The 67,382-nt window shown below is 31.4% G+C and overlaps 1 protein-coding gene and 1 long non-coding RNA gene across 2 annotated transcripts; both read left to right on the top strand.

The window, feature by feature from the left end:
• The first annotated feature begins 27,106 nt into the window (after positions 1-27,106).
• Positions 27,107-28,070, top strand: LOC116024078. Its single transcript, XR_004099485.1, has 3 exons — positions 27,107-27,251; positions 27,458-27,580; positions 27,907-28,070. It is a non-coding gene; the product is annotated as an uncharacterized LOC116024078 (long non-coding RNA).
• A 21,046-nt stretch (positions 28,071-49,116) lies between these two features.
• On the top strand, positions 49,117-52,798 carry LOC116025298 (auxin efflux carrier component 3-like). Its single transcript, XM_031266488.1, has 6 exons — positions 49,117-50,477; positions 50,563-50,833; positions 50,991-51,076; positions 51,617-51,774; positions 52,018-52,094; positions 52,204-52,798. Exons 1-6 carry the CDS (start codon positions 49,253-49,255, stop codon positions 52,268-52,270), a joined length of 1,884 nt encoding a protein of 627 aa, XP_031122348.1. The 5' UTR covers positions 49,117-49,252; the 3' UTR covers positions 52,271-52,798.
• Positions 52,799-67,382: the final 14,584 nt, after the last annotated feature.

Here is a 67,382-nt window from a genome sequence, read left to right as displayed (position 1 = left end):
TTCTTTTTATTTCATAACACTCCCCCTTGGATGTCCAAAGATGAACACTGCCAAATGAACACTATATTGCCTCGTTAAAAACCTTACCAAAGAAAAACCCGGTGGGAATAAAAACTTTGATAAGGGAAAAAGAGTACAATATATGCTCCCCCTGATAAAGACATTATTGAAGATCAAGTTCGTGTGCTCCTCCTTGTTTCTGAAGATTTTTAGATGATGCCATACTAATTAATAATGTTCTCCCATTGGCCATCATCTTATCATACTCATGCCTCATTAAAAACCTCGCTAGAAAAACCCTGTGGGAAAACCTAGCCGAGGAAAAAGAGTACATGGTATGTTAATTATGTATTACACTGGTTGCCTCATTAAAAACCTTACGCTAAGAAAACCCAGTGGAAAAAACTTAGCTAAGGGAAAAAGAGTACAACCATATCCCCAACATAAACTTCAGAGCATAATATTCGTGATTCATTATGCTCCCCCTGAAGATAACATTCTTCAAATCCCTTATTTTAAACTTCAAAATATAGAGGGATTTTGTGAACAATCATGTTCAACTATCAATGGGAAAATATATTTCATAATAATTGCGTGACTCTTTTTAGAGCTCACGTGGGTATAATACTGACATTATCATGTCTAGTCAATTTTCATAATATACCCATAACATTATTCTTATTGTCCACTTATAGAACAATGGTGTAAATTATAGTACAACCAGTTTTTGGGACTTGGCATCATGGGATATAATAATAATAGCCAATACCCAAGTAGCCCATTATATATGGTTTGTCTAAGTAGCCAACCAGAATCATTTATGGGCTAACTGTGTATAAATTCCTTTAAGGAAATACTCGATCTTTCAAGTCGAGATAATATTTAGCTTTCACATACAAGCTTTTCTTTCAAATCCGTCTTTAGACATGAGCTAACATCATTAAGCTCTTTATATATTTCATTGATGTTTATACCATCAATATTGACTGAGATGTTCATTAGTACTCTTTATTAAACACAAAATGGCACATATTATCCTTCTTCACGAGGATAATAACTCCATTCGCAACTCTTTAAAGAGTACATAATGTCACATAATATATTTATATTCCTTCTTCAGAAGGGAAAAATACTCAGTCTGTTTCAGTCATATATATAGACCTTAAAATCCATTATGGATTTTCAAATATACTGTCCAATGACCCATATTTATGCGGTCATGACATTCATCATATATTATCCAATGACCCATCTTATGCGGTCATGATATTCATTAACTGCATATTATTCACTGCCAATGATATAATCAGCGAAACTTATTGCCATCCATTTATAACGAGAGAATGGAAGAGTATATCAATTATGGGTATCTGTGTAAACCCATGAGCTCCAAGCCTCGCCTTTTATCACATCATTATTCTCTTTTGTACCAACACCTATTCAACGGTGTGTACACATAATATAGAGAATAGCGAGCTGAGCTATTTGCCTTCCTTAATTGCTCATTTTATTTATCAATTAATCAAGGCATTCTTATGCCTAATTCTGGCCAGATTGAGCAATTATAAAGGCAATTGAGTTGTCGACAACATTTTCATAATTTTCTCCCATATCCATAATAATTATGGCAATTTCAAAATCAACCAGATGATAAACATTTCCCATCAATATTCAAATCTAGTCGTGTCGCATCCCAGTATTAATTATTTGGTGCACCACTGGGTATTTCGTCCTTTGACGAATGTCTCTTTTAGACATCATTGATAGAATATCAATAGATATATATTTGGCAGGAATTAATAATCTACTGAACATTCAGTTCAGTCAATCTAGTATGTGGATTTTTGAAGATCTTTTCATTTTATGAATTTTCTCGGCATTCAAATTTTTAAAAATAATTTGGGCACATATCTCCCCCTAATGCCGTGAAAATGATCTTCATGCAGTCAGCGTATCAAATGATCTTTTATCATGGGCTCTAGGTTTTTATACAATACATGGATATTTATAATCAACATGTATACCTAGCTTTATTTAATAGCCCGTAGAGATACGCAATGATGTGATAATAAAATAGACTGCATATTAATAAAACACAGATTTGGGAAATGTTCAATTTTACCACGTACTAGATGTAAAGGGGTATTCATTTTGCAGTATGTCAGATTTTGATAAAACAGTAGTATATCAATTTTTATCTCCCCAATATATAATTTCTATTTAAGCATGCTTCATATGGGAGACTACTGTTTGACATATATACGTCCAATAATATTAGTTCAAATCTGACATTTCAATATTTAGCCCAAAGTGACCCAATTGCTCATGTCATAATTTAAATAATTTGGGTCTTTAAATCGCAACATACGATATACTCAAACGTATATGAAATCATATAATATATATGATATTAGATAAAGCAAATACATAATTTAAAAGCAATAATTTGCAAACCAAAGTGAAATAAGAAGTAAGGCATATATGATTTCATAATAAAGTGCCAAAATAGAATTAATCAAAATTAAAGCAATTAAAGTGAAAGTCACTTCACTTTTATAATAGGATGCCAGGCTAATCCATTTTCTCAATTTATGAGAAATCATTTTCATAATTATCATCACATATTCAGGATGATATAATTAGCCTTGCCAAATCTTAAAATCATTCAAATCAGTAAACTTTTAGTTTACAATAAGATTGGCTTCAATGACATTCTTTATGCAATATAAACATGAGGAAAAGGGGAATTTTCCAATACACATTTCTTCCCTGATATTGCCTTTGTAATTCAGAGGAATTATCAATTCCTTTATTTTATAGTCTCAACATGACATTCGTCATTACAAATTCAAATTCAATAAATTTCTATGAGACTTTGGAGGGAACAACGCAATACAATTTTTAATAAATTTGTTCCTCCAGGCAATAATATATTGGCTCATTCAGAGCTTTCAATCATTTCGTACTACCAAACATTGTAGTAACAAATTCCTCATTCTTTTCAATGTGCAGAAACACTTTGCACTTTTAATCATTGTATGTGTGGTTGCACTACAAACAACGTTTTTCTCATTTTTCTTGATCCAATCAAGAGTGATGATGTATTCATTTGCTTCTTTGAAGCATATATCCTTCAAGGATTAGACATCACATGATTTATCATGGATCACATCCAATTTTCTCCATATGGTATTTAATTTGGAGATAGCATATGCCAAACAAGCATAATTATACAATTTTATCCCATGATTTTTGATAAACATATCAAAATACTTTCATTTATAACATATGGGATAAACTTTATGGCGTTAGCATAATATTTATTATGCCAAATTTTATTTCATGATGATTCGCATGGCCATAGCATAAGAGAGCAATTTGTGACACAAAATTAATTGTCACATAATATTCATAGCATTTACCATATAAAATGCTTGTCACAATATTTCATATTTCAAATGCTCTCAAAATTTAATCATCAATTAGATGCAAGGGTCATATTCTCATTATGCCATAATGATAGTTTTAGGAAATATTACCATTCCTTATATGATTAGTAATACTATCATATGAATATAAATGGCATGACGGCATGAATAATATTTTATCATATTTAAAATATGAAAAAGCAAATCAGATCGGAGTATGGCAAAATCTCCGATATATCAATAATTGGTTCCAGCAGTCTACTTTAGTTCCGTCAATTAATTCATGGACTTGATAGGAAACCTATCAAAGCTTAGGTTCTTATAAATATCTTAGAGCATCAGCAAATCTGATTGAGAACCTGTGAACTAAACAATAATAATGTTAATAATTGTCATGATCATAACATAACAAATTCAGTCATTATATCTTAATATATTATATATATTATATAATAATAACGTAGGGGACAAAGTCCCTTACTTTATGCAAAGGTAGCAGTAGCTTTCGGCTGCTGCTGCTATTTACGGAGTTATTTATTTATTTATTTAGATAATAATAATAATAGATACAAATACCGTGTGAAGCAACCAAAACATTGCCATATGCCAGCACATGCTAAGCAGCATAATATTTAAACTCCAATTTGAATCCAGCCATATCACGCATAATTTTGCTTAGGAATGGCCAAACTCCGTAATCTGCGCACTAAAAACAAACTTTGCACAAATAATTATATATATGTATTTTGTCTTCACATAATTCCTCTCTCCTATAATTAATATATAATAATAATAAGAGTAAGAAGAAGAAAACAAACACTGCTAGTCCATCATCTTCTTTGTCCGTGACTCGTGAGGGAGAGAGAGAGAAAGGGATTGAGCTTGGCGCCGGCCATCTTCGTCGTCTTTCAACTCCTCTACTGCTCGTCGTCGGCATCGTATGAAGAGGACGGAAGTCGAAAGCGTCGTCGCCGGAACCAGCTCCGCCGCCAGAGGAAACTCGTCATCGTCTGCTGTTCACGGACGACGGGAGATAGAGGCTGCTACCGCCATGTCCGCCGTTATCTTGCCGTCGGTCAAGAAGCGGAGGAACGGAGGTTCATGGATCGCGAAGCTACTACCAACCGCCGTAGTGGTGGCGTCGGTGGTTGCGACGGGGTTCGCCGGAGTGCGACATGGATTTGTTGTTGTTTTTCATTTTTTTTTTGGCCGGAAAAAATGGTGTTGGCCGGAAAAACGATGGAAGTGATTATTGTGGGTTTTGGGTAAAACAGTCGTGCTGATAACGTGTTATGAAATATTAATTATAACTGTGATTTAATAAGAAATTGAGAATCTGAAACTAAAGATGAAGAACACTGAAATGGAGAAGGAGGAAGAAGCATTGTATTGATGTTCTGGGATTGATGATTTACAGGGGAGTGATGGGGTATTTATATTACCCGGAAATGAATAAATAAATATATTGTATACTGTAGATGACCTCATGGCTGACATAGCATTGCTGGATTTGTTAAAGCCTGAAAAGGCTTAGCTGCCCTATGGTCACGGATGAATCCTGTAGCTCCTAGCTTTTGTTTGCATCTTGAATTAGCTCTTCAACCATTATATACAACTAAATGTTCTCCAAGCATTCTTCAATAGTAGTAGCAAAATGGATTGAGTCTTGAGCTTTAAACAATAGGTCCAAGGTTCAAATCATAGCTTGGACATCCACCATTTTCTTTTTTTTCATAACAATAATGATAGATATGGTAATATTGTTATATATTAATATTTATATTTATATAGATTGATATTAATATTAATTAATTAATTGGTGATTGGTGATTAGTGATATGGTAATATTGTTATATATTAATATTTATATTTATATAGATTGATATTGATATTAATTAATTAATTGGTGATTGGTGATTAGTGATATGATAATCTATATCTATATCTATATATCTATATATATTTATATAATTGACATGTAATTAACTATATTAGAATGAAAAAATTATATAATATTGTAGTAAAATTTTTACATGTCAATCATCTATATTTACATAAAATTAAAATTAATTATACTTTCCTTTTGAAAAATCTTCCATATTATGTTTATCCTCCACTATATAATGATGAGAAATGACTCTTCTCTCACAACGTACCAATATTTGTGCTCTAACTATTAGTTAGAGATCTATAATCTGTAATTCTACGAAGTCGAAGATCGAACTTTAACACGCGTAGAATTGTTATGGTATGCGGTATGATTTAATTTTTAGTTGATTCATTCTGCATGTTGGAGATCCTTATGGTGTAGTCTGCATCCCATAGAGTATTTTGTAGTACTGTGATTTAGTTTGATTTTAACAGCTCAATATGCTTTAATTTTTGCTGATAAGGTTTCAAGTAGCTAGGCCAATTTTGCCATGGGCGTATCACGTATGTAAAATTACAATTTTCAGAGTGATTGTAGTGAACAATCAAATGTTTTCTATAATTATATATTTTAATCACATTACTTTGATTGGTAATTTCTAATGGAAAAACATTGTATTGTAACTTTGTATTACAAGATTTTGAATGATAATACCTTATTTAACTATCCATCTTTTTAGTTGTACTGTGCAAAATAACTAGCAATCTACGGATGCTCATCTATATATTGTAGAATTTGCAATCTTGATCTTCCCCATTTACGGATGCTTATGTAATTTGGTAAAAATGGTGGTTACTATACTTGAATAAATCCTCAATTATTCATTCCAATTGTTCGTTTTACCATTCCAATTCTTCATTTTATAAAAAATGGTGCATTGGAAGCTAAACATGGGTCATTGTATCATTGATTGTTGATTCCAATTATTATTAATCTTTATCATTAATTGCACAATACTAATTCACACTTATTAGTTAAAAAATGGTGATTACTATACTTGAATAAATGAAATAATAATATTAAATTTTGTAGCCTCGATTTAAAATCTATTATGTTAATATAATAATAATAATAATAATAATAATAATAATAATAATAATAATAATATAATACTCCGTAGTAATAATAATCTAAAATTCTTAATATAATTTTCCTAATAATAATAATAATATAATAATAATAATCCATAGCTCTTAATATAAGTTTGTAACTAAATTTTCCTATTAAATCTGTTTATAAAGGTAATTATAAATATAGAGTTGAGAAATTCCTATGATATTTTATTTAATTGATATTATTCCTAATATATTTTATCTAAAAGGCTTCCTTCCTTTTTTATAACATTGTTCCATATGTTAATCCGTTTAATATGCTAATCTATATAGGTAATTACCATATACTATTTACCATCTAAATAATCCGTGGTAATTACACTATATTTAACATCTAAATTTATTATGGTCATTAAACATAGAGATTTCATTCTTACGATAATTTTATATATTTTTACTTCAGATAATGTCAATTACCCGTGCATTTCATTTGATTACTTTTGAATAAAATCTTAAAAATTATGAAAACTAATGAATTAATATTGTTGTTCGTAATATAAATTTTATCAAATCAGTTAACGAAATTGATAATACACATATTACATCCATAATTAGAGGAGATTAACAAAATTATGATAATTATTTCAATTCACGTATTATTATGCTAATTCACATATTATTACGTCCATACAATTATGTAAATTATTTCAATCCACAGATTATTACACATATAAAATTATGCTAATGGTTACTTTGGAATAAAATCTTAATAATTATGGTCATTGAGACATTAGTTCAAACATTATACTTTTATTAAACGGTTTTTTATACTTGCCGTAATTTTATCTAATCAATTAAAGAAATTAATGGTACACATATTACGGACATAATTAAAGAAAATTAAACATACACATATATATTACGGANATTACACTATATTTAACATCTAAATTTATTATGGTCATTAAACATAGAGATTTCATTCTTACGATAATTTTATATATTTTTACTTCAGATAATGTCAATTACCCGTGCATTTCATTTGATTACTTTTGAATAAAATCTTAAAAATTATGAAAACTAATGAATTAATATTGTTGTTCGTAATATAAATTTTATCAAATCAGTTAACGAAATTGATAATACACATATTACATCCATAATTAGAGGAGATTAACAAAATTATGATAATTATTTCAATTCACGTATTATTATGCTAATTCACATATTATTACGTCCATACAATTATGTAAATTATTTCAATCCACAGATTATTACACATATAAAATTATGCTAATGGTTACTTTGGAATAAAATCTTAATAATTATGGTCATTGAGACATTAGTTCAAACATTATACTTTTATTAAACGGTTTTTTATACTTGCCGTAATTTTATCTAATCAATTAAAGAAATTAATGGTACACATATTACGGACATAATTAAAGAAAATTAAACATACACATATATATTACGGACAAAATTAAAGAAAATTAAACATACACATATTACGTCCATAATTAAACGAAATTAAAATATACATTATTTTTAACTATAATATATACTCCTTAATTACCATACGTATTCATAATACATGGACGCCATAATTAGCATAATATTAATTTATACTATATATAAAAACATAAGAATAGTAAAGGCATATTTTAAATTTTAAACAATAGTAAAGGTAAATTAAAAATAGAATGAAAATATTTCAATAATAATATTCTACATCATTAATTAAAAATAGAACAGAAATTAGGTAAAAATACCAGTGGATCTATTATTCTAATTGACTAATTAACTGAAAATAAAAAAAATCGACTAAAAATGAATCAGATGTTACTAATTGATTGAATATATAAAAGGAAATGAATATTAATAATTGACTGTAAAAAAATATATATATATATATCCATAATTAAATAAAATGAAAAAGGAAATGGTCATATCATTGCAATTTAATTAAAAAAGGAAAACATTCTACATCATAAATAATAAAGGCATATTATAAACAATATTAAAGATAAATTAAAAAAGGAACGGAAATTAAAAATGAAACGGAAATATTTCAATAATAATATTCTACATCATCAATTAAAAATGGAACGAAAATTAGGTAAATATTACTACGTAATTCTTTCCATTTTTCCTAGATAAGGTTGCCTGATATTAATTTACACATAACAATCGGCACTAATAATTAAAAAAAATTAAAAAAATAGAAGAACTGTCGGAGACGTCTGTTTTTTTTTTTTAATTTTATTATTATTATTACTATTTAATTATTTTAATTAAAATTATTTAAAAAGTTTATTTTAAAATTAGTAACCACCATGTCATCACAATTGTAAGTAAACAGGTCAATTTGGACTTCTTTTTTTTTTTTGAAAACATATCAATTTGTACTTAATTGCATGAGTTTATATAGTTCAGGAATCCAATTACATTCTTTTTGAGTTCGATGGCCTAATTGCAGTTTTGTGTGTAGTTCAGTGGTTTATTTGACCATTATTCCGAGAAAAATGATATTACTAATTGATTTAAAATATAAAAAGATCGTAATCTATATTCTATACTATATATAAAAGTAAAATCCTCCTATTTCATTCCCCACCTAAACTTTTGTAGTCAATTAATGAAATATTTTATTTGTCAAATAATTAATAAAGCTTATTTGTTAAGAAAATGTAAAATAGAAATTAACTAATATCTATAAATTGATAATATGTATACTCACGTATCAACACTATTAATAAAAGTAAAATCATTTATNATTTGACCATTATTCCGAGAAAAATGATATTACTAATTGATTTAAAATATAAAAAGATCGTAATCTATATTCTATACTATATATAAAAGTAAAATCCTCCTATTTCATTCCCCACCTAAACTTTTGTAGTCAATTAATGAAATATTTTATTTGTCAAATAATTAATAAAGCTTATTTGTTAAGAAAATGTAAAATAGAAATTAACTAATATCTATAAATTGATAATATGTATACTCACGTATCAACACTATTAATAAAAGTAAAATCATTTATCGGGAAAAGAAAAGGATATTACTAATTGACTGAAAATTATTTAAAAACTTTAATAGTTAATTATACTTTCCTTTTGAAAACTCTAAGTTATTTAAACTTTAAAAAAATTAATTGAACATGGGTTGTTAGATTTTTATAATAATCAAAATTAATTCATTCAAATATGGAGGAGGAAGATAAAACTAAATGCAATATGGGGAAAATAAATATACTTAAAGTATAAAAGTATAATTACACATATATTAGTGTAATTGACTAATAATAATTGCCTAATAATTATTATGATAATTAAGTTAAGCATTGGTCGTTGAATTTATTTTTATAATAATTACAATTAATTTATTTCTCATTTTCTCATATTTATNTAAAACTAAATGCAATATGGGGAAAATAAATATACTTAAAGTATAAAAGTATAATTACACATATATTAGTGTAATTGACTAATAATAATTGCCTAATAATTATTATGATAATTAAGTTAAGCATTGGTCGTTGAATTTATTTTTATAATAATTACAATTAATTTATTTCTCATTTTCTCATATTTATTTTAGTAATAATATAATTATATAAATCATATTACTTATAGATCTTTTTAAGATAATTTTAGACAAACAAGTCATATATTATTCAATTAATTGAGTAATATTTTTGTACTAATCTTATAATCAAATAAATGTACACGTTCAATATTAGAATTTTTTATAATTTCATCTTTATTTTTATTATCTCAATATATAATAAAAAAANGAATTTATTTTTATAATAATTACAATTAATTTATTTCTCATTTTCTCATATTTATTTTAGTCATAATATAATTATATAAGTCATATTACTTATAGATCTTTCTAAGATAATTTTAGACAAACAAGTCATATATTATTCAATTAATTGAGTAATATTTTTGTACTAATCTTATAATCAAATAAATGTACACGTTCAATATTAGAATTTTTTATAATTTCATCTTTATTTTTATTATCTCAATATATAATAAAAAATTTTTATCCACGCCCGGGTAATTGGACAATTATTTGTTCTAATTCAAAGGAAAACATCAGAAAACATAATCGATCCAATCAATTTCATCAATTGTGCTATATAATATTCGATGTTATAATATATATAATTGTATATTGATCCAAATATTCTTTAAATATTATAACAAATCCATTCCGTGCAACGCACGGGCGAAAATACTAGTACACATAATATTCAGTTCTCATCTCTATTACAAGGTAATATATTTTTTCTATCTGTTACATATTTAATAGATTATTGTTGAATTTACCGTAACTAGGTTTTCTCATATACTTCTTTTGATAAATTGATAGATGAAATGGACCAACTTATTTAATTTGAAAAGAGTAATTATAAAAAAAATTTAAAATCTATGGAGTATGGATAGACACAATCAATTGCTCAGCATCTCCGTTCAAAATTAGCACGAAGAAGGCTAGTTTGTTTCCTTCTTACGTATTGGGGGCAGCCATCTTTTCCATGATCGTCTTTATATCATAACTGAAGTAAGCAGCCAACTTTAATTTGTCTTGTTGTTGGATAGGTACGACTACTTCGTACGTATCATATCAAATGAAGGTGAGCACGATAGCCTTTGTATTAGAACTCAACAAAGCGGCCTATGGCCAACTTTATCTTGCTGTCGGACGAAGACATATATCTCAATTTTGTCTTCTTGTTGGACAAGACAATTATTGACTGTCTCCGTCCAACAACCCCTTCGGTTCATATCAAATGATGGTGAGCGGTCTCGCTCCAATGACTTACATGACTATAACTCAAGTTTGTTTTGTTGTTGAACGAAGACAATTATTGACTATCTCTGTCCAACAACTCCTTTCATATCATATCAAATGATGGTGAGCCCGTCCGTCAACCCCTTTCATATTATATCAAATGATGGTGAGCGGTCTTTGACATGACTATCTTTCTAATAGAACTCAATTTTGTATGTCTAGACATGACTAGAACTCAATTTTGTCCACAAGTATTTACGAATTTTGCCCAAACTCGTGTTATGCGATAGAGGGCCTTTATGTTATACAATTCAAACTCTTTACAGAGCATTGTATAGATATATATACTAGTGCAAGCCTACATCTTTTTTTTTTTAATGTGGGACAAATGCTATTTATAAACCTCCCAATTCAAATTAAATGGATACATTTTGAGAATTAATTTTCATTCTCTATTATCAATTTTGTACGTATAATATATCAAATTAAACCTCTTACTAACTGAATGTACTCTGACTCGACCCAAATCAGAAATGGACCCCATTGAAATTATACTACAAAATAGTTATTTTAAATGTCATTTTAAGCGTCAAGCATCTTGTACTCAAATGGCATATAGTGACTCTCTCCGTGGAGGCGTTGTGTGGCTCTTTGTGCTTCATTAGGTTGAGAAAGTATAAATGAACAGATACTACAATGTATTAGAGTCAGTAGCATTCAAAAAAATATCATTTTAAGCCAATTTTTCTAATAATATCTTATATGTAATTGTATATTAAGTTTTAATTGATATGAGTTAGATCGAGTTTATCCTTTGATAAATTTCATTTGAAGAAACTCAACCAACACATTATCTCTTTATTTATCATTATAAAAAATTATAATTACAATTATTATTTTTATTATATTTGAATTATACGCATCAAAATTAAAATAAATTTATAATTATAAAATTTCAATTCAAATAATATGTTATCAAAATTATATAATACATTTATATTGCATAAATTTGTTAAATTTAACAAAAAATTAAATTTAACAAATTGTTTAAACAAAAAAAAAAAAAAAAAAAAAAAAAAAAAAAAAAAAANAACAAATAGTACTAACAGTCAACAGAAATTGTTTAAAAAAAAAAAAAAAAAAAAAAAAAAAAAAAAAAAAACAAGACAACCATTTTAGAGTGGCCGTCACTCTTAAGCGCCCTAGCGGGCAAGAGGGAAACACACGCCCGCTGGGATGCGCATTGCGCTCCAAATGTGTTTCTCTCCCTTTTTTTCTTCCCCTACAAAAATCAAGGGACTGTTTACTAACAGAAAACTATTTTCTGTTTTCTAATTTTTCAGTTTGCATACTATGCTTTCTGTTTAGAAAACTTGTTTACTAACACTTATTTTTTAAAATTTATTTTTTAGATTAATGTTATAAAATAAACATAAGTTTAATTTTGAGAAATTTTTAGACAATATATTTAAAATATTTTAAAATATATTTAGTTTAAATAGAATAAATATAATTTTTACTTTTAAGTCCAATATTTAAAATTTTTTACATTTGATATTGGAACATAATTTATATCTATATATAACATAACTAAAAATATATCCAAACCAATATATTAAGTTGACACAAAATTTAATTGAGATAATATTAATATTTTTTGAGCTAACATTTAAAATATTTTTAATTTGGATATATTCATTTGAATGACATGTATATAATATATAATTTTTACTTTGAATTCTAATACAGTAATATATGTGAATTTTTTATATCCAATATCTGGACCAAACTTATATAAGATATAACGTAATTAAAAATATCTAGACCAATAATGAATTGAATTCAATCAAAATATAAAACGTGATATAAATTTCAATTTTTAATTTTGATAATGTGAATGATGTATAATTTTAAGTATAAGCAAATAAGTTATGTTTAAATAATTCATGCAAGCAGAAAAGATAGAAGATGATGATAAGTAAAAGAAGATGATAATGAATGTAATCATAGTAATGGATAAATATGTAATTAGATAATGGTGAGAATGTGGTTATAGTGACATATGCACACTCTAATAGATGATAGCTGATTTTGTTTTCCATTTAGAAAACAGTTTTAAATAGTGTTTCAGTTTTCTAGAAAACTGAAAAATTGTTTCCTATTTTCAAAATAAAAAATTGTGTTAGTAAACATGTTTGCTGTTTTCTGTTTTCCAACTTTTCAAATTTCTAGAAAAATAGAGAAATTTTTCAGTTAGTAAACATGCCCCAAGTCTTTGCAGAAGGAAAAAAATAATAAAAAATCAAGGTTCCCATTTGTGAAAAAAACCAACTCACTAATTTTTTGTTTCTGCAAAAACCAATATAAAACCCCTATTAGGGTTGCTCTAATTAAGATATGTTTGTACGAATGGATCTTTCCTCTATATTTCATTTGTCTGAACAAGCAAGGGAGAAATAGGACACTTTCTTTACACACACTCTGTCGTTTTGTTTTTTTGGTGCCAGACAACTATATAATATACACGTTAATTAGACCAAATACTAGTAAGCATTATGGTAGTGACACTATGACACGCAAATATATCCAAACCCTATTTCTTAGCGGTCATAATAAGTTGTTTTTACTTCTGCATGTACATATTAGTATATACGTACATAGAAAATCTTTCTAATGTTGCAGGCTATAATATTATTTGTTTTGAAAACCTATATCTTATGCTTTGCTGAAAGTACGCGGGAGAGAGTGCAACTTACAAATAATAATATAGTGTAATATATTATTTTATAAAGTACAAAATATTATAACTCACATCATTGTGAACTTTTCTTAATATAAAATTAGTTTATTGTTACACGTTCATCATGACTTACTAATACTTACTATGTTGAGTTAGATTAGACGGTAATTCCTTGCGACATTGAATTTGTTCAAGACAATTTCTTGTGAATAAAGTTTCATCCTCGTTTCTCCTCCCCACCAAAAAAGGAAAGAATTGAAAATGTAAAAGGTCATGTGTTAGTTCAACTCTTTTCGTATTTGATTCTTGTGAAATGTCTTGCCCTACTTTGCAGGTTTGCATTCACTTGGCAAGGAGAACAGAGAAAAAATTTATGAATTCTTGCAACAATTTTTTCATAAGAGAGTAATTTATTCTTATAAAATGATAAATATATTCTTAGAGATATTTTCACATAGAAGAAGAAAAGAAAAATGATTTAAAAGAAAAAGTTGACCAACTTTCTTTTTCTAATCAATTAGAGTTTGCTATGCTAACCTAAAGTAAAAAAAAAAATAGAATAAAAATTGAGAGATAATATAATGCATTATTTTCGCCTTCAAAAGTCAGTCATATAATCGTAGAAATCAGTTTTCGTAGAGATATCTTTCATGAAATCTTTAGAGAGAGACCATATTATCTGCCCTCCTTGAGTTCACAAGTTCGTGACTTGGACTATTAAATATGAGAAGTTGAAAGAGGAGATTCTAGAACGACGCGCTTTCCTATCTAGAGCTTCTTCTTAATGTGACCAAACATATGGACGATCACTTTGCCAAGCTGAAGTCATGAATATGAAATTATAAAATAATAATTGACAATAATATGTCAAATGGATATATGGTTGGTATTGCATCAATGTGTGCCTCTATATTCAAAGTGTGTTTTGTAAAATAAAGTAAGGAATTATTTTCTTGATGTTTTTAAATAAGATTGTGAGGTATTTTACAATATTTAATACTTCTATTATCTTCATGTGCATTATGAATAACATATATTAATAAAAGAAAATGTGGTATGTAAACTAGGTATTGAATGGATTCTAATTCACAAGTTGTGTACTAAAATTCAATATTTTTGTTTGATATGCTCATTATTTATGTTTGTGTTTATCTTCAAACTAATGCTTGATTGTTATGGAGTGTTCATTAATGAACTTTTATTAGAGACTAAGAGGTGTATTTAATTAAAAGAACTTGATAAATAATAGGAAAACATAACATGTCATCAAATCTACCTTATGTCAATCAAGTAGTATAATTAGATTGCTTAACTAAAAAAAATAAAAGATAAAAAGCAAAAAATAATAATAATAAAAAGAAGCTTCAATAGATAGCATGAACTTTAAAATGTTTCAAGTTTGAATCGGTTAAACACTTAGCTCAAAGTATTAAACAGTAAGCTTGAATTTTAACTTTTGTTCTAGATCAAAGTATTAAATACTAAGCATAAATTTCAACTTTTGCTTAATTTTCACCTTCGAAGAACATTGTGGTGAAGTTCAATGGCCTCAACTATGAAGGCTAGTCCAAACAAGTCCAATTCTGTTGTTGTTGTTATTATTACATACATATATTAATGTGAAGGGTAATTTTGTCTTTTGTATGTTTATTACATTTCTTTTCCTAATTAAATCCAATCAAACACTAGAATAAATTTTTTAAATCTATTACTTGTGGACAAATTTTACTATGGACCATGAAATATGTATTACTCTAATTATACTTCAGTTTCATTTGACAATATTATTGTCTTTTAGTTTCACTTTTCTCATGCACCGTAAATGTCTACAACGTTATCCTCTTCCACTTCCTAGACTGTTCCTTGGGCAAATTATTGCATGGACCATGGTCCACACAGTTTTGTAGACCAAAAATAAAAAGTACATTATTTTTGTACTGAAGGTACATTATTTGATAGATACTATCAAATAATGTACCTTCAGTACAAAAATAATGTACTTTTTATTTTTGGTCCACACAGCTCTGTGGACCATGGTCCATGCAATAATGATTGTTGTTCCTTGCAGGTTGGCCCCAATTGGTTTGGCCCATTGGGCTGGGGATATAAATCCAATAATATGGGTTAAGTTTCAATTTTGAGTACCTGACATGATTTGAAACACTTATCTTTATTTTTGTAATTCACACCTCTATTATTAATCCACAAAATCATACAAATAATATCTGTAGATTTAATACTAATATAGTCATTGATTATAGTAATTTTACTCGATTTAATCTTACGTAACTTTAACTGACTTTCTGTACTTAATTGAGTCTTCGATTTTGATAATTCTACGCAATTTAATCCTTTGCTAACAATTCTATTTATTGGCTGTTAAAAATAAGATTTATGTACTTAATTGAGTTTTCGACTTTGATAATTCTACGCAATTTAATCCTTTATTAACAATTCTATTTATTGGCTGTTAAAAATAAGATTAGCACGCAACACGCACAGCTTATTTTGGAATGTTTTCATTAAATTGTGGACGTACAAGCAAAACATTGACCCTATTTAATATCTGTTTATACTTTCGGAGGCTCAAACTCATGACCTCTCATATGGGAAAGCTACTACTCTGTCATCTAAGCACAAGATGCTTGGCAAACACTATTATTATACAGTAAGCAATGAAGATACAACAAATAATTGATGACGCAATAGAGTCCGTCATTTAATAACAGAATTTTGAGTGGAATTCATTAATGCTAGCTTACAGTCACCAATCATCATTTAACCACATGTTTTTGGGTAGAATTCATTAATTAATGCTTACTCAATTTATGGGATCACTAATTTTGGGATTCATGTAATATTACACGGCAAGCAATAAATTGGGTTAAGTAGTAGGCAGTATCTATAGTCCAGCACTATAAAAGATGCAAAAATAATGAGTGAAAACAATCAAAAACATTTGTATAGAAAATTTAAGGTTGAAGTTGAAATGGCAAAGGCATCAGCTTTGTTGGTCTTCGTCGTCCTCATCGCTGTTCTCTCCTATGGTATTCTTACTTCCATTTGTAGGCAATAAACATATATATATATATATATATATATATATATATATATATATATATATATATATTTCATTTGAGATTTCATTTGAGAGTGAACTGTTTGAATCCTAGCTTTCTTGGTTTCTTAGACTAGTTTATCACATTGTGATCTTTTACTGGCTACGGTCATAAGGCTGTGAGTAGCCTATTGACCTTCTAGCATTCTTAGTTTTCTAGGCTCGTTTACCTTCTTGTGGTCTTTTAGTGGTTAGGGTCACAAGGTTGTGAGCAGACTTGTCACTTCTAGCCAATAGTTATACAATAGACTCAGGTTCACCTTAGAAGGTGGACCCATCACAATTTACATACTGAATTTCACAATTCAAATTGTTAACATTCAGTATCTAATTTGTGTATTTTGGACTCGGGTCCACAAAATAATTTGCCCCTTCTAGCCTCTTCTTAGTTTCCTAGGTTGGCTTACCTCCTTATGATTATTTGTTGGTTAGAGTCACAAAGTAGAGAGCGACCTATTGACCTTCTAACCTTTTTGGTTTCTTTGTGTTCCTTTACCAACTAGGTTCACAAGGTCAGAAACGGCCTATTGACCTTCTAGCCTTCTTGGTTTCCTAGGCTGATTTATCTCTACAAAGCAAAGTTTACCTCGTGCACATCTTCGGATAGTGATGGCAGTTTTTTCTTGTCACTCAATCAAAATATATTTCATTATTTATTATAATTAATTGGATATTATTGGGTTGCAGATGTTAGCATGGTTGATGGGGTGCAATGCTCAACTAATACGGGTATAAACCAATGCAAATTTGGACCGGATAGTGCGTGTTTGCCACTGTGCACCGCAGCTGTGCACAAACCTATCGAGCATTCATATTGTGCGATTGATGGAACTGGCACAACTTGGTGCCAGTGCATTTTCCAATGCTAATTATTCAATAATGTGTAATCCACTCATATTATTATATATGTATCGAGATCATCTTGCATTTTCAGTTTTTAATAAGAATAATAGCATTTCATGAGTTTTGAATTTTGTATCTTGATTTGCAATCCTGACTTTGACTCGACTCAAATTTAACCCCACATATAATTGTACCACAAAATAGTCACTTATAATGTCATATTTATGCTATTTTTCCAACAAATATAACAAGCTCTGGCGGAGGACTGAATGGCCGAGGAGGGAGAGGAAAATAATCACAAAAAAGAAGAGGGATGAGAAATTACCATAGTGACCAATACTTTTAACAACCAATAAACAGAATTGCTAACATATGACTAAATTATATAAAACTATCAAAATTGATGACTCAATTAAGCACAACAAGACACTTAGAACTAAATAAAGTAAAATTACTATAATCAAGAATTATATTGAGTATTAACTCAATATCTATAGAAATAAATCAATCAATATAATATTGCACCCTTATCCCAATGAAGGGAATTAACTATGTATATTAACAATTAAGAAGATAAGAATAACAATATAATTTAAGTAGATAGAATAAATATACAAAATTGTTCTCTCTCTTAAATCATAACCATAGGACACATGCATCCTTTAGAAGATCTACAAAGGTTCAAGATAGATCTCTTATCTAGTCTCTTTACACTGTCCTTGACAAGTTTTCAGGTACTCAAGCCCACGTTAATTAAATGAGATTTCTTGATTATATTTGCCCAAAGGGATCAAGTGGGTGGAATATTATTTTGAACATTATATTTTTATATTTAGAAGGTCATAAACTCAATTTTTGTCAATACCTTTTTAATCAAGTTCATCACATATAGTTTTCCTATTGTGATTTATCTCTTCTGTTTACAGGCTATTGTATAGGATCGGAGGAGTAAGTATTACATTATGTCTTATAAGTAACAAACACTTGCTAACATTACTTATAAGAAAAAGTGTAATACTTTTGATGAAAAATGTACTCCGTAATACTTTCACATTAAAATGTAAAAGTATTATACTTCCCCTTATAAGTAGCAAACACTTTATTCCTTATTAATATTACATTTTTCAGTATAAGTATTACATTTTCATATTAATCCGGCCCGACCAAACCTGTTTCATAAATAAGGATATGTGAGACTGTATCGCACAAGTGCAGTCCTAATTATATTATATAACTATGGGTCACACTTGTGGATCCGTGAGACGGTTCAGGTCGGGTCAATATGAAAATATAATACTTAGGAAACAATGTACGGAGTAGTACTTTTAAATCAATGTAAATGTATTACATTTTTCTTCAAAAGTAATACATTTTCCCATATAAGTAATAAACATTTTATATTTCTTATTAATATTAAAATTTTCAGTATAAATATTACATTTTCACATTGACCCGACCCGTCTCACGGACAAGGATCCACGAAACGTTCTTGTTTGTTTGCTTATAACTGTTTTATGAAAACAATATATTATAAATATGAATTTGTTCTCCAAAATAAATATCAAGAATATTTCTAGGTGGCTCTACTAAATCTCCCTTTGTGAATTGCATCAATTTTTTATCTTTATAAAACAAATGAAACTAAACGGCCCAAACACATGCATGAAAACAATCAGAGGGCCTAAAACAATACCTTTAACATTTTTGAAACTCTAATAAACTACGACCCAACAGAATTGGGCTTAACACTTGGATCTTATTAATTCAACGGACTGTTTTATTTATTTATTTTTCAGCTAAAGTCATCCGTATTTCTAGTTTCTACTAGAATGCTGAATGCGTATCTGTTAGATTGTTCATAACTACTTTTTCAACCTACTGAAGGACAAAGAGTCAATATTACCTTCACTGAGACTCGAACCTACCCCTTCCATATGGAAGTACAATCAGGTGTCACTAGACCACAAAGTCTTGGCTTCTAGTTTTCTACTATATTGAGCAAATTCCATCATGGACCAGTTTCCATCTTGCATTGTAGATTTAGTCTAAAATGACATTTCAATTATGTGTCTACTTGCAAAAATAGCGCCCAAATCGGTGCCTGCCTAGCGTATCACCATAATCATATCGGTGGTTTAGGCGGTCGTCGAGGCCGCCTAAGCCGTCTAGCTACTGACTAGGCCGCCTAGTCAAATGATTAGCTATTGTTCTCTTTTTCTTTTTTTTTTTTTCATTTTTTTTAAATGAGTTATTTTTACTCAAAACGATGTTGTTTTGAGCGAAAAAACTCTAAAATGTTCAAATCCTAGATGTTTTTTAGTTAATATTTAATATTTTAGTATCAACTATTAAAGTATTAAATAATTTATAATTATCAAGTTTTAAAAAAAAAATTAAACAGATTTTTTAAAGATAAAAAATAATACAAGAACCCCTATGCGCTAGGCGCCCCTTGGACGTCCGAGGAGTGCCTATCGATTTTTTCAACCATGTGTGTCTGTAAATAAATTGAAGGCACATAATATGTTAATTATAGGAGCATAACAGACTAATTGCAAACACATAATATATTAATATCATGTACATTATATGCCATAAACATATTTTGTATTTGTAATTAGCATATTATGTTTTTATAATTAACATATCATGTGCCTTCAATTTATTTAGAAACACATAATATATTAATTGGATACACATAATTTTAAGATCAATGTTCACACTATAAGGTATTGAATGATAACTCAACCACATAATACTAGCGAGTGTTTTTTTTTTTTTCTCGGTGTCGTGATCCTCAGTATCTATTAATCAAGTTAGGTCCCAACTAATTCAAAATTGAGTTATTACTGAATCTTAATAAAGACGAACGGTAGTAGTGTCTATTTCCTTATTCACCATAATATTTAAATCCAATAGACCTTAGAGCATCCACAATATGGTTTTTGGTGAGGTGAAGGGGAGATAGGGTAGGAAAGAAAAAATGAATTTGTAGGAGTGGGTACTTTTGTGGATCCTTAAAAAAAAAAAAAAAAATAAATAAATAAAAAAAACTTGCTGATGTAGGTTGTATCGGGTATGTTAATAATGACTTGGTTGCTAACATTATTAACTTATCAGTCAATTTTAGCTTGTTTGACCACTATTTAGTTGTTTGATTTGGTTAAATAGTCAATATGAATGTTTGATTAATTAACTTTTTATAACAGCTTATTGTTCCAAAAAATTGCTCAAAGTATTTTTTCGATCATCTTTTTAATAAAGTTATTTTGCATGTAATAAGCTATCAAGTAATAGCTAATTTATCAAATATATATCTACAATCAGTTAATATTATCAATTAGTCAAATTCACTAACTCAATTAGCTAACAACTATTACCAAACACCCCAATATTAAATTTTCTTTTAAATTCTGCCTTTTTTTTACCTTCTCTCTTCTTCTTGTACAAATTCAAAACCTGACAATTTTAAGCGACTATTGCGATAACTCTTATTAGTTTAGAAATAGAGTAAATATCAATTTTTGTCCCATGACTATTAGCAAAATGACAATTATGGTCCACATGCTTAATTTCTACCAATTTTTGTTCCATGACTATTGTTTTAGTATCAATTTTCATCCACGACTATTGTTTTAGTGCCAAAATTCATCGCGTCGGTCACACATCCGTTTAAAACGTGCAAATATCTAAAATTGTTAAGGATATTTTCATCATTTCAACTTAATATCCCAATTTGAGCATGAATTAATGGATTTAAGTCCTAAAATCGATCAAAATTTACAGTTTTCCTCCCCATTTTACCTTAATTAATTTGAGGAGGAGAACTGTTGTGATCGATCTTAGGTCTTAAATCTCTTTATTCATGCTCAAATTGGGATATTGAGTTGAAAATGACGAAAGTGCCTTTAAAAATTTTAGATTTCGGCACGTTTTAAATGGATGGGTGAGCGACGCGATGAATTTTGGCACTAAAACAGTAGTTGTGGGACTAAAATTGGTACTAAAACAATAGTCGTGAGACCAAAATTGGTAGAAATTAAACATGCGGGCGGACCAAAATTGTCATTTTGTTAATAGTCGTGGGACCAAAATTGGTGTTTTGCTCTTTAGAAATATTAAATTTTTCATGTGTATTTTCTTTTGAGTACTACCGACTCTATTACATTGTATTATTTGTTTATCTATACTTTCTCAACATGTTGAACCATATAGAGTCAATATCGTCTCCATAGAGACTCGATCTTATGATCTCATGTGTATTTTTTTTTAATTAAGTTGGTTCGGTAGGTCAGTCGATGCACTTTAGTAGTATGCCAATTAGACACCGACATAGAGCAGGGTTGCAAAGATAAGATGACAAATTAAAGAAAGCAAGAGAGAGGAGAGGAGAGGATGAGCCAAAAACAAATAAGTAGGAGATGGCATATTATGGGCTCTTTCCTCTACATTACATTTGCATGAAGAAGCAAAGGAGCAAGAGGACACTATCTTTAGTCTTTTTGTCTGAGACACGTACAAACCATATAGGCTAGCTAGCTAGAAGAAATTAAATAATAGTTTGCGTTATATTATAATATAAATTAAATATTGTATAGTATGTAGGACATCCTAATATATCCAAACCTCCTGCAGTAGTTCTATCTTCTTTGCTCATTATGCATGGGTTGGCTTCTCTTTTGAGCTGTCACAAGTTGGATTTGCCTTTGTACATAAGTATGCAATATATAATGTTCACACCATATGCTGTTACTTTTTGCTCATTGTGCATGGCTCACTAATCACTATGTTGGGTTAGGTTAAATAAATTGGTAACTACTAAAATATATGATTACTAATTACATGTAATAATGCAATACAACTACATGATAAATGTATAATATAAGAAAAGAAAGCGCTTTTAGTCTATCAAAATATTCGCGACTGATCGTTTTGACTTTCACTATTAAAAGTTACAAAATATATTATTGACTTCGGAAGACTGTGGCGACCTTGATCCTTCTAGGAACAAAAACCTAAGAATTCTTTCATTCTGATTGATTTAATCATTTCGCCATGATCAAATGCTCACAATACAAAAATTTCTATGAGATTATTTTTTTGTACATCCAAATTAAAGAAAGCAAGAAAGTGGCTATTATATTCGACTTCTCCGTGCCAAAGTGCCCAATATGTCTGACTATAAGAGCTCCCTCATCTCCTCTGCGGTATGCTCAAGCACAGGGCCGGATTTTAGGGCGTGCAAGATGTGCAACCGCACAGAGCCCTAAAATTTTGGAGGCTCCTAGTCCAGTCCTGGCCTAATAGTTAGTATATGTATTTGTTATTATATTGGTCCAAAATTAAGTTTTTTGCATTTTTCTCTTTGCAATTTTACTTCAATTCGCAGTTTATTTATACTTTGATAGGGCCTCACTTAGTCACTACACAGAGCCCCGCAAATTAAAAAAAGGGCCCTGCTCAAGCACCAAAGTCCTCAACAAATGTCTATGAAAATATTTGAACCTTAACGTTGCCTTAATCTTCACGGTCATAGGTGAAGCAAAATTGCTATTATCTTATAAAGTTGAGAATATATTTTCTAACAACTTTTAATAATGGGGGACCAAAAAGATGACTAATTACAAATAACAAGATTACAAGAGGGATAAAAAGATATTTAACTTTTTCCCTATTTTTATATCAATACCATAATAACTCACCATGTAATTAATTGACTATTTAATTTTAAATTTTGTTACTTACAACAACAAAAATATGTTATAAAAATAGATTAAATAATGCAATTAACAATCAAAACTAGCTAAGCACCTTGTGCTCAAATGGCATGTAGTGGCTTCCTTCAAATGAAATGTCATGAGTTCGAGCCTTAGTGGAGGAGATATTGAAATTGACTCTTTTGTGCTTCAACCGGTCGAGAAAAGTATAGATGAACAGATACTACAATGTAATAGGGTCAGTTGTATAATTCAATAAAAGTACCATGATGGGAACTATAACTCTCTCCTCATTGTGACCCATTTAACAGCCAAATCTATCTGTAAATTGATTGTGTTGCCTTTAACGTCAATACTCTTGAAAACTTTCATCATTTCCACAACAATTTGTAGAGTGTATATTGTTGAGCTGCGGTTCAAGTATTTATTTATTTGGTGCTAAAACTTTGATTGTGCCTTATTATAACAAGGAGTTTGGTCAGCAATATGTAATCTAGAGATAAGTTGCTACAAATATTGATGGCATATGGTTATAACTTATAAGGGTTCTCAATCCTCTCATTTCTCACACATCTAGAGTACTGAGTAGGAGTGAGAGAAAAACAAACCAGAGAAACTCTTTTACTCAGATTGATTTACAATAGTAGTTCGCGAAATTAAACCTCTCCTACATCAACCGGAAGTTATGGCGAGAGGTTAATACGATTAACTGGCCGACCTTCACACACGTAATTATGTGTCTACATGAATTATTTGCTAACAACACAAACTTTAGACCTTCAATTATTTGAGAACTCTGCTACTTGTAAGTGAAGGAATTGAATAATAATGTAGAGTAGCTAAAGACCATAATGTTTCAGAAAAAAACAAAATATGAAACAACAAACAGTTTAACCAATCACACATGGACACAGTTTCATCAAACACTCGCAAAATATATTATTAAAAAAAAATGTTTAGCCAAGAAATGCTTGAGCAGAATCAAACACGACATGACAATTCCCCCAACTCGAGATTCAGTTTCTAGAACATGTTGAGAGCTAAGGCCTCATTTCCAGTACATACAGAGTGATAGGCATCAGAGCCCTTTTCAGTCAGATCAAACGTTTATCAATACATCAAAAGTTATAACTACTTATTAATATGTAATATGCTCTGATACCAATAATCATCAGCCAAAAAGTAACAAAGGCGAAACTTTATTTTCTTATACATAGCAGCCAACGTTAAATTTTGTTAGCAGGATGTTGGACTCGGCTCTCTGCCCCACGCCCCAACACCGTTACAACTCAACATTTGGAAAATGGGAATAAATTTGCAGCCAACAAACAACAGGAAGAAGGCCATTCTACATGTGAGTTGCCCAGATTTATTAATGATCTCGAAATCTTATCCTCAAAGATGGAACATAGTGTCAGGATTGAAGCATGTCGTTGGTTTCCTTCCAAAACCATACACAATCATCAATGGCTATAGGCATTAGGTAGACATGTCTCCCTGAACCAAAGTCGAACGTACGTACATGAATATAATGTTAGCCCAAGTTGTAATATAATGGGCATCTTTGCAAATCCAAAGGATGACACTGTTGGGTGCATCGCTTGTTGTCCCTCTGGAAGTTTCATTTGCTTTCTTGTGGGGACTGTCTGCATAAGCAACGCACAGAATGTGAAAGCATGTAATTAATACAACAGACAATTCTAAATTGAGTTTTCGCATTAAAATATATTGTGCATTTTCTATTAGGTATATCGTTTGATTTAGAGGTAAGAGTTTGATATGTCAAAATATAAATATAAGTAATTCATAACTTAATCAAAGAAAAAAGTTAAAGAACTTTTGGTTAAGAAAAAACACTATATAAATAGAGCAAAATTGAATTTTCAGATTTTCTTCTTGTAACTTGAATTTGAGATTGTCATTTTTGCAATTCAACACAATTAATCTTAATTGATAGGGATTGTGATTGTACTACTCATAATCCATTGTGAAAATAAAAAAATTTCCGTTGTACAACTTCACAAATATAAGGGAAAAAAAAAAACTAGATTGAAAATACAATTTTATCCTTTTTATATTAGTGTTGTTTAGATTTATGTCCAAAACACTAGTATTAATCACTAAGACGATTGACAACTACTATATGTGATGACATTCCCGTTACCATTCTAAATGGGTGGTATAGGTATTAGAATAATACATCCCTTCACACTATCAAATTGTCGATATATTCACTAAAGGACTTCCACTTCAACTCTTTGATGACTTCCAAGATAGTCTCAACGTCCATAAACCTCCCGCTTCGACTACAGGGGGTGTATTAAAATATGGAAACTAGATAAATATGTAAACAATATTATTCTTAAAATATTGTAAATTTGTTGTATTATTCGGCATATGAGTGTTGCCTAAAATTGCATATATAAGCCTAAAGGAAAACAAATAAACACAGAGAAAACAATATTTCTTACAATAGGTTCAAACCTCAGTAGTACGGTAGAGGCTTAGATGGCGATGGCAAATTATTATCATGGATTATATAAAATAATGTACTTTTAATACTCAAATAATGTATTTTCTCTAAATATAAGGTACATTTTTAATATAATAAAGTACATTATTTGTGTACTGAATGTATATTATTTGATAGTATACAAAAATAATATACTCTCAATATTTAAATAATGTATTTTCAAATAAATGTACTTTATGTACACAAATAATGTACTTTTTATTTATGGTCCACATAGTTCACTCAATAATGTATTTATGCACTTTTTTGATTGAAATGTTTGAAAAAAATATAGAACAGATTACTTTGTAAAAAATAGTGACTAAATAAATGACCTCGAACTGCAATTTCCATTTAATTAATAATCACTTCAATTCAATTGTTCTTCCAGTAATTTATCCAAAAGATTCGTAATTTCAGCCTTTCTTTTAAATATAAATACATCTTAAATCAAAAGATCTAAACTCCACTTCCTGGGTCAAACTTTAGAAAGTTGCCCATTTAGAAAAAGGACTTGGATCCACTAAAATTGGACCATAGTTTGTGACCTTTTCCCTTTTCAATTGGTACAAGCCCCAGCATCTTAAGTCTCCCTTTACCTTTTTACTGTTTTGGTCGATTTAGGAAGAATATTAATAGAAGTTTCGTTCATATTGCAAATTTACAATAGTATATTTACAGCTAGCAAAGGATTTATGTAACCTAACTACGTAAAAGCAAGCTGGAAAGGTAGTGCATTGAATGTTTGCGATTCCACAAGAAACAAGAATAAGTTGACAAATATTGTCTTGGACTTAAAATTATGGTCACATCGTTCCTGCCTATATCCCCATGTTATTATGTTCACATTAGATGAACGGAAATTTAATTTTTCATTATTTAAGGAAATGCTATATATAAATATATGACATTGTTTAATTTCTCGGAATGTGATCTTCTTGGGAGTAGTGTGAAATTCTTGAAAATGATTTTGTAGTTTAATTTTTGTCACATTTTTTCTCCCAAAAGATTGAATCCTAAATTTCAAAGGCCCCACACCCGATCCGACGGAGCATTTTGGAAGGGTGCAAATCACGGTAGCAGACATGACTAAATGCCGGTGCGCACTGTAATTTGGGCATAATCTCACGCTGCCGCTACTGAATTTCAAACCTTTGTCTCTTCTCCAAATATTGTCTACTAAATTAATGAGCTAAACTCGTGCAAGCAATTTTTGTCACATTTCTTGATGATATCACATGTCACTCAAGTTCTTTGGTACGTAATTTGAGATTTCAAGATTAACATAACTTTAACTCAATGCAGCTTTGAAGGGATGGTCAAGTGAGTGGAGCATAATTTTCATACTTGAAAGGTTACGAGTTCAATTCAATTATTGTCAACACCTTTCCTGTACTCAAGTCCGTTACACACGATGTTTTTGAAGAGGTTAGATAACCTATTTTTAATCATACATAATGTTAGACCTGGAATAGAACTTGCACATGTATATGGGATACCTTTATGCATTAAAGCGTAGGATAAACTTTAATTTCTTGAGTTTGAAGGGTCTAATCCAAGGGGTTGGGTTAGGAGGTGCAACAAATTCTTTATGCTAGATAGAGTGCCTAAGGACCTAAAAATGGAAAAGCTTGCTTTTTGCATGAAGGAAAATGGATTATTGGTTTGATAATTATTACATTATAGATTATGGATAGGGTATTATATTGTGGGAAGATTTGTAGGTGATGTTTGTAAAATGTTCTATCTTGCAGGCACGTACTACATGTCTCTGTTGGTCAGTTGAATCATCATGATTTACCCTTCTATAAAGTGTTGATTCGAAGTGTGGTGATGCTGAAGTGCGCGATTCCACCTTAATTATGTCAAAAAATTACTCAAGTGTAGTGATGCCTGAAGTTTAATAAATATGCTATTAGTATTAGATGTATTTATTTATTTTTTTAAAAAACTTATATTGGTGTTATTTAAAACTTTCAATTATAGTTTTTTAATAATTATTTTTTATAAATTAATTTTATTTGAAAAAAAAAAGAATATAATGAGTTTAACATTTAAAAAATCTAAGAAAGAAATTAATGATTGTTTAATTGGCAAACATTTTAATAAAACGGTGCGTTTTGAACTTAGGTCCAAAAGGTAAGAATTGTTTTCTAATGTGTTTACTATCTAAAAATAAATGTTTTGATTAATCAACTTGTGACATGAGATAACAAACTTGATGATAACCTTAATCTTATTTTTTAATAATTAATAAGAATAGCAGTTAAATCCAATTTTGACCCGTGAGAATCGTAACCATTGAGATTGAGTTCATCCACTTATAAGATATGATTCTTAATCCAAAGTACCTAACAACTCTTACTCTAAAGTTACAAACTTTTCTTTTAATAGTCTTTCTGTCAATTGTGTGTGTGTATGTGTTTTTTCTTAATTGCATTACGCAAGAGTTTAATTGTTTAAAGTATGTATGTCATGTTGGTGGGAAGCAACAAATTTTCTTTATTATTTATTTATTTATTTTCGGTACTCTAAGTATCCCATAAGGTGTACTCAAAAAAAAAAAAAAAAATCCCATAAGGCCATAAATAATTACTCCAAGTGCACGCTTATAAGCATTGATTACAAATAATTAATTACTTTGAAAGCTAATTCATTATTCGTGATGAGAGACTTAAAAAATGAACTCTCTATAATTTTATTTTTTGACTCTGTAGGCTTGAACCCACTCCATCATCCATGTGGAGTGTAAATTGGGACACCGGGTGCCACTAGACCACAAGATCATTGGCAAACTCTTTATAATTAATTGCAAATGAATTTAAAAGTTTAGGAAAAATGCCTATTCCCCCTCTTAAATTGCCCACCAATATTTCGCTCTTGATTTGGCTTTATTTCATTGGTTGCCCAATAAATTGCCAGTCTCTACCACACTAATTAAAAATAGCTAGAATTTAATTATTAATTAGATATTGTCACGTCACGAGAGGTGTATTGAAAAGGAACAATATGATGGGCAAACTATTGCAATTACATGTTTCAAAATCACATTTAATTTTTAAATTTTTTCTGTGTATCGGACAAAGTAAATTACTAGTTCACTAATAATATGCAAAACCAATACAAAACTCACAACAAATTATTACGTGGACCATTGTTCATACAGTGTTGTGTAAACCATAAAAAGTACTGTACATTTTTAATATACTAAAAGTACATTATTTGTGTATTGAATGTACATAATACAAAATAATGTATTTTTAGTACTGAGTTAATTTCAAAAATGGTCATTCGACTGACCTTTTCTCAAATTGGTCCTATGAATTTTAATCGCACCCAAAACTGGTCCTCCGACTATTAAAATTTAAGGCATATTAGTCCTCCGTTAGCATTAGATCAAGTTGGTGTTAAAATGGAGGACAAAATGGGAAATTCAACTCATCTACTCTATTTTAATCATTGCGACTCCTTTTTCGCATATTGTGAAGCTTTTTAGTAAAAATTAGGTCTTCCCCTTCTCAAATTGTAATAAAAAAAAAAAAAAAAACTTTCTAATTATGTTTATCATGTAATGAACATATTGGTTCCCTAATAAAGGTCTAACTCAAGGACTAAATATGAAATTTTTTTAAATAAAAATTTAACATTTTATCATAATAATTTTCTTTCTTTTTTAATACTATTTCTCCTTTTTAAGGCATTCTAATAAGGAAATGAACATGATATAAAAGAAAAAGAAAAATATTATAATAAAAATGTTAAATTTTTATTAGGAAAAATTACATATTTGGTCATTGAGTTAGACCTAATTTTTACTAAGGAAACCAACATGTTCATTACATGACAAATATAATAAGGTATTTTTATCGCAGTTTGAAGGGAAGACTACCTAATTTTTCTAAAAGGTTTCGCAATATGTGAAAATAGAGTAGTAATATGATTAAAATAGAGTAGATGTGTTGAATTTCCCGTTTTGCCTTCCATTTTAACGCCAACTTGACGCCAATGCTAACGGAGAACTAATAAGACTTAAATTAAATTTCAGTAGTCGGAGGACCAGTTTGGGTGCAATTAAAAATCATAGTACCAACTTGAGAAATTGTCATAGTCGGATGACCATTTTGGAATTAACTTTCTAGTACTCAAATAATGTACTTTTCTTAAATACAATGTACATTTTTAATATACTAAAAGTACATTATTTGTGTATTTAATGTACATTATTTACAAAATAATGTACTTTCAGTATGTACTCAAATAATATACTTTATATAAACTCAAATAATGTACTTTTTATTTATGATCCACACAGCTATGTGGACCATTGTCCACACAATAATGCTCCAAAACTCACCATAAAAATTATAAAGAAATACCGAACAATTAGACTAATACAAAGTATGAAATGATCTTGAAAACAATGGGTATCGATCCGACAAGTGCAAAACTTGTCACTTTATATATGAAATGTGATAATTTGGTATCACACAAACGACACAATCATGAAATGCCAAAACTAATTGATATTTTAGGTACAAGAATGGACAGTTACGTGTTAGCTTCTTGATGAACATTTGCTATTAATTTACTCTCAAGAGTTGCTTTTTATGCAAATGATTTGCTGACGAGACTTTTCAACGCCGACGCTAAAATATTTTGGATTTGATTTGCCAACCAAATTGATAATACTTCACTAATCACAAGCTAAAATCCATTGGCATTCTTCAATAATTAAACTTGGGTGTAGTTTTTGATCAGTTTTTTAAGTATAATTAGGAAAGAGAAAATAGGGGTGGAGGAAAAAAATAAAAAGAAAAAATAAAACAAAACAAAAAAGCTTTAAAAAATTTTAAAAAATGTAATTTACGTGCCCAGGCTGGCGCGTGCACTGCACACGCCTGCCTGGTCACGAGAACTGCGCCTCACGCACTGTGAGGCACAATTCTCTTCTCACCAGGGGCCCACCATGTCAGCCAAGAGCCCAAGTTTACAGGAGAAAAAAACACACAAAACCCACCTCTTCCCAATTGTTAAAACACTCCTCACTAATTTTAAGATCTGAAAAAACTTATAAAAACTTACTTTTTAGGAAAGGCCTTGGTAATGTTGTGAACCCACAAATTGATGCATTTTACATAACAATCAATGTCACATCAACAACCTCGTTTAAGAAATCTATAAAAAATCTATAATGCTCCATAGCTCCATCCCAACATCCAATTCAACCTCACTCTCACATCCGCATGGTTATTATAGAACCCCATATCATCCACCTCCATATATACCCTCCCTCCATAGAAACGCTAACCCCCATGGTGTTTTGATTAATAAAATCAAATACTAGTTAATAAAAATTCTCTAAATCTAGTTCTTCAATATTAAGTTAGGAGAATAACAAAATCAACTAAAATTAAAAACAAATAAATGATTGTTAGGAATATAGCGGAATAATGCGGAAGCGAATAATCGAAAATTGAAAATTATAGAAGTTGAATAATAAGAAAATAATAGAAATGACAAATGGGTTAACTAAATGGGAAAATATAATAATATATATATTATAATCTTTCAAAAGGAGAATTACAAAGAATATATATATATTATATATATATAAGCTACGTGAGCACAAAGGAGGAAAGAAAGAATTCAATTGATGTAATGAATTGATGCATTAATTAATGATTTACAAAGCCCTACTTATACATGCTAAACAACGGAAGTTGCGGCATGCAAATGGAGATTCCAACATTTCGGTGACGACGTGCGACGCGGACAAACGCACAATATGCTGCATGGGAGACAATTGCGGCACTCATGTAATACAGGGTCTTCAAGTAATTTGAGCCACAGATTATATTCTAACAATCTCCACCTTGGATCAAATTTAACAATTGGAACACCCGACTAAATTCAAACATTGCTAATAGGAAGAGGCTTTGTAAGCATGTCTGCTGGATTCTCCAATGTGTGAACCTTCTGGATAACAATATCTCCCGCAGCTACAACATCTCGGATAAAATGGTATCTGACATCAATGTGTTTGGTTTTGGCATGATATGTATCATTCTTGGTGAGATGGATAGCACTTTGACTATCTGAGAACACAACGGTCTGACCTTGTGAAACACCAAGCTCCATAACCAAACCTCGTAGCCAAGTAGCTTCTTTGACACCCTCTGTTGCTGCAATGTATTCTGCCTCAGTCGTAGATAACGCAGCAATAGACTGAAGCGTAGCTTTCCAACTGATAGCACAATTACAAAGAGACGTCTGTCAAGATCATCACCATAATCAGAATCTACAAAGCCCACAATGTCAGTAGATGCAGAAGAACTCCGATCAAAAACCAAGCCCAAAGAGGAAGTACCCTTTAGGTACCGTAGAATCCATTTAACAGCGTTCCAATGTTCCTTACCAGGGTTGTGCATATAACGGTTCACAACACTTACAGCATGAGCCAAATCAAGTCTAGTGCACACCATAGCATACATAAGACTACCAACAGCACTAGAGTAAGGAACTTTTGACATATAAGCCACATCAACATCAGATTTAGGGCATAAATCAGAAGACAACTTAAAATGTGCACCAAGTGGAGTAGACACAGGCTTACAATTAGACATATTGAATCGATCAAGCACCTTCTCAACATACTTTTTCTGGGATAGATAAAGTTTACCAGCTTGACGATCCCTGTGTATCTCCATACCAAGAATCTTCTTTGCTGCACCAAGATCTTTCATCTCAAACTCATTGCTTAGTTGAGACTTCAACTTCTCAACAAGAGACATGTCAGGGGAAGCAATGAGCATATCATCAACATAAAGTAGAAGGTAGACAAAAGATCCATTAGAAAATTCTTTGAAATAGACACAACTGTCATATTGGCTTCTTGAGAATCCTTGCCCTAGCATACAAGCATCAAACCGCTTGTACCATTGCCTTGGAGCTTGCTTTAGCCCATAAAGAGACTTCTGCAGACGGCATACACAATGCTCACAAAATCGTAATTTACCCGTACCTGAACCGATGAGGCCTTTCTTGCTCAGGATATGCATGCCTTTCTCACTCATATGCCCCAGACGCATATGCCATAGTTGAGTGAGATCAGCATCAGACACCGATGAGGATACCGCAACTGAACCTGTCACTGTACTGCCATGCAACACGTACAAGCTTCCAGAATGAGAAGCTTTCATAAGAACAAGAGAGCCTTTAATAACTTTCAGAACTCCACCTTCAGCTGTGTACTTGCACCCCAGAGATTCCAAGGTGCCCAATGAAATCAGATTGCGTTTCAAATCAGGAATATACCGAACATTGGTAAGAGTCCTGATAACGTTATCATGAGTTTTGATATGAACACTTCCAATTCCACTAACCTTGCATTGGGCATCATTACCCATCAAGACAATTCCACCATCAACTGGTTCCAGAGAGATGAACCAATCTTTGTGTGGACACATGTGGAATGTACACCTAGAGTCCATAATCCACTCAGTGTCGCTCCGTTTGTCACCGGAGCTAACAGATAACATCACATCGCCTTCTGAATCACTCTCAACAACACTAGCTTCAGCAGACTTCTTTTCTCTCTCTTGTTTGTTCTTCAGTTTGAAGCATTCAGTCACATCATGACCATGCTTCTTGCAGTACTTACAGGATTTGTTGGACTTACGTCCTTTGGACTTGGATCTAGATTTTTTATTGCTAATCTCCGTTTCAACTGAACGACCCCTAACAGTCAAGCCTTCACCTTTGTCCTTAGACTTAGTTTCTAAGTCAAATTTTTCTTTGGACAATAGGTTCGACTTAACACTGTCGAAAGTTAGGGCTCCAAGAGAATTACCATACAGCATAATTTCTTTGAAATGCTTGTATGATGTAGGGAGAGAAACAAGCAATAAAATAGCACGATCCTCATCGTCAATTACGACATCAATATTTTCCAAGTCCAATAAAATAGAATTGAATTCATCCAAATGAGACTGAATTGAAGTACCTTCCGTCATACGGATTGTGTACAGCCGCTCCTTCAGGCGCAGCTTGTTCGCCAGAGATTTGTCCATGTAGCGCGAATCCAGCTCGGACCATAAACCTGACGTAGTCGTCTCACCTATCACCTCACGTAGAACCGATTTAGACAGGCACAACTGAATGGTTGAACGTGCCTTGTCATCTAAATCTTCCCAATCTTCATCTGTCATTGTAGTCGGTTTCTTCTTCTTCCCAGCTAGCGCTTTCTTCAAACCGTTCTGGGTCAGAACGGCTTCCATCTGAACCTTCCAGATAGAAAAGCTAATTTTCCCGTCGAACTTCTCGATATCGAACTTGGTAACAGTCGACATCTTTGAAAATAATTCTCAATTAAACCGCTCTGATACCACTTGTTAGGAATATAGCGGAATAATGCGGAAGCGAATAATCGAAAATTGAAAATTATAGAAGTTGAATAATAAGAAAATAATAGAAATGACAAATGGGTTAACTAAATGGGAAAATATAATAATATATAAATTATAATCTCTCAAAAGGAGAATTACAAAGAATATATATATATATTATATATATAAAAGCTACGTGAGCACAAAGGAGGAAAGAAAGAATTCAATTGATGTAATGAATTGATGCATTAATTAATGATTTACAAAGCCCTACTTATACATGCTAAACAACGGAAGTTGCGGCATGCAAATGGAGATTCCAACATTTCGGTGACGACGTGCGACGCGGACAAACGCACAATATGCTGCATGGGGAGACAATTGCGGCACTCATGTAATACAGGGTCTTCAAGTAATTTGAGCCACAGATTATATTCTAACAATGATAATAAACAATATTGGAAAAAGTATGGATTGAATCCTAATGAGAGGATTTTTTAGTGACTAAATTAAGGACATAATTTCTAGTATTTTAGTTCCGTCGTGTGAGAAATTACTATCCGATATAACCGTCACCATCGTGCATAACCATGTGATTAGATTGTGCAAATTATACTCTCTAGCAACTCACAAAATTCAACCAATTAAGTATAAACAATATAAAGTTCCCTAGAAAGTTACCCTCTCGTGTGACATCTTCTAGTGTATTTGCGATGCTTAAGTTAACGGCACTTTCATGCGTAATTAACAAACAAGAGAATCACATACAACTTCTTCTTTTTTTTTGACAAAAAGAATCACATACAACTTGATCAGACTTCTATGCAATTAGTAATTAGACAACACAAATAAAACACTTAAAGAAATAGAAATATTATAAACTCAATAGTTTAAGAATAACCTATATGAATTAATAAACTTCACAAGAATTGTACTCAAAAAAAAAAAAAAAAACACACTAATTTCATCTTTGCACACTTATGCTCAATTTTTTCAAATTTGAATTAAAAAATACTACTACTTTAATTTTTTTAAAATAATTCGATATGATAAGAAATTTAACCTCCTCATAACCTATGTGGAAAAAAAAAGGTGATGTTTTCTATATAACCAGAATGACATATTTCGAAAAGCAATGTAAATTTTAAAAATTCAAGAACTAAGCAAATAAAAACAATAATTTGGTTAATCTCGAGATTAATTAGCCAACCAAGACCAATTATATAGGAAAAGGCTTTGAAGTTCAAAAAGAGCATTAAGATAATGATATAGTAATGCTGTGGAATTCGGTTGCTTCTAGGCAGCCACGGTAATTCATATCATTTTCTTTATTTCTAGGGTGAGGGCTCCGCTCAACAATATCTTCCAACATCTATAGCTCAATAATTTTCTTGAGATTAGAACTCATGATCTGCTCGGATACTAATTATAAGAACTAAGTGTTACTTTTTTTTAAAAAAAAATATTTGCATAATAATAAACACGTGTCACGTTTCTAATGATAGAATGTTAGACTCGATCGTCCAAGCATCTGTAAAACAATTGAAATGACTTCTTTTACTACTAACCTCACTAGCTACTACATTGAAATGTGTCTAGGAAATTTCCTATCATATTTACATGTGGTGGAATTTGTTAGAGTCTCTTCCCAACTTGTAACCATCTTAAGTAAATTGTTAGATTAAAACAAACAGTAACACTAGCGATATCTTTCGGTGAATATCATTTTCACAATAAATAAATAAATAAATAAATAAGTGAAACTTTTACTAGCTAAAAATGCAAGTGCATTTACATGGTGTAAATTTTCCATTTTGGCACGGATTAAAATACTCTTTTGTACTTATAATACAAGAAATATCAAATTTACTAGCAAAAAAAATTCATAGGTAATTATAGAAATCTGTAGGTATTTAAGTTGTAAATATTTAATCCGTTACTAAATTTGTCGATATTTTGTTGTTTTACTATAGTGTTATATATCAAAATTTATCATAAACGGACAAATCTTTAAAAAGGGGTTGTTGTTGTTTATCCACCATTCCATATACCATTTGGTCTATTTTGGAGAAATTATCTACTGACTACTTTAACTTTAAGGAGTGCAAACGGTTCATGTGATTTTGAACATATATATATTATTTGCATGTTTAGTAAGAGAAAGAGATAATAAGGATTTGTAATTGGAATTAGAAAGATTCATTTTTTGGGCAAGTGTGATTAAGTAGTGGAGCAAAAGAATGGTTGTAGTGAAAGTGTAAAATCACGCAATGCAAGTAGTGCCTCGTTTTCAATCTTTTCATCCTTTTTCCTTTTTCCATAGTGGAATACAAGGTACACTGACACCAAGAGTAGCTAGTTGGCTTCATAATTGCTTTTCTTTTTTTCTTTCTTCTTTTTAAATTTTTGAAATAGTAAAAATAATTTTATTGTTGAAGTAAAAATGTTACAAGATATAATTAATGAGTATGCTACGAAAATTACAATACATCTCGTATCAAAGAAAATTAAATTCATTCATCGTTTTTTTTTAGTATTATTGACCCTGTTACAATGAAGTATCTGCCTCCACTAAGGCTCGAACCTCCCTTCCATATGTGAGTGTACACCAGGTGCCGCTTGACCACAAGGTCTTTGGCACTTATAGTGGAGTTTAGGTGTAGATTTTAGATTTGGAGTGGCATCAAGTATGGTGGTAGTGGTTTCTAGCTAGTTTAATTTAAAGTGTGATTTTGCAACAGATCGAATCTCCCGTCTCCTTCAAAATAGCATTTGCCCTATTTGGTAACATGGTTAGCATATTAGCTAATTTTGACTTATTTAATTTGACCATTATTAGCTGTTTGACTTGGTTAAACATTCAATATAAGTATTCAATTAATTAGCTTTTTGTAACATTTTATTACTCTAAAATACTAAAATTTAAAAAGCTACTCAAAGCAGCCTTTTTTTTCTACAATTAGCTAATGCTATCAACTAGTCAAACCACTAACTCAATCAGCTAACAGCTAACAACTATTTACCAAACACCCCCATAATCTCGAATGACTTGAAATAAAGATTAGAAGTTTTTAAGACCAGTGATGATACTTAGTCTACTAAGGGGCTCAATTTTGGCAACGTTTTGGACATCACAATTGACATGATAGCAACAACAATAGAAATCGCGCTTAAACTATATAAAATATATAAGCTGCTAGGATGTATGTAGGCCAAAGTCAGAGACGAGAATATTGAATAAATAAAACATTAACAACTAGCAACCTTTTATGTCTAATCATTGTGGTCATCTAAATTAATGTCCATGGAAGGCTAAAGATGCAAAGTCACAACTCTTACTAAGAGTTATAAAAGAAAATAAAATTAAAATAAATAATAAATAAAGCAAATTTGCAACTACCAACAACAATCTACTGATATCTTTTTGTCCAAATAGCAAATTTTCATCACCTCTCATAGCTCCTTTCACTTCCATCCCCTCATTCTCTAGTTAAAACCCTACAAAGTTTATCAACAACAATAATAGTCCATACATAGAGATATCAGAATATCTCCCTCTACTTTTCTTCTCTCTAAATTAATTGTTTATCTAATACTCCGTACTAGATTATAGAGAGATCCTCGCTCAGCTCGACTTTTCTTCCCCTGAATTAATTTCTTATATTATCTCTTTACTTTTCCTAGTTGTATCTTATCTGGTTGTTCTCATAAAAGATTGTAAATTAACAATAATCTTATTGTCTATACATAGAATTATAAAGTATATTTTAATCACATGGAGTAAAATTCGATTACAATTACATGAAAAAAAAAAATAATAATTATTTTTTTAATACTATTGGCTCATGTTCTATACTTTCTCTATCAGTTGCAGACTTGCAGCTTAAAGAGTCAAAAATCCCTGTGACTTTCCTTCAACAAAAGCCACAGAAATGCTATCTGAGCACAAGGTCAAGTGTTATAATTGTTAACAAACGCAATTCCCAGAACATATGCATGCAAAAAATGATATATATATACTGTAATTATCAAGAAACTATTAAAGAACAGTGATAATTGGAGAATGTTGTCCTTTCAATCGAATGACTTTCTGGGATTTGTAATATTTTTGTGTCCGGCAAGTGAAGACCCATCAGCATCTTAATGCTGATTTGGGGCATAGAAGAAAACAACTTTTTCAAATGTCGGTCGAGTAAGATTCTACACGTTATGTACATATAGAGATGTACAATAGGCAAAAACTTGTGTGAGACCGTCTCACCATGAGACGGGTCGGGTCGGGTCGGGTCAAGATGCAAATACAACACTTATATGCACAAATGTCATACTTATATGCTCAAATGTAATACTAATTAGGAATAAAATTTCTGTTACTTATTAGGGTAAATGTAATACTTTTAAGGAAAAATACAATACTTTTACATTTCGATTTAAAANATAGTGGAGTTTAGGTGTAGATTTTAGATTTGGAGTGGCATCAAGTATGGTGGTAGTGGTTTCTAGCTAGTTTAATTTAAAGTGTGATTTTGCAACAGATCGAATCTCCCGTCTCCTTCAAAATAGCATTTGCCCTATTTGGTAACATGGTTAGCATATTAGCTAATTTTGACTTATTTAATTTGACCATTATTAGCTGTTTGACTTGGTTAAACATTCAATATAAGTATTCAATTAATTAGCTTTTTGTAACATTTTATTACTCTAAAATACTAAAATTTAAAAAGCTACTCAAAGCAGCCTTTTTTTTCTACAATTAGCTAATGCTATCAACTAGTCAAACCACTAACTCAATCAGCTAACAGCTAACAACTATTTACCAAACACCCCCATAATCTCGAATGACTTGAAATAAAGATTAGAAGTTTTTAAGACCAGTGATGATACTTAGTCTACTAAGGGGCTCAATTTTGGCAACGTTTTGGACATCACAATTGACATGATAGCAACAACAATAGAAATCGCGCTTAAACTATATAAAATATATAAGCTGCTAGGATGTATGTAGGCCAAAGTCAGAGACGAGAATATTGAATAAATAAAACATTAACAACTAGCAACCTTTTATGTCTAATCATTGTGGTCATCTAAATTAATGTCCATGGAAGGCTAAAGATGCAAAGTCACAACTCTTACTAAGAGTTATAAAAGAAAATAAAATTAAAATAAATAATAAATAAAGCAAATTTGCAACTACCAACAACAATCTACTGATATCTTTTTGTCCAAATAGCAAATTTTCATCACCTCTCATAGCTCCTTTCACTTCCATCCCCTCATTCTCTAGTTAAAACCCTACAAAGTTTATCAACAACAATAATAGTCCATACATAGAGATATCAGAATATCTCCCTCTACTTTTCTTCTCTCTAAATTAATTGTTTATCTAATACTCCGTACTAGATTATAGAGAGATCCTCGCTCAGCTCGACTTTTCTTCCCCTGAATTAATTTCTTATATTATCTCTTTACTTTTCCTAGTTGTATCTTATCTGGTTGTTCTCATAAAAGATTGTAAATTAACAATAATCTTATTGTCTATACATAGAATTATAAAGTATATTTTAATCACATGGAGTAAAATTCGATTACAATTACATGAAAAAAAAAAATAATAATTATTTTTTTAATACTATTGGCTCATGTTCTATACTTTCTCTATCAGTTGCAGACTTGCAGCTTAAAGAGTCAAAAATCCCTGTGACTTTCCTTCAACAAAAGCCACAGAAATGCTATCTGAGCACAAGGTCAAGTGTTATAATTGTTAACAAACGCAATTCCCAGAACATATGCATGCAAAAAATGATATATATATACTGTAATTATCAAGAAACTATTAAAGAACAGTGATAATTGGAGAATGTTGTCCTTTCAATCGAATGACTTTCTGGGATTTGTAATATTTTTGTGTCCGGCAAGTGAAGACCCATCAGCATCTTAATGCTGATTTGGGGCATAGAAGAAAACAACTTTTTCAAATGTCGGTCGAGTAAGATTCTACACGTTATGTACATATAGAGATGTACAATAGGCAAAAACTTGTGTGAGACCGTCTCACCATGAGACGGGTCGGGTCGGGTCGGGTCAAGATGCAAATACAACACTTATATGCACAAATGTCATACTTATATGCTCAAATGTAATACTAATTAGGAATAAAATTTCTGTTACTTATTAGGGTAAATGTAATACTTTTAAGGAAAAATACAATACTTTTTAGGGTAAATGTAATACTTTTAAGGAAAAATACAATACTTTTACATTTCGATTTAAAAGTATTACATTTTTCTTCAAAAGTATTATATTTGCCCTTATAAGTATTACATTTTTCTTCAAAAGTATTATATTTGCCCTTATATGTGAGAGGCACTTGTCAACATTACTTATTATGAAAAATGTATTACTTTTTCTCTTATAAGTAACAAAAATTGTATTTTTGATTAGTGTTATATTTGAGCATATAAGTGTGAGATTTGCACATATAAGTATGACATTTGCATGGTGCTTTGACCCGACCCGATCCGTCTCACGAATAAGGATCCGTGAGACGGTCTCACACAAGTGTGACCCATAGTCAAGTATGTGCATGCATGTATGTATATATTTTTTGTGTATTTTATGACTATAATTAACAGGTTGAATATTATAGGTTAGGCGTAGACCAAGCTATACTCACGGACAGACCAAGATTCGCCAGAAGTGGTTGATTTGAATATCATTATTTTTCTAAAAGGAAATATAAGATTACATTTTAGTTTATAAGATACTAAGTGATAATCTAATGATCTAGTTGTTAAAATTAGAACTAATTTTGTCTTTAGTGACATTGCTATTTTTATTCATTCTTAGGCTGATTCGAGATGCTATCGCTCGCATTAAGGACTATCTTGCCTTCAGCACTTTTACGATTACTCATGTCTACCTTGGAGCCAATTCTGCTGCTGATGCACTTGCTTCTGTTGGCCTCTCTTGCACTAAGCCTATTGTATATATATCTTCCTTTTGATTTAATTTGGTGCCAGATACTATCCATTCCACTCTTTTGTATGATCTTTGGGGCGTTTTATCAATAAAATTTTTGCTTAAAAAAAGTTTAATGAAAAAATCGATCAATATAATTTCTCTATTTTTTCGTTTTCGTCACTTTTGATCCTCAATCATAACTTCTTGCAAATATTTGTTAGGGAGGAGAAAATTTTCATGATGTCTTAACCTCCAATTTTGATTTATGTCTTCTATAACTGTATAAACTTTGTAAGTAAGAGTCTGAAAATATATGATATAATTATATTATTACAAACAAATCATATAGGAGACTCTTAGTACAACAAATTAAGGATAAATTAATAAGATACCAACGTGTCGTTGTTACATACGATTTGATTGAATTGTGATTCAAATCAAACCTAATCATTCATGCATGCCGTGAGCTTAACAAACTTTGTAGGAGACTAGGAGTCTACCAAAATATATTATTTTCCATTTGATTGTCCAAAAAAAAAATGCTCTTCTCGTTTTTGACCAACATTGTTTTCACAATAATTAGATTCAAATTTTCTATTGGCTTTATTGACTCAAAATTAGGCTAGACTGATGCTAGAGAACTCCCATTTTGATTTGTGACACTATAGGTACACTCTCCCCAACTTGACAAAAGTAAAAGTAGGCCGATGTCCTTTACTTTCTCAATTTATGTAAAAGTAGTTGGATGGATTTGGGTAATCACGAGTTTGATTTTCGTTAGCATGCACCATTTTGATCGAGTCTATCGTACACAAAATTTTCTTAGTGTAATTTAACTTTCATATGTGATTTACGGACTATTTTACAGGAATAAAATTTACTCGATACACACCCTTAAATAGGAGGGCGCCAAAATAGAAAGAGACCGGACTTTGTGGTGAAATCTGATCAAGACAGCTTAAATGAGTAGCGATGGCATTCTTTGATTGATAATTTGCAAAAGAGATGTTTCCATTTTATATATTTGGTGTAACAATGTACATTAGTAAATATGGATGAAAATATGTCATGTCCCTCCATAGGGGCTCTAACAATAACAACAACAACAATAATGTTATTATTATTATTATTAAATAAGCATATGTTCACATGCTTAGGAAGCCCGTGAACACTAATCAGTAATTACATGTCTCAGTTACCATTGTTAATTATCTTCACGGTATTAGACAACGGACTTATGAGTCCCGTCGAAGGGCTCAAGTACCCTGTTGCCAAATACCATTGAGAGACAATAAGAGTAACGAGACTGCTAAACCCCTCTACATAGTCTTTTTTTTTTTTTTTAAACAATTGGGAGGTGTAAGAAGAGTTGGTGCAGTGTGTGTTGTGCACTAGCAACTCCCAACGAGTGTTGCACGCACTAGCAACGCCCTGACGAGTGTATGTAGTACTGTATGCGCCCGCTGAACACCTTGAAAATTAAAGTTTTTATTCTTTGTTTTTCAAAAAAGAAAAAAAAATTATCTTGCGAGGATCCCAAAAAAAAATCAAACGTTAAGGTTCTTATCATGCAATAATAATTCGACTAACTTGTACGTGGTAGACTTCCCGTGCATCTTTCACCAAACCTAACCTACTATAGAGTCTACACTCCAACCCGATAACACTACTATACCCAAAACTTGTACTTGGTGAACTTTGACTATGTGTATTAGAGTGGGATGAAGTGTATATTTTGATGGTATTAATAGCGAATGAGAGTAAAATGAAAATTAAGCAATAAATATAACGTACGTTTAATTTATAGTGAAAATCCCATTTTCTTCAAATAATCACTTTCCAAAAACTAGCCATAATAATATACATTATCTTGTATCCTTATAATAGTTGCTTAGAGAGCTCTAGTAAACATCAAGTCAGCCAACTGACTCGTACTTAACTTATTATGAGGGTAACCCTAGCCATTGCTCATGGTAGAGGTGTGTAGGACCATTACTCACGGGTGAGGGTGTGTATTGGATAAATTCTGCTCTTATGTAATAGCTCGAAAAGGTAAACAACACTAGAAATATCATGTACAATATGCTTAACCGAAAAGATGGTAATAAGAATTGAACTAGAAACTTCTACTATAAAAATCATACTTTACACACTAAATCACTCTTTACCGGCAGTTAAAAATCTTTTTTCAATATAATGAACAAATTGTATACATGTTTATTCGTTCAACTCATAAGCATATTCTAATCTGAAAAATTGGCAAATTATGATTCTATTCTTATCTCATTGCAAATTAAAATTTCATTAAGTGAATAGTATCTTTTATTCTGTTTATAATCTAATAATATTCTATGATAGCACGACTAAACTACATAACCTGGAAAAGGGAAGCTAGCCAATTTGTGTATCCATCAATATAAACAAACGAAATTATTTGTACAACGAAGAAAAAGCGTCCACGTCACCAGACATCCCACGCCATCAAATACCAGCCACGTTATCTACACGCAAATCCATGTTTCTTTAAAAACAATCCATACGGACCATGCTAGCGCTTTTTCCCCCGAGCTATGATGTGTATATGTACTTTAAATCAAAAATATATATAATATACTCTTGTATAATTAACATGATCACGGTTAGATTCAAGTTATGATTTAAATAGATTTGAATACTATAGAATCACATCCAATACACATGACATTAAGACAAGTTCTAATTTAAATCTGTCGCTAAGTTATTGCTATTCCATCACTAATTTAACAATGGAAAATGTCCGTCGCTATATAAGCATTTTTTGTATTTTTGGATACAGTAATTCTTTATACTAAAAAGGTATTGGTTAATACCCAATGATCAACAAATGCAACGTAAAAGGATGACATAGTAGTATTTGGACATATACCATCTCAGAGAACGTGAACGAATACTGTCAAAGCATATTTGAATTTTGACATTTTATCACGCTCTATAAATAGAACACAACTCTCCTTAAATTTATAAAAGAAGTAGAAAGAGTGTGAACAAAAGAGAAATTGATCCATGAGTACACAGTTTTCATCCAAGCATTCTAAACTTTAAAGAATCATCTAGGTTATGTCCAACTGTCTTTTAAGACAAAAACCTTTCTCTCTGTGGACTGTGTTTAGAAGGTTGAAGATTTTCAAATTACTCAAGACAACTTAGAAGATGACCCTTGGAGTTGGTAGATCAAGCACTGACGAATTAGTAACTTTAAAAAATTCCTTCAAAGAACTGTCAAGGAGTTAGCTAGTAAATAACATAGTTAGCTTTATTTGCAACTTGTGTGAAGCGCTATATTTCACTTGTATTTGTATAGTACTAGTGAAACCCTCTAATGTTAAAATGAGGATAGTAGAATAAGGAGTTCTTGAATCACTATAAAAACATATATTCAATCTCTCTTTATTTACTTGCATATCACTCCAAACAACACACATTGTCATACACGGTACAAAGCAATGCATAAAAGAAGCTACATTTGGTAACATAGTTAGCTTATCAGCAAACTTTAATTTGTCTTGTTTGAACACTATTAGTTGTCTGTGAAGAAGACAGCCATACGGGGTGGTTTTTTGTTTAAATAATATTTTAAGTTTTTAATAAATAAAAACTTAATTTGTTTTAAAAAAAATAAAATAAAATGGACACGTGTCAACACCGCATAGATTTAACATGCTAAACAAGTGAATTTAGATTTAATTGAACAATTTTATCGGTTTAGGAGACTTGAATGGAACCTTTTTTTTTTTTTTTACTTAGGAGACCCGATTGCACTATCCAGTTAACTTAGGGGTCAATTTGATATTTTTTTCCTAATTTAAATAACATTCAAATACAAGACTAGATATTTCACAAAACCATATATACCCTATATAGTGTATGAAAGTAATTAAACTTTAATACGGTTTGTGTTTTTTTTTTTTTTTAAGTACTCTAACTTTAGAGTACTTCATTAAATCTCAACTAATTCAAAGCTGAGCTACCATACTATTAAACTATATTTGAAAAAAAAAATCTCCCAACCCTTAATACTTTATTCAAAATCTCAAACCGAGATTTTTCTAAATACCTTTTTCTTTAATTAATGTTCATTACAAGTTACAACTTAGAAAACAACTACACTCTTAGCCACTTAATCAAGAAATCATTGCATCAATTTATTCTACGTTGTCAATTCATAGGCCCACCTCATTAAAACTATAAAATAAACAAAAATTCATTCAATGAGAAAAATAATTCATTTTTTTCCTCCTATCCAAGTCTAATCTAATTTAATTTGTGACTCCACTGGTCCCCATGCAGGAACTCCCAAGTCCCAGTTTCCAGTACAATCTTCGACCACAATCACCAACTCTCCCCATATGAGTTTATTATTATTATTATTATTATTATTATTATTATTGTTGTTGTTGTTGTTGTTGTTGTTGTTGTTGTTGTTATTGTTGTTGTTGTTGTTGTTATTATATACACGAGTTCCAAACAACTATATGCGCAGATGTATTTTTTTTAATTTAAAAATTATGGTGAGTATAATATAATCCATATATCTGAATTTATTCAATTATGTTAAAAATAATAATAATTTTAATTACAATACTAAGTCACAGATGTGACAAAATTCATTTCCCAGCTAACTTTTATATATGTGAGTGAATGAATCTAACCAATTATTACATAAGTTTTAATGCACGTTTATGGTAGATATATATGTAAATTTCGTAACGTTTCGCATAGGTAATATATATTGTACAAAATGATTGAAAATTCTTTTATACAATTATATTACATAGTCAATACTGCGAAATGATTTTAAATTGCCGTCATGCATGCAATTATATTCTTGCTTTTTAATATTTCAAATATAGTGCAAGATACAATATAATGATGATGACCTTAATTAATGAATTAAAGAATTGATCAGAAATTAAGGAATTGAACTATTAAGCAAGATATGACGCAGTCAATATTGCACAATGATTATAAGTTGTCTTTATACAGTTATATTCATGCTCTTTAATATTTCAAATACAGTGCAAGATAACCAGCTTGGTCTCAGAATACCCCATGGTCTGACAAAAAAATAAAGTGCAAGATAGATGGTAACCTTAATCAATGGATAAAAAAATGATTATAAATTAGGAAAAGTCGAGGAAAGTTGTTTTATTCAAACTTGTTAAGGAAGAGCCAACTATATATTATATGAGTAGAAAAGTGGATGATCAATTCATAGAATTAAAATATAATAAAGTTAGTTGTATGTTATGACTTTCACTAGGTAATATGTAATATGAAATAAGGTAATAATTTGCATGGCTCATCATGACACCACTATAATTATAACTTATATTGACCTAACTTAAAGGCAATATAGGGTATAATGAAGTTTGTGTGCATGCATGTTTGGGGATATCACAATATGAATTCTATGCAAATTATATATATATAGGGTTAGATTAATTAGGTGCGAATGTGATTTCAGGTGTGAAAGTGCAAATAATACATTTTTATATTAATGTATTTAACGGTTTTTTTAAGTAAAAATTTACACTTTAATGAGTAACGCACTTTTATATAGTAAATGTGAACTTTTATTAAAAAAAAAAAAAAGAAAAAAAAAAAGACTTGTTAAATTGTCACCATATAAATTCAAACCGATTAACTAAATTGAGATTGTGTTGACAATAATTGAAACCGTAATCTTTTGGTATCAAAATTATACTTCATACATTTAATCATCCCATTTAGAGTTGGAAATAATATTTTTAATTTCTAAAAGAAAATGACTAGTGGTATATTATAAATTTATAACTATAGGGGACAAGAAATTAATTAGAAAATGTTTTCTTGCATGTTGTTTTTCTAATAATGTTTTTTTGTATGCACTTAATTAAATGGTCATAAGTCAAAATAACTTATTATTAGTATATACAAAATATTCCTCAAATGGTGTCGTCATTCGTAATCTTGAATTTTTGAGCGTGACATTATTTTAATTTGTTGTCACGGACTGTATTATACAAGCCAGTGCCTTTTTATATTTGTTTTTTGTTATCATTAAATTATTTAAATATTTTTAGAATATAATAAACTAATAAGCTATTGTTTTTATAAATAAAATAAAATAAAAACTAACAAGCTGATGTATTTGTAGCTATTAAAATTGTTTTTTTTTTCTTTTCCTACTAGCACGAGGATGTCTCGAAAGTAATGATTTGAATTTCACCGAGAATGTATGGTATTTTAATTTCCAGCTGCATTATAATATATGATGATATATTACAATTTAAAAATTAAAAATAAAAATAAAATTTTCATATATACATAAACTTTTTTTTTATACAATTAGAGGTTTGTCCATGCGGTATTATTTAGAAGTTTTTAAATTTCTTAATAATGGTAAATAATTAATCTAGTAAAGATAATTTAGCTGAATATTTTATTAGATAATTATATTTATTTGGTATTTATGTTTTAATGTGATATAAGTAGTGATGGCATAAGCCTAATGGTCCAAAAACCGACAAAACATACTAAGAGTTAAATTCATCTTCTGGTCTAATAGCACCCGGTTACACCCCACATGAGAGGGGGTGAGTTCGAGCCTCAGTAGATGCGATATTGGCTCTTTGTGCTTCATGAGAAAGTAGTTCGAGCCTCAGTGGATGCGATATTAGCTCTTTGTGCTTGAAAAAGTAGTTATGAACAGATAGTGCATTGTAACAGAGACTTTGACCGCGACATGGAGATCTGATTATACTCAAAGTAAGCAGATCTCTTGTACATATCGCCAAAGATTATACTCAAAGTAAGTAGATCTCTTGTGCATATCGCCAAAGATTAAATCACAAAATTTGAACTTTGACCGCGATTATACTCAAAGTAAGTAGATCTCTTGTGCATATCGCCAACAATTAAATTCACAAAATTTGAACTTTGACCGCGACATGGAGATTATACTTAAAGTAAGTAGATCTCTTGTGCATACCGCCAAAGATTAAACTCAAAGTAAATAGATCTCTTGTGCATATAGCCAAAGATTAAATTCACAAAATTTGAACTTTGACTGCGTCATGGAGATTATATTCAAAGTAAGTAGATCTCTTATGCATATCGCATACTTAAGTTTGAGGCGTGAGGAATTTGACCTTTTGGGACAAGTTCAATGAATAATTATAACAACGGTTACAAATTAAATGAGTGTATTAAATGACAACAATTAAGAAGCTCAAATCGATCTTCTTAACCTATTAAGAAGCACAAATCATTATATTCATTAATAACTAGGAGAGTTAGCCAAAGACCTTGTGTGGTCTAGTAACATCCGGTTACACCCTCATATGAGAGGGGGTGAGCTCAAGTACTCATATTGACTCATGTGCAAAACTCTAAAAATTTATAGTGAACTTGACCTAACACCACCAAAAGGACCCATTATTTTCACATTTAGGATTTTTACAAGGAAAAAAAATCCTGTCCCTTTATTTTATATTCGTTGGACAAAATTTTACCCATAAATAGTATTTTAAAAAAAGAAAAAAATTAATATGTTGAGGCTATATATATATATGTTCTCATCAGTTTGAGTAATTTCACTCTCTTTCCTATCTCTCCTTCTCTGAACAGTACTGCTTTCACTGGTTCAGAGAACAAAAGTGTCAATCATTAAAGTTGCATATATAACGACTTTTTCTCTCCCCATTCTACCCTTCTTCTTCTCCGCCCTCGCCGGAAAATGATTTCGTGGCACGATCTCTACGTCGTCTTAACGGCGGTGATCCCTCTCTACGTCGCAATGATCCTAGCCTACGGCTCCGTCCGGTGGTGGAAAATCTTCACCCCCGACCAGTGCTCCGGCATAAACCGCTTCGTCGCCATTTTCGCCGTCCCGCTTCTCTCCTTCCACTTCATCTCCGCCAACAACCCCTACGCCATGAATTTCCGGTTCATCGCCGCCGATAGCCTCCAGAAAGTGATTATGCTCGCCGTTCTCGCCGTCTGGGCGAATTTCACGAAGAACGGGAGCTTGGAGTGGAGTATAACCATTTTTTCTCTCTCTACTCTTCCGAATACTTTGGTTATGGGGATTCCGCTTTTGATCGCGATGTACGGTGGAGATTCGGGGAGTTTGATGGTTCAGGTGGTTGTACTTCAGTGCATTATTTGGTATACTTTGCTGTTGTTTCTGTTTGAGTATCGCGGCGCGAAGATGCTGATAATGGAGCAGTTCCCGGAAACTGCGGCGTCGATTGTGGAGTTTAAAGTGGAGTCCGACGTGGTGTCTTTGGACGGTCAGGATTTCTTGGAGACGGACGCTGAGATTGGGAATGATGGGAAGCTCCACGTGACGGTTAGGAAGTCTAATGCTTCTAGAAGGTCCTTTGCGATGACTCCTCGCCCGTCGAATCTTACCGGCGCGGAGATTTATAGTTTGAGTACTTCTCGGAACCCGACGCCGAGAGGTTCGAATTTTAACCATAATGATTTTTACTCCATGATGGGGTTTCCGGGTCGGTTATCCAATTTCGGGCCGGCGGATATGTATTCGGTTCAATCCTCCCGGGGCCCCACTCCCCGGCCGTCGAATTTCGAGGAGAATTCCGCTCCCGCCGGAGCGATTGTCAACTCTTCAACAAAGTTCGGATTTATCCCCAACGCCGCCGCGGCTTCCTATCCCGCCCCGAACCCGGAAATCGCTTCAATGGCTCCGAAAGGGTCCAAGAAAGATGCGCCGGCGCCGGCGTCGCTACAGAGCAAAAGCAGCGGCCATGACGCGAAGGAGCTGCACATGTTCGTGTGGAGCTCGAGCGCGTCGCCGGTGTCGGAGGCCGCCGGCGGGCTCCACGTGTTCGGCGGCGGCGGGGCAGATTTCGGGGCAAACGAGCACTCGGGTCGGTCCGACGGAGCCAAAGAAATTCGGATGTTAGTCCCGGATCATCCTCAAAACGGGGAAACCAAACGTAAGTTCACATTAAAATATAAATTTTTGTAGGATTTAAAAAGATTAAATTTTTTTTTTTAAATCGTGTTTTTATATAATTGAAGCCATTACACAAAGTGGGGACTTTGGAATGGAAGACTACGCCTTCGGGGAAGAGAAAGGCGAGAGGGACGTGGCCGCGGCGGCACTGTCGAAACTGGGGTCCACCTCCCCCGGAAACCCGCCGGAAAATCAAGACTCCGGCGCCAGAAAACAGATGCCTCCGGCCAGCGTCATGACCCGTCTGATCTTAATCATGGTTTGGCGCAAGCTTATCCGAAACCCCAACACGTATTCCAGCCTCATTGGTCTGATTTGGTCGCTAGTAGAGTACCGGTAAGCTAATCACGGATTAAAGAATTCCATTTGTCCCACTTTTTTCCAACAATTGAATTTCATTTCCATCTGGTTTTGGCTAAAGTTTGTTTTTGAATTTCATTTTGGTTCCTTGTCTCTCTCTTTTCTCTCTCTATATGTATATATATATACGCAGCTGGGATGTTCACATGCCTAAAATCATAGAGAAGTCCATCTCCATCCTCTCTGATGCTGGCCTTGGAATGGCCATGTTTAGCTTAGGTATGTTTCCATGTTTAGCTTAGGTATGTAATCATACTCAGACTAATCTTCATTAGCATCGAACTGACCTAATTAAGGAATAAAATTTCATATAGGAAGGTATTTGAACTCTCGATCTCTCTTAAAGGATTAGAGTGCATGACCACTAACAACAATCAAGCTGATTTTTAGAATCTTAGTATCCTGCAATTTTCATATAAAAATATTTTTAATAATAATTTAGTTACTAAAATTTCAAACTAAAACCTTTTCTACATGAAGTATCTGAGTGGTTATGTAATTGTCATCGTATTTCAATAATGTTGACCATTCATTTTTGAGAAAATACTACAATAATAATAATCAACTCGATTAAAATAATTGGATTCGCGACACGTGGGCCCAGGGTCGTTGTCGTTAGTGGTCCGTTGATAGCCTTGCTCTAGTGCGGTGTACTGTTTATTAAAGACAGTTGAAATTTAATTAATTGAAGAAAAAAGAAAAAAATTATATATTTTTCATTCATGTTTTGATGATTGGGTTATTATTGTTCATTTGAAGGTCTGTTCATGGCGCTCCAGCCCAGGATAATCGCCTGTGGGAACACGGTGGCCGCCTTCGCCATGGCGGTGAGGTTCCTCACTGGCCCGGCAGTTATGGCGGCCGCTTCCATTGCTGTTGGCCTCCGTGGTACCCTCCTTCATGTCGCCATTGTACAGGTAATTATTAAGTTATAAGGTGTGACATTTTTTTTTTTTGCTACAAATGACAAAATTTAATGTTTCCTCTATTTATTGTTGGACTGCTGGGTCACTACAGGCCAGCTGCTCAGAATTGATTTTGTCCCAAAATAATTATATTCTTCACATTAATTTCTCAAGAATTTAATGTTTTTTGGTCACATCTTATATAGTTCTAATCATTGTATATATATGTACATGTTTATGTATCTTCAATTCTAGGCTGCTTTGCCACAAGGGATTGTCCCATTTGTGTTTGCTAAGGAGTACAATGTTCATCCTGCAATTCTCAGTACTGGGTAAGTTTTGTTAATATTATAATCGTTTCGAGAGAACAAACTTTTTAAACGATTTATTTCTCTTCTCTATTGTACTAACACAACCACATTATTTTTCAAATTATTACAGGGTTATTTTTGGGATGCTGATAGCGTTACCGATCACATTAGTATACTATATTCTTATGGGATTATAGATACCCGAGTTAAAAAGGAGTTTCTACGATCTGCAGAGAAATAGAGAAACTCGAAAATTGCGAAAATGGATGCAAAAAGCTTTGTGATCTTGAATGTCAATGGCTTCATGGATGGATAGTATACTATATACTAACTGCATATAATGGGAGAGAAAAAGATGACATCTTAGCAATGATGAAGAGAAATCAAATAATAAAAATAAAAATTAATATAATTAAGAATATTGCAGCCTCCAAAAAGCATGGAATTTTGACTAAGTTGAAGAAGCTGAGGGCCTTACTGTTGTAATTGGAGCAGACATTTCATATTGGATTTTCAACAATGGAGGAAAGCAAATGAAGATTATTAGTAAATGGGAGACAAGGGAGGAGCCATACAAGGAAGCAAAGGGTGATCATAATCATTATTATCATCATCATGCTTTATTTGAATTTCGATCTCTTGCTCATCTCAAGTATATGTAAAGTGTTAATTTGAAAATTTCTTCGATAGTTAAATATTGAAATGAGATTGATTTTGACTTCTCAGATTGATTGTCGGTAAAAAGAGTAGAAACTTATGGTAACCACATAGTCGTTACTATATTGATTCTTTACTATGACTTTATGTTAGTACGCTCACGTGTCAAAGAACCATCTTGACAATAATTGAGGAACTAATTTAGCAACTATATATGTGAAATAACTAAGTATATTTTGCATTTTTTTATAGCGATAGACCATATTAACCAATTGTCAATAATTAAGTGAATAAAATGTATTTTTTTTCGCAATTTTTGTTTAGAGCATGTAAAGAAACTTAATAAATCTCCATGTTATTAGAAAATTTTCAAGGAGAAGACACCTCTAATAGTAATATTTTCAGTCAAATTTAAATTTATGTTCATTTTATTGGAAGCTACTATCATTGTAATAGTAGTATTGTTTGAATAAAATAATAATTGATGCATACATACATACGTACATATAAATATTAATTATATTCTTCAAGTCTAACAACACTAATTAAATATTTAGTGCTAAAAATGTACTCTACTTTAAGCTCAATAAACATTATAATGCCAAATATATTAAACATAATACCCCGAGCACATGGTGTTAGATGATCATGATATATATGCTAATTTAATTAGCACTTTACCTCCAAAGTATAATTTATGATATAAAATCTTAATTGGAATTTTGTTACACAATAGTCGCAGTTCCACTCATCACCAAGCATATGATATAAAATTCAATAAAGTATATAGTTTACCTCTCATATGTGATTTGCAGGGTATACACAGGAGCGCGATATACCCAATACATACCCTTAAATAGTAGTTGCGTGTTTCCCTCCTCAACCAAAAAAAATTAATTAAACATTGAGTCACTTAACACTGATGGGGATTATTCCCCGATAGTTGTGCATGAATGATGGTCGGAAGCATATCCATTATGTGAGTGGAACTCGGATCGACCTTCGCCAACCTCTTACGATCATCCTCTCGACCATCTCAGTTACCGAGTTCCGCTAGAGGGTAGCATACGCAGGTGCTCCAGCAATCATCATGTCCCCGCCTAATCAGGTCGGGACCGACCTACCGACCTCTTCCAGCAGCAGAATACTGTACCCTCAAGAATATTAGGGCACGTGGTCAAGTTCCCTTGGGCCCCGGCCTGAGCCTATGCATGGTTCCAGGTGCCGTACATGCCACGAGACCGAAACATGTCCCCCCCCCCCGCTCTTCCCTATAAATACAAAATTTATTCCTAAGGGGGACTTTTTGCTACTCCTATATGCTAAGTATACACTCGGAAACCTATTGCCCACTGTCACTTATCTCGAGCTCCCTAACTTAAACGAATAAGCAGACTAGGTAAAAAAATCGTAATCAGATCTAGTACCGTATCTAGCTCGTAGGCTATACCGATCGTATAAACTACTCCCTCTGTCCCATTTTATGTGTCTGATTCGGTTAACGAGACTTGACTGAAGTTATTTTTAATTCAATTTTTCATAATATTAAGTTTAGTATTAATATACAAAATTTATATATTTAGAAACTACACTAAAAGTACTATTAAACACAAAAAAATCAAATTTAAAAATAATTAAAAAAATAAACAAAGAAGAAAGAGTTAGTCTGACCAATGAATAGTAAGTAAAACAGATAAAATGGGACAGAGGGAGTACATCAATATGAATTAATTTTTTTCTTCACAAACGAGAAGTTGGCTTTGGTTGGGGTTTGAGAGAAACGTGGGATATATATTAAAAGACATTAATCAAAAAGTAGTAGTATTAGACATTTGGACGGTGTGGATGGAATCCCATGAAAACTTGGGATAAAGATATTTAATACCCTTTACAATAAAGTAACAAACAAGTTTTTTTTTGAATACTACTAACTCTATTATAGAATGCAGTATCTGTTCATAACTACTTTCTCAACCTATTGAAGCACAAGAGTCAGTATTGTCTCCACTGAGACTCGAACCCACCATTTCCCATATAAAGGGAAGGGTTTGAACCCACCATTTCCCATATAAAGGGAAGGGTTTGATGCCACTGGACTACAAGGTCTTTGGCAAGTAACAAACAAGTTGATTTAATTTGTGAATGAAAATGCTAACTCTGTTATAGAGTATACACTTTTGTCACTTAGCTCTTATTAACTGTGTATGAAAGAAAAAAGAAAATAAAGAAACGTCTTTTTTTCAACGTTAATAGTTAATCGTCACATCAAAGAGCATGAAGTATAATTTTAAAATGTGTAATATAATTCTTTTTGAAAGCTTGATTTTAAAATTATAAGACTATCAATTGACAAGAAAAGAAAAACTTAAGACAAAAATTAATTAATAATTAATTTTTTAAAATCATAAATATAATCTCAAGTGTAAGTAATAAATTGGGAAGAAAACAACTAATTAACTTAAATTGAAATGACTAAACAGCTAGTAGTGAAGGTGCAACTTTATTTTCTTATATTTGCATAGCAATTAGTGACACATTTTGATAGCAGAATGCTGGATTATTTGGCCCTTCAAGCCTCCGCAAACAAATTAAAACTTCTTATAGTGTTTTTTCTAATATGTGATTTGTTGTTTTGTATTAAAGCTAATTAAAATCTACCTTTAGTTTTGTTTGTAATGTATTTATGCATTGTATAAGACAGTTAACAAAAGATTTTTCTGTGTTAACAAAGAAATTATAGTAATGATCGAACAAACTTGTATTATTACCTCTTTTAACCTGTCTAAATTAACTAATTGTATTTTTATTTTATTAAGTCTGGATAAATAACATAATATATTCTTATTTTATTAAATATAACTTTGAATTAAAAAATAACTAGATCATAAAAAAATAACAACACTTATTAAGATAATACAACTGAACAGGACAACTCAAATACACAAAAATCCACAAAAACGAATAATAAGAGGCTCAAGGGATGCCCCTAATAAAAGAACCATCCCTATTGAAATGTAATGTACCATTGTAGAACAAATCTAATCTAACAACAATGATCAAATGTTGACCATCTACAAAAGAAAAACACTTAGACTGGTAATTAACATAATTAGCTTATTAGTCAATTTTGACCACAAAACAATATTCTCAATCTCTATTCCCTATTCTCTTTACATGTGTGCAATCAATCCAAATCACAAACCCTCACAATTTCATAAATTTCTTTAAGAATCCCAAAATATATAGGCTATAAATAAATTGGCAAGTGAAACCTTCCATTATGATTATTACTTTAATAATTTTAACAAAAATCAAAGCTAAGTTTGTGGGCTATAAAGTCTTAACATACATTATTACACGTATCATCAAAATTTGTTTAATATAATTATTCAGAACGCAATACACACACATTCAACTACTCCAAAACATGTCTCTAACGACGCTCAACAAACAACTCTCAAACACCATGCTCGCAAAGATCAACTATCTCCCATTCTCAAGAGGAAACTTACACCAAATTAAAATACACTCAATCTCAAACATACATAGAGTACCTCTTCATCATACACGGTGGACAGGTAGAGTATAATATAATACATCTTTACCTAATTGCTATGTACTTATAGTAATCTCAATAAATAATAAATTTTGACATAACGCTATCCAACAAAGTCGTATTTTGTTCATGCACTATCTTCAAGTTTTAATGTCGTGTGTGTCTATATATATCATTGAATGCTAATTTTATTTTAGGTTGATCAAATATCACTATCAAATTAGTTGCAGTCCATAATGATATTATTCATAAAGTAATCAACTTAGGTATTCTAAGTACTAAAATAGCTTTTGGTTAGCACTTCATGATGATTACACTATTATTATCAATAGTTCCAACACTTGGTACCTAATCATCTTTGGTCATGATCGACTTGCTCCCACTCCCTAATTAATTATTCATCTCAAAGTTCTCTCATGTCCATTTCCATCAAGTCAAAAGGCATCATATCACCCGTTAAAACACACTATCTTATTCCTCCAATTATTTTTTATTAAGTAGAGTAAAGACTAATTATTATTTAATTTTTCACGTCAAATGATATTGCATTTATCCTTTAATGTTGGATATATGTCAATTATTGGATATGACTACTATATGGCCTATCGGATATATGACTCACTACAAAAGAAAAAAGAAAAAAAAAGTCTATATAGTGACAAATTATTTCGTTGTTAAATTAGCAATGGAATAACAATAAATTAGCGGCAGATTGTAATTTTTGTGTTAAACAGACCTTTAGTGACGGATTTGCGAGGGATTTGCGACGGATACTGTAACGGAATATTTTCATCATTAAATACGTAGTACTAATGTATAGTTAATTATAAAAATTTTAATAACTTTGGGTAACTTTTTACTATTTTTATATCTAAACTACTAAGTTTATTTTTAAAAATTAACAATTTAGTTATTATATTTGAATATTGTTATTACTTTATGTTTTAGTATAATAAATTAATTTTATTATTTTAATATGTGTAATTAATTTAAATATTATTTTTTGAAAGAAATAATAAAATGATAAGTGGTGGGTATACCCATAGTGGACACCCGCACTCGATAGGATGGTTGTGGGGTTTGAAAAAGTTCAATTGATGCGGGTTGGGTTTGGGGTAGGAGTGGGTGAAAAAAATATATGGTGAATTGGGTGATGGATGAAGCCCTCCTCGATCCACTCCCGACCTATTGTCATCATATCCCTTACACTTGCATGTCTTTTTTTGTTTTTTTTTTAATTATTTGGCATTAGGTTCTAATCTTGGGCCCTCAATACTTTACACCTAGAACCTTGAATATAATGATGACAAATGGGAAGATATGTCTTAATTAGATCTAAGTTTTCATAAATATCGTGTACCTTGAAAATGGAATTGAGGACTAATTGGACGACTCATTATATACATTCTTTCACGATTTACATTTTTGGGCAGACGTTTTGAGACTTAAAATTAGTTTAGGGTGTGTTTGAAGACCCGGAAAATGAGTCAATGAAAAATAAACCTTCAGTCAATGAAAAATTACTTAGTTTTGGGGGAAAATGACTTCCCTTTTTTTTTGGAAGTCATTTTCCAAACCCGCATCTCCTTGTCTCTTGCTTCCGCCTCTCAGTTCTGCGCCCCTCTCCATCTGCCCTCCTCTGGTTCCCAGTTTCACCTTTTCTTCTTGTTTCTTCCTTTTCTTTTTCACTGTAATTTTTAGATCTGAAAACATTCTCATTTCTGGGCAAAAAATCGGACTGATTTCGAAAACCAGTCCAACGGACTGATTTGGGAAATCAGTCCGACGGACTGGTTTGCGAAACCAGTCGCAAACCCAATGGGTAGACTGGTTTCGCAAACAGTCTTTGCGAAACCAGTCAGTAGAGTGGCAAAATCACCGACCGACCGCCCAAAAAGTATTCAAAGAGATGAGGTTGATTATCAACCCAAAAAAGTAGTAATTTTGGCAAAGGATATATTGTGGAGTGATTTTGCGAAACCAGTAGAGTGTCCAAAAGTTGTAATCATCAACTGTTTAGCTAAATAAGTGATATATTGTGGAGTGGAGAACAAGACCCTCAAGGTTTTCGGCTCAATATTTAAACAAATTAATTATAATATTTAATTATACAATTTTGTTCATTTTCCTGTTCGGCACAATAGTGTACAATTTTGTTCATTTTCCTGAAAAATGAACCAAACACATAAACACAGTTTTCTACTCTGCAGCCAAACACTAGAAAGGAAAATGATTTCTGAAAAATGACTCATTTTCCAGAAGTCATTTTTCAGGTTTCCAAACACACCCTTAACGTAAGTTGAGAAATCTAATGTATTTATAAAAAAAAAAATCTTGTACACTATTGTGCATAAGATAAGAGGCGGTTTATGTACTAGTAGTAGGCTAATAACAAAATTTTATTGTTGATTAATGATCTAGTGAGTGGGGCTATTTGCCTATATTGTTAATCATGGATCTCAATGCAATATTCCCCAACTCCCAGGATATATAGGTTGTTTATTAATTCACTTTGATATCTTCCCAGGGTCATAATGCATGGAGCGGTGTCGTTTTGGTGGGAGACAAGCTCTTCCTACTAAATATACGCAATTTACAACGGAGCCCCGTAAAAGTGGTAAGATACGACGCCATCGAATTGACAATTTCACCCCCACAGAGTTTAACTGGCTTGCGGGGTGTTTTGGAGAATTCGACGTAGCTGTCATTAAATCTCGCGAAACAAACATACCTTGTGAGAAAACGATTGGTCGTTGAGCAAATGCACGTGGTCTGTAGGAACAACGTAACAAAACTACAAAACTTGCTTCTTGATGGGGCTGCCCCCTACTCACTCGCTTCAAGGCGATTCCCCCTCACGCCCTTTCACGAACCGCACGCCCAAGCCGCGTTGACCCACTCATTTTTCTATGGATTTATCATTTTTTTCTCCAAAGAAAAAAATTTTGTAATTTCAGTGATCTTATAACACTTAAAAAGGACATTTCGTTCACTTTATAGGTTTAAGGTGTTTGATAAAATTTTAATTGGAATAATGTTACGGGATTGTATATGTATTATTGTATTATTTTTAGAGCCGTCAAAACGGGCTTAGCCCGTCGGGCTAGCCCGTCCCGTCCCGCCAAAAGGGCGGGGCGGGCTCTGATTTTCAAAGCCCATGAACACTAAATTGAAATGTCAGAAAACACTGTTCTATGAACCCTATTTAGCAAGGATCTCTTCCCTTTCTCTCTCCTATTCTTTCTCTTAACACATGGCTTCTTCTCTGACATAAACCAACCAATATCTATTGGTGGTGATGCTCTTAGGTTAGATTTTACCAATCTGCAGGCTTGCTAGCTTGCACTATGCACGGTAGGTGATGGTATGGTATTAGTTTGGATTAATAGGTTGGCAAATTCTACCGTGAGCCAAGGTCCACCTTGTATTATGGACTTTGTTCAAAATAATCTTCAAATTATATCTTTGTAGTTAATATATTATGCAAACGTCTGTAAATAAATTGGAGACACATAATAAGTTAACTGCAAGCAATTGCATATACATAATATGCAATTCTTTATATTGGAAGGGATCGCATTAAAATGGTTTTAAACCCTCAAGCCTACATACATAAAAATTTTTGCCCAATTAGCACATAAATTCAACATGTGCATACTTCGTCGGCAACAAGGTGTAAGTAATTTAAATATATATGTGTGTGAGATATAGGGGTAAGTTCAAATGAGATCAACCTCCTCATTTGTGTGTAGGAGCGAGTTCAAATGAGATCAACCCTCTCTTATAAAAAGTGAGGATTAATATTTGCCGCTCATCAAATTCATCAATGGTACGTTGAAGGTCTTAGTAAAAAAAAAAATACATGGTCAATGTTATAATTATTGTAAATTTCTTGTAAAAAAAATTTGAGGATGTATCTCTGTTATCAATTTTTTCCATAACTTTGCAACGCTCAACTATTGATTTATCCAAATAAATGGATCAAATCAGTCCTAACTTTTTACTTGCGAGTTTGCCCTCACATGAACCCTCTCCTATATATGATTATATAAGAACTTATTCCGATGAAAAAACTAACTCATCACAGTCACACATCTAGTCAAATCTAACAATTCAGACCAAAGAGGTAAAAAATATGGAGGTAATTTGATATTTTTTCAACTTTAAGTGTACACTTTGCAACAATATATAGTGCACTTTGCAATATTATATTATGTTTTTTGCTCAGTTTTTGCACTTTGGGTTCACCTTTTAAAGTTTATGGTTTAGTTTTTTTTTGTTTGGTATAGGGTTTTGCTTGCTAGTTTGGTTTAGAGATTTAATTTTTTATTTTTTTATTTTTGTGTTTTCTTAATTTTCTCCTAAAATTAGATTCTCATGTGAGTGTCTGTTTAAGAATGGATGAGATTAGTTTGCAAGTCCTCATCTGAAGAATAATATAATCCTCATCACACACACACAAACACACACACACACGAACTTTAAATAGTAACTGTAATTAACTCTGCTTGAGACATGGGGGCCATTTGAAGACTCAAAATCTAAAAAATTGATCAAATGTGATGAGGACTTTTTGTGCGCAGAATGTACAAATAGAAGTGGAACTGATGACTGATTGGGCGACTCGCAATTTACGTCCTTAAATGTTCTTGGGTAGAGATTTTGGGGGAAGACGAAAAAAAACACTTAGGAAATTGCGTTTACTAACAAGGGCTCTCGTGGACCAAACCATCGCCGCCTTGTCGGAGCACATGGAGCCCGGCGACACCATCATCGATGGCGGCTTCCAGCCCAAGATATGTTATCATCCTCATCAAGACAGGGGCTCCCAGCGACACAATCATCGATGGCGGCAACGAGTGGTATGAGAACACAGAGCGCCGCATCTCCGAGGTCTCCGCCAAGGTCTTGCTGTATCTCGGCATAGGTGTTTCCGGCAGCGAGAAATTAGAGGCGGCGACTCCCAGGTGGAGGACGAACAAAAAACAAAACAGAAATTGGTATTGGTAAACAAGTTTTGAAAACTAAAAATTTGAAAATAGAGAATAGAAAACAGAACAAAAAACTAAAAATTATGAGAACTTTAGTAAACGGACCCTTTAATGTATCAAAAAGAAAAAAGAAGAAACAACTCTAAGGAGGTATTTGGTTGGATGGAAAATATTTTCATTGAATTTGAGAAAAACTAAATTTTACTTTGTTTGGTTGGATGGAAAACGTTTTACTCAAGAATAAGGAAAGCATTTTTCTTGGCCACCTCTTAGAATTTTGTTTTCTATGAAAAACAAGGATGACAATTATGCCCTTTCCAACTTTTTTTTAATTACCATTATTGTTGTTATTATTGTGTAAGGGTATAATTGTCTTTATACTCATTTTTCCTTACAATTCTAAATCGAACCAAACAATGAAATTTATATTCTCAATAATTTTTTTCCACCAACCAAACAATGGAATCAATCCTAGAATATATTTTTCATAAAATTTCAATTCCATTCCTTTGGCCTTCAAATATTTTTCAGCGAATCAAACGGGAGAAAATAGAATGGAATATAATAGAAGAAGCACGCTTGTTATGCGTTGCGTAAATTATCAATCAAAAGTGTGACAACAAAGCATCATGCAATGCCACATCGCATATTCGTATGTCGTGCCAATACAAGGAAATGCTACTTTTCTCGTTTTCACGATTTGGTACGATGAACATGCCATGCTTAATTATGGAACAAAATGAACTTTCACTCATGCTCTCCATATGCTCCTTCCCAATATTCCACAACGCTATTCCTTTTGCCAGTGCTTTTTGGTAAGACCATAATAAATTCATTGCATCATGATATTGCAATTTTTTATTATTTAAGAATGGAATAGGGTTCCCTTCCCTCTGGCAACAAGAAATGGAAGAAGAAAAATACCAAAAAAATAAATAAAATAGTTTTATGATTATTATGGTATTTTTATTTTTTTTTATTTTTAATCCGGTTAAAAAGGAATTTAATGTGACAATATCAATAAATTATGAGATTAATTATGATTAAATTAAAAATTGAGAACTAAATATAATAATGTTATAATAGTTGTAGAACTAAAAGTAAAATTTTTTAAAACTTAATCACTTAGGGTAATTAGTAAGCATACGGTTAATTTAACTGCAATAAAGGATGCGAGTAAGAGTTAAATTTTACGGGCACGTCCTAAACTGAAACTTGATTAGTGTTATAGTGATGGAGATGCTCAATGCAATATGAAAAAAGTGAAAGTTAAAAAAATTAAAGGAAAAAAAAAAAAGAATAGAAAGAGAATGGGAAGAAGACACAACATGAAGGACTACTAATATGGAAACACTACGTACCATATGAGATTTGAGGGGTAAAATGACTTTCATGTCAAAATATGTTATAAATCTTATTACAATAATAAAATAAAATTTTAGAAACATAAAAAATAAAAAAGGATCAATTTTCAACTAAATCTTTGTAGTTAGGTTTATGGTGGGGCATGTGGCCCTAAGCCCAAATACAATTCTAGAGTCTATTGCTGTTAAGTCATAAAGAACTTAAATATAACCTTAACTCAAAGCTAAATGGATGACAAGATTGTAAAGTTGAGTCGATAGGTGACAATCATTCAACTTCATTACATACCATTTAAACTTTTAAACCAACTAATGAAAGAGATCCATGCAAAAATAATAATTGTTAATCACATCAATCACAAAAATGATCGATCAGAACTCCACAACACCTTTTTTCTCTGTATACATAAATACCCTCAATCATTTTTCAAAAAAAAAAAAAAAACCATTATTTGATATCTACATTTACTACACTTTTTTCAATAACTTTAACCTTAGTTCAAAGCAAAACATATGGCAAGTCATGGAAGGTTGAGCCAATAGGTGACAACCAACTTCACCACATACCATTCAACTCAATTAATGAGAGACTATTAACCGTTATCACCATCAATCACAAAATGATCAGAACTGAACAACATCTTTTTTCTTGTGTACACATGCCCGCCCTCAATCATTTTTCAAAAAAAAAAAAAAAATTATTTGATGTCTACATTTACTACTCTCGTTTCAGTAAATTTAACCTTAATTCAAAGTGAAACATGTGACAAGACATATAAAGTTAAGCGGATAAATTACAATGCAACCAACTTCACTACGTACCATTTAAACCAATCAATGAGAGAGATTCATCTAAGACTAATAACTATTATCACCATCAATCACAAAACGATCAAAACTAAATAGCGCCTTTTTTGTTCGTGTTCTTAATCACCCTCAATCATTTTCTAAATTATAAAAATAAAAAAAAAATTAAAAAAAAAAAAGACTACTTGATATTTACCTTTACCACTCTCTTTTCTCATCATTTTAGTGTGTGAGCATCTAGGAAAATACTTGGTGTACTTCCACTTTATACTTCCAATTTGTACCCCCTCTCACATGCTTTTGATGTAGACACTTTTCTGTGGGCCCACAAGATGAAAATAATCAATCTCTGCTTGCCACCTCAGAGAATATAAGTAAAGGAGTAGAATTTGGGAGTATGTGTAGTAGAACTCGAGCATAGTGGATAGTGCGAGGCGGCGAGCATTCTAGTACAGATGTATTCTGACAATTCAGCCTTTCTTATCACTTTATCAGCCAGTCGACGACCACATTTTTGTATGGTCAAAACAGCAACTGCTGTGTTGAGTAAAACCTGTCACTTATCCTCTCAGATCGTTGAAAAATATATTGGCAGAGAATTTTAACAAAAAAGATGCGTGTAGTTTTATATGATTGAAAAAAAGAGGAATGCTTTCTAACGTTAGTAAAGTACGTAATTAGTCAGACTACTTTCGTTTTCGTTGTCGACACAATTTCAACAAATTCCTTTCATCCCTTCTAAATTCTATCTGTTTGGTCCCAGGCTTAGAAATTAGAGGTTTCACAAAGACTGAGACCCTACCCTAATTTTGCAAACCATTTTTGCTCCCTTTTTTTTTTCTTTTTTTTTCGTCTTTTATAAAACTATTTTATAACATTATATATTTATATTGTTGGGATAGCAAATTAAATACCTCATACTTTTATAAACGTAACATTCACATATTTATATTTAAAATTTTTGGGTTTTTAGAGGGAAGAGAATCCAATGTTCTCTGTTTTGATACTTGACAAGTTAAATTCGTCTTATTTTATGGGAAGTAATTAAATACCGATGTAGGTGAAAAAAATGTTAATTAATTATTGCATATTTGATAATTATTACATGGTTAAATTTGTTAAATTAAACTATATATTCATAATATTCTTTGTCTTTATATTTTGTAATTAAAACAATATTCATCGTTAAAAAAAATTGTAGTAAAACAACATCAACATATTTATACTAATAATTGACCTACTCTAGAGAAATTCATAGTCACCATTCGTTGGCATGCATCGGGTAAACCCGCATTGTGACTCTAACCAGCAAATGACCACAGGGAGGTAAACCAATTTGAGTTGTTCATAGCTGACCGACTCAAGCTAATTAAGAAGGCCAATAGGCCACTCACAATAGGAATCGAACTTGTAACCTTGTAAATAAGATCTCATAGATTAATGTGCCAAAAAATGTTAAGTTGTAAATTGATAAATAATAAATTACGGAACTATAATATGTATTTATTTGATATTGTAAAATAGACCTAACAAAAAAATTCCCAAACCCTATCCATGCAACGACACAATGATTGGTGAACAATGGCTCTGCCTCATCAACGATTATCATTTTGGACGGTTTCCATGTATGGATATGTATGTAGTTTTCATCTTGTTCCTATATATTTAAGCCCCACAAAAATTATATTATATTTTCAACACGCTTCTTCATCTTCATGTATAAGTGAACCGTAATTAATCAACTCATGCATAGGTATGAACTTAATTAAATTAAACTCTGACTATACCATAAACGTTAACAAATAGGCATAGATTTGACCTAATTAAATTTTATATTTTGACCTGTATTTTCACCATAGCTGATGTGGGGCCATGACTCTCTTCATATGTCAAAACATAATGCCTTCTTTCATACGGCGTTTGTACTAGAGAACAGATCAAGATATGGTTGTATATGTTATGTTGTTACTTTGTGTGTTCTCTTCTCCCATTTTACAAATTAATAGCATCTTCTATTCAGCAAATTATTGTGTGGACCATGGTCTACATAGCTGTGAGGACCATGAATATAAGGTACATTTTTATTATGCTAAAAGTACATTATTTTTGTACTTGAGGTATATTATTTGATAATATATATATGTATATATAATAATGTACTTTCAGTACTTAAATAATGTACTCTAATGTACTTACAAAAATAATGTACTTTTAGTATATTAAAAATATACTTTTTTTATTTACCACACACATTGTCTATGCAATAATGGTTGCTTGTATTCATCGACAACCCGTTAAACAGTTCATTTCAACACAAAATTTAAAATAAAAAAAAACGCATATATTTATGTAAATTATATTCATATACAAAATTGTGTATCCAATAATTACATAATTTTGAAGGTAGGTAATTATGGAAATGGTGATGACTGATGAGATTGAGAAAAATGAATTGTAGAAGTAGAAGGTATAGTAGGTAGAGAAGGTCTATCAAGTGGAATAAGAGTGATTAGGCATTATTGGGATTGAGGCTACGGCCAAGAAGATAGGACAGAGGGTAATTGATAAAGATCGGACGGAGCATGTGCAGCGTCGACAATGAATGGATGTCGTTCGCATGCATGCACGTACTGCGCCCATGCTTAGCTTTCTTCTCCGACGTAGACGTATGCATTATATTGCTTTTATACCACACTGCAATTTGCTTTCTTCACCTTTAATTTGCTCTCCCACCACCCTATTCACATGCCGCGTGCTATCCCATCCATTTACTCTTTCTATATATATATATATATATATATATATATGGAGAGAGAACACAGAACCAACTAGAGTTGTCTATCTGAAGAGATCTAATGGATAGCAATCATAGAAAAAGAAAAAAAACAATGACATTTTTTGTAAATAACTAGAACTTTAAAGGGTAAGTATCAGCACTATAAAAGTTAAACTCCTAAATAGTAAAAAGTGAACCCTTAAATTAAATAGAACAAAAACAAAACAAAACAAAAACAAAAACAAAACCATAAAGTTTAAAAGGTGAGCGCTAATAGCAATTAACTTTCACATTTGGTGTAATTAATGATAACTACGAAGTTGGCGATGAAAATCATTCTGTCGTGAGTCCATCACGATTTTGGCAACGAAAGTGTTTCCTTCCGTCACCATCCTGTAAAAAAATACTTATAGTATTTTTATAAATAATTATTATTTAATTTTAAAAAATACCACAATTATTTTTTATCTATAAGTTTGAATCTCAAACCCATTACCACTCTTGACCTAGAGACGGGTTGGGCAATCATTACACCATGGGCCATGGTTCACCTTGTAAAATAGACTAGTGACATATGTTACATTTTTATTATACTAAAGGTACAATTTTTAATACACTAAAATGTTTATTTTTTGAAAGTACATTATTTGGTATACTATGAAATAATAAATCTCCCGTTTACAAATAATACACATTTAGAATATTAAAAATGTACATTTATTCATGGTCTACATTGCAATGTGGACTATGGTCCATAGTATAATTTGCCTCTATGGAGGAGATAAATTGCGGATGTACCTCAACTGGCTTACAATTCGACTGCTACCAAAATAAAGCTTATAAACTCTTTTTGAGTTGATAATTATTTTCTATTTATAATACTATGTATAGTGTGTTTTTTATGTTGTAAAGTTGTCCTTCCAAAAGTTGTGAACTATCACATGGTATTTGAAATGACGAGTCGTGGTTTGAAATGAAAAAGACATAGTAAGGAAGAGGCCGGACCACGCACTACGCCAATTTAGTTCTATATTATTCGACGAAATTAGAAGTTTATAAGTGAAGTATATATCTTGAACATATAATATATATATATATATATATATATATATATATATATATATATATATATATATATATATATATATATATATATAT

Source organism: Ipomoea triloba, chromosome 7, assembly GCF_003576645.1.
Source record: "Ipomoea triloba cultivar NCNSP0323 chromosome 7, ASM357664v1".
In the NCBI taxonomy this organism is placed as follows: Eukaryota; Viridiplantae; Streptophyta; class Magnoliopsida; order Solanales; family Convolvulaceae; genus Ipomoea; species Ipomoea triloba.
Note: the sequence above shows the minus strand (reverse complement) of the source record. Positions and strands in the feature narration are given on the sequence as shown.

What these genes read in the sequence shown, in the direction of transcription:
- LOC116025298 (XM_031266488.1), top strand. Translation starts at nt 49,253, where the DNA reads ATGATTTCGTGGCACGATCTCTACGTCGTCTTAACGGCGGTGATCCCT. An exon ending in TCAAAACGGGGAAACCAAAC is followed by an intron (nt 50,478 to 50,562) that starts GTAAGTTCACAT and finishes ATATAATTGAAG; the next exon opens with CCATTACACAAAGTGGGGAC. An exon ending in AATGGCCATGTTTAGCTTAG is followed by an intron (nt 51,077 to 51,616) that starts GTATGTTTCCAT and finishes GTTCATTTGAAG; the next exon opens with GTCTGTTCATGGCGCTCCAG.